The following is a 64,247-nucleotide window of genomic DNA, read 5'->3' as shown; positions in this document are numbered from 1 at the left end:
CTGAGAGGACCTAATGGATAATGGTCCCAAAAGCCTCCAGGGCAGGACCTAGCACTTAAGGGCTTTAAATACCTTGTCTTGTTTTTCTGTTTGTTCCACTATTGTTAACTTGTTATTCTTCCTGTGTCCCTTTAGGCAGAAACTTTCCCTTCTCCCTCCCTCCTCCCATTTCTCTGTCTCTCTCTCTGTATCTTTCTCTGTGTCTCTGTCTCTCTATCTTTTTCAGTGTCTCTGTATCTCTCTGTCTCTCTCTGTGTGTATCTTTCTCTGTGTCTCTGTATCTTTTTCTGTATCTTTGTCTCTCTGTGTATCTTCATCTCAATATTTTTCTCTGTCTCTGTATCTCTTTCTCTGTGTATCTTTTTCTGTGTCTCTGTCTCTGTCTCTGTGTGTGTATCTTTCTCTGTGTCTCTGTCTCTGTGTGTGTATCTTTCTCTGTGTCTCTGTCTCTCTGTATCTTTTTCTGTATCTCTGTTTCTCTCTGTCTCTGTGCTATCTCTCTGTATATCTTTCTCTGTGACTCTGTCTCTCTCTGTGTCTGTCTGTCTGTCTGTCTGTCTCTCTGCTCTTGTTTCCTCTAACCCCCTCCTTCTACCCTTCCCTATGCACTCTGGAGAGAGAAGCTCTAACACTGATTACCATCCTGCTCCTTGTAGAGGGATTTTCATTGTTTTTGAGACGTGGTTTCATGTCGTCCAGGCTGACCCCAAATCACTGGCCTTGAGCTCACGATATTTCTGCCTCCACACCCCAAATATTGACTGCACCCACCGTGGAGGGCTCTTTGACCCATGATTTCTCCCAATTCAAAGGCTTTCTTTAGGGATTGGTATCATTGTACCCATTCACTTGCTTAGGAAGATGACCTCAGAGACTTATGTGGAAGGCTCCAAGGACTAGAGTCAGGCTCTGAGAGTCCTGAGCAATCAGGGCTGCTCCAAGGCTGTCTCTTCAGGCCCTGTGCCTGTGTAGCTGGGGGCTGGGGGCTGAGTAAGGCTGAGGCAGGAGCATGGGCTGCTTCAGATGGTCATGGACACTCACTCTAGGCAGCTAGACCCATCATAAAGGAAGTTAATTATGTGTCCCATCACTAGCAGCGGAAGCCAGAGTGTGTGCTCAGCAGCCAGCATTAAAGAGAAGCCTGCAGGTCACTTTGTGCTTCCTTTGTTTTGAAGCTGTGCTATTATTGTGCATGCATTAATTAAATCTGGGAACTCCAAGGTCATCATAGCCAGCCCTGACAGCTCACTTCCAAGGAGTGTTGGGGTGACACCGACTCTGTCCTTTACAACTGTCTGTCCTGGGATGGGTTGATTTGGTCCAGTCTGAGTTTGTTTTCTTTGTTCAGCCCAGCCATGGTTCTGTGCATGGGATAGATCTTCAACTCTCTCTCTCCCTCCCTCCCTTCCTCCCTCCCTTCTCCTCTCTCTCCCCTCTCCCCCAATGAGGTCTTACTCTGTAGCTCAGGCTGGCTTTGAACTCTTCCTCCTGAAAGCATGTGCTACAGCATCTGACTCCAGATTGTATATTTTTATCCTTCTGATTTTTTTTCCATCTGTGTTAGAGATGAATACCAGGATCTTGTGCATGCTGATAAATAACTTAATCCTCCAGGAAGCTCCCATCCTAATTTTCTTTTGGGAGTGGTAGCCTTGAGAAGTCCTTCCTGGAGATATTCCTTGCCAAGGGATCACTTCCTAAGTTTGAGGATTTAAATTGGATGTGTGGTAGTGCTTGCCTAGTTCTGGCTCAGAGATTGTCTGTGTTTTAAACAGATCGTCGGTGCTAGCACAACCAGACAGGCTGTGAACAGCCCATCTCTCTGCACAGAAAATTACGTGCATGTGAAATCCAGAGACTGGGAGAGCTGCAGGCCGTTGAGATTGCTAAGTACACAATCCGAAAGGGGTACCTTGACACAATGGACACAGTGGTCCCCCCAAATGTTCATACTAATAAGTGACCCAGCCTTTGGAGAGCACGCCCCTTGGTGGTTCCTTTATTATTCTTGGAACTTGGGAGAGAAGTAGGCTGAATCATGAGAAATACCAGATGTAATCCAGGACTGACACCTCCATCAAAATGTTAGTGATGACAGGTGTTGGGGAGGAGAGGGCTTCCCCAGTCTCAGCCCTGGGAAGCTCTGGGAGGCCTTTCATCTCTGGCATACTGTTTGGGTGGAGCTGCTGTCTTGTCTTGGTCATCATGCACATCAGGAACCAACACTCAGAGAGTGAATGAGGAGGTTTAGCTGGGGCAGGGCAGGCACACACAGGTCCTGTATATGAAGCAGTAGTGTGTGTGTATGTATGTGTGTGTATATGTGTGCATATGTGTGCATGTGTGTGTGTATGCGAGTATGTGTGTATGTATATATGTGTGTGTATGTATGTATGTGTATGTATGTATGAGTGTGTGTATGTGCATGTATGTGTATATATGTGTATATATGTATGTATGTGTGTATATGTATGTGTGTATTGTGTGCATGTGTGTATATATATGTGTGTGTGCATGTGTGTATAGATCTGTGTGCACATGTGTATATATGTGTGTGCATGTGTGTATGTGTGTATATGTGTATGTGGGTGTATGTGTGTTTGTATGTGTGTGTATGTGTATGTATATGTATGTGTGTATGTGTGTGTGCACTATTTCTGATAACTTCATTCTGAAACATCTTGAACATCAATGCACCCACCACAGAAATACATTTCTGGCAAGTCCCTGAAGTCAAACACCACTCAGCTCCACCATTACCACCTGAGAGAAATCGCACATAGGACCCCATCCTGTTTCTCTTGTAGCAGGCATTGGCATAAACAAACCTGCCCACAACACCAAGAGGCTGAAGGGAGGATGTCCCTACAGGATCAGCAAGCTCTCAATGTATTGTAGCTGTTGTTCTTTCTCCATTACCCACTGCCCTGGTCATTGCTCAGAGGTCACTCCCGTCCGTCCCCTGTCCCAGCCACCTTCCAGGCCCTGCCAGGGTCCAAGTAACCCACGTGACCTAGAGAACTTGACATTTGGTGTTCTGCCTGGGAAGCTCCTCGGAGGTCCTTTGTCTGGAGCTTCGAAGGTACGGCTTGCAGAGTGAAGATGGTTTGTCCTTTATTGTTGGCTGCAGCTCAACCTGTGGTCCAACTGAAAAGCCAAGGTTCTGAGTCTGAGGAGTAATTTAATATAAACAGCCTAATGTGGCCTCCCTCTGCCTCCACCACTGACCCCTCCACGGAGTGCAGGGTGAACACGCCTTGGTGAAACATGACAGCCGGACACCTCAGACCTTCACCCGAGGGAGAAGCCTGCTGAGACATCAGAGCTACTACAGCATGCTCAACCTTCTCTGAGCCCACTGTGACAAAACGGTCTTTATACCTGGGAGGCAGAGGCATTGAGGGGACATCATGTCCTTCTCTGGCCGTGTCCTTTCTGGCCCAGCCTAGAGTCACCACCACAGGTGGGCAGTTTTGTCTGAATTCTGGCAACGGAGCCGACTAGACCGGGGTCTGGATGTGTCTTCAGCTGCATTTTCTCTACACATTATCTCAGCATCTCTTGCCACCTGTGGCCTCTCGTGGTGTGTGTGTGTTGGGGGGGGGACCTGGGCTCCTATGGACCTAGCTTCAGACAGTGCTGACAGCGTCAGAGGACTCAGCTCTTCCCCACCATCCCCACCGTGTCTGTTGGTGACTTCATTAATAATGTGGTGCCCTGGGACATCGTGGATTGTAGCTTCCAAGTTGGCCATTTGCAAGGCTCTGGGTTCAATCTCCAGTCATGAAAACACAAGGGGCTAAGCAACTGTCCTGGGTGGAATCTTTTCCAAGTCTTCATTTCCATGGAAGGGGGACTGAGACAGGAGGGACTGATTGAAGCGCACCCCTGGTCTGATAATGGAGGGGGCAGGCACCCAGGCTAGAGCAGTGGGTTTTAAAGTATACATAACTCTTGTTGTTTCTTGAGACAGTCTTTCTCTATGTAGACCTGGTTGTCCTGGAACTTGATATGTAGACCGGGCTGGTCTTTGACTCGGAGCTCCTCCCATCTCTGCCTCCTTAATGCTGAAATTAAAATCATGGGCCACTATACCTGGTAGATCAGTGTTTTTTTATATATAACCTCTATAAAGATGCACAAATCAATCAGTCAGTTGTCAATAAGTCAGTCCATCAGTCAATAAGTCAGTCAATCAATAACAGTCAATCAATAAGTCAGTCAATCAATAACAGTCAACCAGTAAGTCAGTCAAGCAGGCAAGCAATCAAAGGGACCTTCATTTTCCTTTGCTCTTGACTGTGAATAGCTCCTTGAGTTCCCGTCTTGAAATGATACACTAAGATCTGATGTTGTCAGACCAGCAGATCATTTTCTCCTCTCACTTGAGATATTTGTCACAGCCACTGAAATGGACCAGGACGCCATCTATTCATCCACGCGTGCCTCCTGTATGCCTCTTCTGAGTGCGGACCGTGGCCGGATTGTACTTCGCACTGGGAATGCAGAGGCAAAAGACACCATTCTAGCTTCCTGGCTCATGTTATACTTTCCCCCAGATTTAAGCTCAAGGAAGCGAATTTCTTTCTTCTGACGAGAACTGAATGCAGGACCTTTGAACATGGGAGGCAAGCACTCTACCACCGAGCTACCCCAGTGTGGGAGTGCTACAATGTTAACAAGATTGAAATCTTGGAGATGGATAACAGCTGTTGTTAGAGTACATTAACATGCTACTGGGGATGGAGAAGCCCCTCTGCAGGTCTGCGGTAGGTGCTTGGGGACTGCAGGTCAGAATCCAGGTGAGTGGGCGTGTCTAGCAGGCCCCAGTGGACCCACAGGTTCTTTGTGTCTTCCTTTACTGAGGCACCGAGAGGTGGATTCCAGGTTGGCCAAGATGAATTTAGCAAAGGAAGACTTTAAGGAAACCGATGCAAATACGTCCAAAGTGCTGTTTAATCTCTGTCTTAGTCAGGGCTTTACTGCTGTGAACAGACACCATGACCAAGGCAACTCTTACAAAGGACAACATTTAATCAGAGCTGGCTTACAGGTTCAGAGGTTCAGTCCAATATCATCAAGGCGGTAGCATGGCAGCATCCAGGCAGACATGGTGCAGGAGGAGCTGAGAGTTCTACAACTTGTTCTGAGGGCAAACAGGAGAAGACTGGCTTCCTGGGAGCTAGAATGAGGGTCTTAAAGCCCATGTCCACAGTGACATATTTACTCCAAAACGGCCACATCCACTCCCACAAGGCCACTGTCACAAGGTCACACCCATCCCCACAAGGCTACACCCATTCCCATAAGGCCACACCCACTCTCACAGGGCCACACCTACTCCAACAGAGCCATACCTCCTAATATTGTCATACCCTGGGCCAAGCATATTTGAAGCACTACAATCTCAATGAGTAAAAGAAATGAAAATAGAACAGAATAAAGTGGAAATTTTAGAACTGGAAAGCAGTTACTGAAATAAAAAGTTAAAGAAATGGACCCAAGCAATAGGTTGCAGATGTCATTAAGAGCCCTTGGGGGTTGGAGAGATGGCTTAGCGGTTCACGGTACTTGCTGCTTTTTCAGAGGACCAGAATTTCATTCCTAGCATCCACAATGAATATCAAACAACCTCCTCAAGCTATAGCTTCAGGGGGTCTGATACACCTTACTGACCTCTTTAGGCACCACATGTGTGGTGTACACGTTTGAACATTCACACACAGACAGACAGACATACTCACAGGGACATACAAACAGACACAGACAGAAACACACACACACACACACACACACACACACACACACACACACACACACACCACACAAGAAAATAAATCTTAAAAATCAAGCCCCAGAAAAATTAGGCTTTTAGTATCAGAGCAAATAGCAATTCGTCCCTAATAGAAAACAGAGGGAACCTGAGTGTGTCTCTTGCAATGTGTCTTTTGCAGGAGTCTCATTTATCTGGCAGATACCCTTGGGGAATTATTTTTTTTTATCTGATTTGTGTCTGGTTTATGTATGTCTGAACATTGCTCTGGCCTAAGTCTGACTTGGTGCCTCCCCTCTCTGGTTTCTGGGAAAACCCTGGCTGGGGGAAACTGTTTATTCCAGTGAAATATGTAAACTAAATGTTCTACCCCAAGAGATTACTACTTCCAGACTTGGGCGGGGAAGAATGGGTGCCACTAGGGCAGTCCCATTCCTGGGTCTTGTCAGGTATGGGGGGGGTATGTCAGGTATGTGTGGGGGTAGTGCAAGAGGTAAGAGGCAATTAACAGTATTCATAAGGGGATGGGGGACGTGTCTTTTTTATGGTCAAATGGGGGAAGTGGAGCCAGTCTTCTAGGTGAAGGATGCTCTAAGATCTCTCCTTCCAGAGGCTTGGGCCACTGATGTGTGGTGCTCTCTTAATGTCCAGACAGCAACCGTTTTCTGTGTTGCTCACATTACTATAGAGTCGGTGAACTCAGAGACCAATCATAGGAGTGTTCTAACCCAAAGAACAGAGAAAAAAAATACAGAAGAGAAAAAAATGACAGCCTCAGGGACCCGGAGAATAGTCAACAACTGAGCATGCTCGTAATCTGTTACCTAGAACGAGAGGAGAGCAGCCGGGATGAGGCAAGAGCAAAGCTATAGAGCCCCTCGGGATCCAGACACAATACAAAGACCCACGGAAATCTGTGATGTCTTTCTTCTGTGTTCCTGGAGTTATTCCACGTCAGCCTGAAGGAGCCGAGACCAGCCTCTCTTCTTTATTTTAAACATTATTTATTTTTTAGTTTATGTATTTGCCTTCATGAAAGTCTGTGTGAGGGTGTCCTTTGGAACTGGTCACAGACAATTGTGAGCTGCCATGTGGTCGCTGGGAATTGAACTCAGGACCTCTGGAAGAGCAGTCAGTGCTCTTAACCTCTGAGCCACCTCTCCAGCCCTCCAGCCCCTCATCTTTAATAAGGCCTTTAAATGAACAAGAAAGGGAAGTTTAGCCTGTGTGATCACAGGGGAGGGACAGAGACACCTGGGATTCTTCAACAAGAGTGGAAGATGAACAAACCATACTGATATTAAATTAAAAACAGTAGAACTGAGGAATTTTAATTTATCAAAATAAGCGGGGGGGGGGGGGGGAGGGAGGGGGAGGGAGAGAGAGAGAGGAAGGGAGGGAGGGAGGGAGAGATAGATAGAGTCTGTGGTACTTTCGAATAGCAAGTGATAGCTTCCCAGAATATAAGGAACGCCCATGATACCATCAGAAAAACTGCCAAAAGGGAGAACAGGCAGGGGAGACACATGTGCAGCCAGAGTTTGAAGGCATATTACACTCTGCCGTGATTCTGAAAATGCAAAGCCAGACCCAAAGCGACTTAGATTCATTATTGTCATGGTTTATTTTGACTGTTGACAACTTGATGGGATTTAGAGTCACTGCAGAAACGAACCTCTGGGCACATCTGTAACAGGGTTTCTAGATTAGCTGAGCTGGGAAAACCTGCCCCAAATAGGGCAGCACCTTTCCATGGGCTGAGGTCTTGGGCTGAATAAAAAGGAGAATTTGAGCTGCTTGGTATTTCTCTCTCTCTGCGACCTAACTGCCGATGGGAGTTGGCATCAGCTCCTGCTTCCTGGCCCGCCATGATGCTCTGGACCGGAACTGTGCGCCAGAACTAGCCTTTGCTTTCTTAAGTCAGGCATATGCCCCAGCAACAAATAACCAATACAATTATAATTCTTTAATTGTGAAAAGTTACATTGGAGAGGATTGTAGTGGTAACTGTCCATCTGCTTTTTCCTTCCCGGCTGGGGCTTTTTCCTTCCCGGCTGGGGCAGCATGGTTGGCGACACTCCATGCCTTAACTAGCTAAATGCCTGAGCCACTTCCAAACCTCTCAGCGGCTAACACAATCTCCCCTCCGATATTCTTGAACTACTACCGTCTAAAATCTATACTTTATCTCTGCTACCCCAGACCTAATTGTGGGAGTGGCCCCCGGGCTACTTTTCCCTGACTGTTACATGGTTGGTTCTGTCTTCCATAGTCTCAAGTTTGTATCCCCTTCCTTCTCCCTGGTGATTCTCCTCCCTGTCCTGCAATTTCCTCTCCGGGAATCCTCAAAGCCCGCCCCTGTTCCCCTCTGCCTAGCCATTGGCTGCTGGATCTTTATTGACCAGTCAAAAAGCCAACTACTTCCAGGGTCCTGCAGCAGACCTGTGAATTCCCATGTAAGCACACATCCACTCTGCAACATTGGCTGTTTTTCATGTTACCTGTGAAAATGTAATTATAGCAAGTTTGGAAAATAATTTCCTATCATTTGTGAAATTGGATTCCCTGCCTATCTTGTAACTCTACCCCGAACTGTATACGTGGGCACTGTCTTATTTTTTTATTATTATTTTTAGGTTTACTTATGTGTATGAGTGTTTCCCTGGCGTGTACATCTGTGTGCCGGCTGTACACACACACAAATGTCAACTGGGTCGTAGGGAGGAAACATTTTCTGCTCCAGCCTTCTTCCCACCTGGGCTCACAGCACCAGCTCCATCCATTCCCTGTCTTTAAAAATTCCAATTGGAACCTTGCAACTGTAACCAAGTGAGGTCACAGAGCAGGCAGGAGGGGGTGTCCTCAGGGATTTGGATTTTGTGAGCGCCTTAGCCTGGAGCTAGGCTGTGGTGCTTGAGAGGTTTGAAGGCATCGGGAGGTCCTTTACCATGGTGAGACTTGCCCATGGCTCATTAGTCACATGGGTTGAGGCTCTTGGACTGGACCAAGTGTTCCAAGGGCCGACAGTCACAAGCTGTCTGCTGTATTCCTCTGATGGGCGCATTCGGCAGGAAGGTGTAGAAGGGACATTTGTGGGAGATGTTATTTTGCAACTTGACCTTGTCAGTTCCCCCATATTCTGCCTGTGAAGTTTGCACTGTGCTGGTGTGAACAGTGCACCACGAATGAAGTTCCTGGTTAGGATGAAGGCATGGGCATTTCCTTAGTCCTGCAGGGTGCAGAGCCAGTGGCTTGGGCTTACATCGTGGTCAGGGCAGCTGGGGGAGACATCTCAGTCTATAAGGCAGATGCTTGCTCCAACAGCGTGAGGACTCAAGCTTGAGCTCTAGAACCCAAGTCAAAATCCAGTGTGTGCTTGTAATCTTAGAGCTGGGGAGGCAGAGACAGGAGGGTCCCCGAGGCTCTCTAGATAGCCAGCCTAGCCTAATTGACAAGACCTAGACTCTAGAGAGACCCTGTCTCATTAAACAAGGTGACACACACACACACACACACGGCTAATGTGGACAGCTGTCCTACGGAACAACATTGAAAACTGACCTTTGGCCTCCACAGACTTACACAGACAGACAGATAACATAACACATACACACACATACACACACACACACACACACACACACACACACACACACACACACATACCTGAAACTCAGTCTGGCTCAGACTGTCACCGTATTCTGCTCTTTTGTGTTCGTATTTGCTTGCAGGTTGTTGGAAAGAGGCCCAGCCTGTCCAAGGAGAGATCACACAGAAAGGTCTAACTCTTGGCCTGCTCCACAGGAGGTGGGGGTGGGGTCCCCGTCGAGATAGTGCTGATGTTTCCATTCATGGGCTGCTTATGTAACACGTGTGGCCAGACACTTTCCAGTACTGTCTTGACTTGTACCCCAGTACTGGTGGTAGCCTTGGACTTGAGACAGAAGCAGGCATTGGACCAACATTATTAAATTCTGATCAATAGTACTCATTAAGTTGTGGCCATTTATGTCTAGTGATTGTTTTGCTTTGGTACAAAAATCAAATGAGCAGAGTCAGTAAGCTTCTGTCCAGAGCTGCATATATCAGGCTCCCTATGCTTGGGCTTTAAAAGTTGTTTTCAGCCAGACATGGCAATTCCTTCTCGTAGTCCCCACACGTATGAAATGGAGGTGTGAGGACCTTGAGCTTGAGGTCAGCCTTGGCTACGTATTTTGACTCTGTATTTAAAAAATGTGTTTGAGGGTTCGTGAGCTGCCTCAGCAGGTAAAGACCCTTACTGCCAAGTCTTTGGTCCCCAGGACTCATGTGGAGTGTCTTCTTAGGGTTTCTATTGCTGTGAAGAGACACCATGACCAAGGCAACTCTTATAAATCACAACATTTCATTGGGATTGGCTTACAGGGTCAGAGGTTCAGTCCATTATTATCATGGCAGGAAGCATGGCAGCATCTAGTCATGGCACTGGAGGAGGGTCTCAAAGTCCACCCTGACAGTGACACACACACTTTCTCCAACAAGGCCACACCCACCCAGCAAGGCCACACCCACTCCAACAAGGCCACACCTACCACAACAGGGCTACGCCCACTCCATAAAGGCCACACCCACTCTAACAAGGCCACACCTACTCTAACAGAGCCACACCTACCCCAACAAGGCTGCACATACTCCAACAAAGCGACACCTCCTAAAAGTGGCTCCCTGGACCAAGCGCATTCAAACCACAACATGGAGTAAGGGAAGAACGACTTCCACAGTTGTCCTGATTGCCACATGCTCACTCACCATGGCATGCTTGTATCTACACATACACAAACACACACACACAATGTAAAGGTTTTAACATTAAAAATCACCACTGGATTTTCCCAAACGATCGCCATATGTGGTAAGTTTCAGTGCTTAATTTCCCCAGAGCTTACTTCTCCCTGTTCTTGAGATGAATCCTGGCTTGCCCAGCCCCTAAAGCTCCTGGACAGATTCCCATCCCAGGACTGTGCACCAGGCTTGGTTTGCTATCTGCAAGTCTGGCTGTGGGACACACTGACTTCTCCCAGTAACAAGGGTGGACAACTGGATGTTTAGAGAAGATTGTCTTGGCTCAGTCACCAGGTGTCTGGCTGGACGTTTGGGTTTTGTTTTATCCTTGCTTCTCCTCTCTCTAATTTCTGGTCCACTCTCCCCATCCCAGTGTGAGGAGATGCAGGCCAGTGTGCAGAAATGTGTGCAGACCCCTAGGCACAGCAAGGAGACCCTGAACAGGCTTAACCGGGCTATACAGCAGCTGAAGATGGAGGTAGGTAGTGCTAAGAGCCAGGGGCGGCATTGAGGCTGGGGGGGGGTGCCATTACCTATGACCCCTTCCTAGATCTCCTCATCCTTTGGAGGAGGTAATGTGTGTGAATGTGTGTGCTTGTTCACAGGGCCGCTGATGACATGTGCAGCTCTCTCTTCCCTTTGCCTGGGCTCTATTTTAAATCGAGAGATAATTAACAAAGAGAATGTATATTAATACATATGTTCTTGCTTTTCCCTTTAAACGTGCTTGTATATTTTTAAATGTATTTATTTATTTTTGCTTTGCCTTAGTATTAATTCTGAACTCACGGCCAGAAATGACAAGATTTACCAAAAGCTCAGTTTTTCGGTTTTCCCTTAAATACATGAAAAACACATCTGTAACTCCAGCACCCAGACCACCTCAGGTTCAAGGGTACCCTGGGCTATAGAGTGAATTTAGGGGGAGTTTGAGTTACAAGTCAGGGTTCTCTAGAGTCACAGAACTTATGGAATGCCTTTCTATATATTAAGGGAATATATTGGAATGACTTGCAGTCTGCAACTGGATTTGTGTTGCTTTAAATAGGTAGCTATGACTATCTTATAAGGGATGGATTATTACAGGACAATTTATCTTATCTAGGTGAGCAGTTTATATCAATATCAATTGGCTCTGAGTTTATTGTGTGGTCATTTTGTAGAGTGAGAATTTACTGATATAAATCTGTTTGATAAATTACAAGCCTCTAGAGTTTTGATTTTTCCTGGCTACTGGAAATTGTGACAATGACCACAGGGGATGCTGGGAATGTGAGCAGAGTCTGCAGCAAGGCCAAAGCCATGCATGGGGCTATCCATGGAGGTGGAAAGATCTCCAGGAACAGAGATGGCGGTAGCATGACATGGTGCCCATTACATTTACTAATTTTTACTATAACCCAACAATGGGCAGCTGTGCAAGGGAAGTCCAAGAATCTAGTAGTTGCTCAGTCCCATGAGGCTGGTTGTTAGAGCTGGTCTTCTGTAGAAGTAGATTCCAATAATGTGCTGGCGAGTAAGTGCAAGCAGGCAGAGAGTGAGTCTTCCCTCTTCCAGTGCCTTTATGTAGGGCTCCAGCAGAAGGTGTGGCCCTGACTAAAGGTCTGTACCACCATGCCTGGATTTAGAACTTGTTTTGTACCAAGTTGACCTTGAATTTAGAGATCTGCCTGCCTCAGTCTCCTGGGATTAAAGGCTTATGCTACCTTGTCTGGGCCTAAGTTTTTCATGGCCGCTATGCCTCAAGACCTGGTTCAAAAAGTATGCGTCATCCCACTTCAAGATCTGGGTCAGAAGCCTGTGCCTTCCAGCCTTAAGATCTTATCACAGATGCACAGATGTGCCCTCCATTTCTGGGTTGTGGTTCATGAAATAACTGTGTGGCTGGGGTTCACCACAACTCAAGGAACTGTGTTAAAGGGTCTCAGGAAGGTTGAGAACCCCTGCTCCAGACATACTCAAAGTGGATACATTTCAGAGCAGGCCTCTACTTCCTCCAGGCCGTGGATCATCTTCACACCCACACTGAATCCAGGCCTTCCAGTAATGGCTGGGTCCTTGAGGCAGGAGGAGTAAGGATGAGGCACTCTCTCTCTCTCTCTCTCTCTCTCTCTCTCTCTCTCTCTCTCTCTCTCACACACACACACACACACACATCTATCATCTATCTATCTATCAATCATCAATCTATCAGTCATCTATCTATCATTTATCAATCTACCTATCATCTATCTATCCATCTATTATCTATTATTTATCAATCTATCATCTATTTATGTATCTATCATCTATCTTTCTATCATCCATCATTCATCTGTCTATTATCTATCCATCTATTATCCATCATTCATCTGTCTATTATCTATCCATCTATTATCTATCTATCCATCTATTATCTATCTATCCATCTATTATCCATCATTCATCTGTCTATTATCTATCTATCTATCTATCCATCTATTATCTATCTATCTATCTATCTATTATCTATCTATCCATCTATTATCCATCATTCATCTGTCTATTATCTATCTATCTATCTATCTATCCATCTATCATCTATCTATCCATCTATCATCTGTCTGTCAGTCTGTCTGCTATTTTTATAGACCTCTGCTCTTTGTTTCATTCCCAGCCTTGTGAGCTACAGAAAACCAAAGACTTGGAGGCCATGCAGGATGTGGCCTCAGGCAGTGCTAAGGGCAAACTGGCCTGGCTGGAGGCTGCCCTGCAGAAGGCCAAGCAGGACATGGCTCGGCAGTTGCGTGAGTATCAGGAGCTCATGATCGTAAAACTGGGCCTGGACTTTGAGATCGCCACCTACCGCAGGCTGCTGGAGGGAGAGGAGCGGAGGTGAGGTATCCTGAGGTGAAGGAATGGGTATCCAGTCTTGACTCTCCTGAAGTCAGTCTTCCCACACCTTTATAGCTCCTTGAACAAAAAGACCCAGGGCTGGGACTGGGCTAAGGCAGTGTCAGATGGCAGGGATATCCATCAAGTCAGAGAGATGGTAAAGCCAGGCCAGGCCCGAGGAGCCTGCAGGCTGGAAGACCGTCTGATCTGGGAGTGTGGGAGTCAGAGGTTTCTGTGTTGGGGAACCTGGTAGGGGGTTGACATAGCTATTGCTTTTTTCCCCTCTCAGGCTTGGTCTGAGGCTTGGTGCAGGGAGCGTGGGTAAGTGATTGAGTAAGATGTGAGATCTTGTCATCCCTCCCTCCCCCCATTCTCCCAGTCCTCAGAGAAGGCAGAAGAGCTTTATCTGTCCCTCTATGCAGATCACAGTTTGGGGGGGGGCATTTCTTCTCAGGGAGTGATTCCCTGTGTGTGTTCTGGGAGAGGACCATGTGTCTACTCCTTTGGGAAAGCCCAACTTCTAGGTGTGGGCTGAGTCAGAATCAGACAGCAGAGCCATCTGTCCATCAAGACAAGGACAGTGGTAGGAGCCAGGCTAGACCTAAGGAGCCTGCATGCTGGAATGCTCTGTCTGATCTGGGAGTGTGGGAGTCAGAGGTTTCTGTATTGGGGAACCTGGTAGGTGGATTCCTTTGGCCACAGGCTTGGTCTGGGACTTGGAGCAGGGAGCACCATTTTGGTGCTGAGGAGGGTCTATCTCTCTTGAAGTCTGTGGGCCTCCCTAGAAGCCTTGGGGGCGGGAAGACTTCTCTGGGTCTTCCTTTTGGTCTCACATCCCTGCAGCTCCCAGCAGTGACGTCAGTGGAGGTCCTGGCCTGACCTCCGCCCTACGGGCATCCGGAGTCGATTCCTGTGGCCTGGACACGAGCGCCCCTGGTGGTGGCTGCGCTCTCTGCAGCTCCGCGGGCTGTGTTGGAGGCTTTCGCTGCCTTGGCTCCCGTGAATGTTGAACCCCTCCCTCCGGAGAAGACTAGAAACTGGCGCTTCTGTCCAAAGACATGACCCTCTTGTCTCAGATTCTCTTGCCCATAGAGCTGGCCCTCTTCTCCCTTCCCTTTTGCACCTCACCTGGAATTACACGGTACTCTGGCGTCATCCTGTAGGCATAGCCTGTGGCTTACCTGAACCTTGCATCCTGCTCCTCTGACAGGCGCTATTCTCATTTTTTTTTTCCAGGCTTGCCCTTTGATTAAACATTCTGTGGTGGCTAAGCAGCCAGCCTGAATGAACTGGACTTCCAGTCCACTCATAGCTCCATCCAGTACCATGAAGGAACATGGTGGTGTGTGGGTGCTAGGTGACTTAGTCTTGGGTGACTTGCTATTGTATGACTCAGATCTTTATGATGGGACAGGTGAAGAGTGGAGAAAGCAAGAGACTGGGTAAATTCTACAGACTGTGTCTGGGTCCAGAGTCAACTACCCTGAAAGGGGAGGGGGCAGGGGACTCCTCCGTTCCTCATCCATTCCTTCCCTCTTTTAGTCCTGGTTTTGAAGTTGAGAATCGAACCCAGTGCCTTGTACATGGGAGGCAAGCTAGACAAACATGCTATGACTGGATTACATCCCAGCCCCCAGCCCCCAGCCCCCCAGCCCCCCGCCCAGACCCATTTTAGAGATAGGGTCTCACTCACAACTCAGACAGGCATGGAACTTCCTAAGTAGCCCAGGACTGAACTCAAAATTCTTCTGCCTCAGCAAGCAAAGTGCTTGCTTGGCTGCAAGCATGCATCAAGACACCAGCTCTACTCCCCAGTGGTGATCTAAGGTTCCATATAGTTCTTAGCCCTGGGGACTTGACAGTGAGAAAGACACTCTGGCCCTGTTCTCTGGGGGCAGGACACAGGCACAGAAATAAGAATAGAGAAGGATGGGAGAGGGGGAGAAAGCCCACCTCCCCTGCCTCAGTACACACTCAGAGCCAGGCCCAGGCTCCTAACTGGGTGGCCCAGGCTGGCATTCTAATTAGGAAAAAGTAGTGGGGTGGGGAAAACATTAAAGCCACAGGAAAGCAACCTCATGTCCATCTCCAGATATGAGGGATAGTTTGGTCTGGGTTTTCACAAGGAGGCCACACTTGAACAAGGGGCAGTTTTCTAAAGGCGCGAGGTAGGGTGACTACAGCAAGGATGGCTTTGTAGAGCAAGGGTCTGCTTGGAGAGTTCACATTCTTTTCCATTGCGAAAAGGATTATGTCATCAGTGTATCTTGGGAACAATAGCTCCTGCTCTCCACATCTCTGGGTGGGGCTCAGGTGCGTCATTAGCCAGAGGCCCGGCATCTCCTTTTAAGGCTCTTAAGTGCCAGAGTGTCAGCTGTTTCCTTGTTCCAGAAACCAAGGAGCAGCTATCCAAAAGGTTCCTTTCTTGGGTAAACAAGACAGTGTCATGGAAAAGGAATGGTTAGGAATGTGGCTTGCTGGTGGTCACATGTCTCATCAGCCTCACTGGGTTATCTCTGGCCTTCACTAACCAAATACTCACTCTTACTGACTCCCCTAACCCAAGGAACCCCGTGAGTGTATCCCTACTGGAGTCTCCAGAGTCCAGCTTTATGTCCCCTGTATTCTGCTGGGGGGAAGTGAATGATTTTCATGACCAGCTTTTCTTGCTCCAGTTTCAGTGTGTCAGGGAGTGGGCTCGGAGGGAAGTGAAAGCAGAAAAATCTCAGGGACAGCAGACAGGACTTCTGCCCAGCATCCTGCATCCTGGCTCACTGGGAGCCTGGCTAATCACATCCCCCCTTTCCAACCCTCAAGCTTCGACTTGCCTGGAGTCTGTGTGAAGATCTCAAGAGCCTGGGGTCAAGTTGGAGTATTTTTTTTCTCGGCTAGAACTATTTGAGTCACCAGGATATCTGTGGTTGAGGACACATTCTCTAAGAGATTCCCAAGCCATGGACCACATTCCAGCATCAGATGGAGGAGGCTCAGTTGGTGATTTTTATGAGGAGTCATTTGTTCTGAGTTGGGGTGACTTCTGAAGGGAGCTGGGCTGTCCCTGGTTCAGTCATTTCTTCTTATTACAGGGGTGAGGCAGGGAAGGAAGACATCAAGGGTCATGGGAAGGGGGAACCTCTTACCCTACAATTTAGCTTATAAGTTTAACTGGCTTACTGAATTTAACACATAATCAGGGACGACAATCTAAAGAGAAAGGAACTCTTCCCGAGAGGCGATCTGAGTGTTAGAACACTGAATGGGTTGTATTTGTTAAGGACCAAGCACGAGACTTTGAGTCTAATTTATGGTCATTTGTCTCCATCGAAACTCGAGCAACATCTCGCAAATGACTTTACAATTTCATTTACATTTTTTAAGATTTACTTTTTTAGTTTCATGTGCATGTGTGGATGTCTGTGTGAATGCTTGCAGTGTGAATGAAGCTCTTCAAGCAGCCAGAAGAGGGCATAGATCCCCTAGAGTGGGAGTCACACATTATTGTGAGCCCCTGACATGGGCGCCGTGACCTGAACTCAGCTTCTGTGGAAGAACAAAAGGTGATCTTAATTGCTGGGCCATCTCATTAGCTCCCTCGAGAGGAAATTCTGCAAGATAAGAGACATATGCTAGCATACGTGTTTCTTTTTCTTGAAATTTAAACCTTACTTATTTTTACACTTTAATTTTTGAGCTTGGGTGGAAATAATATTCTTTGAAGAATGCAAGTTTAAAAACCACAAAATGAACACACACACACACACACACTTTACCACCATCACCCCCAGCTTATTAATTAAACTGTACTCTGGTCATATAGAATTGTCTGGATTTCACCTGAGTGAAGGCCCCTAAGAAGACTCACTGGGAACTCCCACACACATAAAGATGGTTTTCTGTTGGACACACATGCACACACGCACACACACACACACACACACACACACAGATGTGCCAGTTGGTGAGCTGGGCTCACAACTCTGAGCCCTTGGAGGACAGCAACTTTATCATTTACCCATCTTTAGGACCTACCACATAAATAGCTTTGATTGGTCAAGACCTTATGGTGTAAGTTGCTCTACCCAGGAATATTTTGTGCCCTCCCCTTCCCCATTGGTACGTCTCAAACCCATGTGATCCCTTGAAATCATTAAGTATTTATTGTGGCTGGGGATGGAACTGAGGGCCATGTGCATGCAAAGTTGTGGACTCTATTCCAATCTGCATAACCAAACCTCTGGGAGCATTGAATCCCCCTTAAAGAGAGGAGTGGAAAGTCCAAGGCTAGCTGAGTTAGAGCAACAGCATAGAGGGGCATCAGGTGCACACACATGGGGGGGGGTCGGAGCAGCAAAGGAGACTCATCCAGCGGAACCCTTCCAAGAATGCCTTTCAGCAGCACAAGAGTATCTCTACTCCTATTTGACTCCCAGTGTGGTCCTGTGACACCTGCGCAACAGGACACCTAGTATATCAAGCTTGTGTAGAGGAACAGAACCCAGAGTGCACACATTTTACCAAAGGGATTGGCTTACACACACCATGTGGCTGGAAAGCCCAACAATGGTTGGCTGTACCAGAGAGGCTGAGAATAAGATGGCTGCGGCACTGCTCCCCCCCAGGCTTCACATCTAAGCCGTCCCGTTCTGGAACTGAAGTCTCAGAGAACCACTGGTCGATAACACGAGGCTGAAAACACGAGGGATGTCTGCAGCAATGCAAACAACAGACCAGATGCACTCGCTAGCAAGGAACAGAGGCAGACAGCCGGAAGCAGAATTACCTCTCTCTCAGATCCCTTTTATAGCTGGGTCACTGCCAGAAAGCGCTGCCCACTCTGGGGAGGGTCTTCCCCCACAGCTAGTCTTTCCAGGAGACACCCTCATAGACGTGCTCAGAACCAACCATTTCTGATTGAATTATGTCGATGATCTGGATTAACCGTCACTCGTGGTGTCTGCTCACAAATCCCTGAAGCTTGGAGGATGTGGGTGTTGTGTGGCTGGGATGGGAAGGAGGAAAGAGGGTCAGAGCCGGGCAAGATGAAGGAGTGATGGCAGGTAGCCCCGTGGTCCCTCAGGGCCTGGCTTGGCTAGAGACAGCAGCAAGGTTGACCGAGGAGGTGACAGAGAAATGGTTCATCAGGATTGGAGTTCGATAAGAGCTTCTGAAAGAGTCACAGAGAGCTGGGGCTTCAGGACTAGAGTCTGGACATAGGTCCCGATTCTCAGCTTTGCTATGTCCTGCTGCGTGGACCAGCAGAAGAGCCACATGCTCTGGGACCCTCTGGAGCACTGTCTCTGCCTTGACTCTACTTCAGACACAAGTGTTCAGTGTGTGTATGTGTGTTTGTGTGTGTGCTCGCGTGCGCGCGCTTCCATTTCTGCTGCTACTTCTGAGCCTGGTGGAAGTTTAGAGGTGCACTCCGCTATAAGATGTAGGTTCAGGGACAAACCTCGAGGCCATTGGGCGGCTGTTAGGCTCTAGCTCCTCCTTGAAGGGGTTTGGTGGTCCCCAGGGATGCGTGTGGTCCTTTGTTCATGGATATCTGTGTAACAAGAGGCTGCTGGTGGCACCAACTCCTGGAGACATCTCATTTTATATCCTACGAAAGAGCAGTAACTAAGAAATGTGGATAGTGGTCGCTTGTGGCGGGCCCCGAAACTGCTTTCGCCTCTCATGGGACCTGAGTTGGGGGCCCCTGTTGTGAGTCTCCTTGTGCAAACAGGTGCAGAGAAAACAAGCACACATCCCGTGTTTATTCAGTCGGGAAGAGACAGGGCCGACTCCATCACTGTGCTGTGTGCTGTGTCTGATGCAGCAGGGCCCTGGCTGTGGCAGGGCTCCAAACGATGACAGGGTCAAAGGGATCTGAAGTTTTACATCATGTTTGCGCGTTCATGCCTTTAGTCAGTTACTCAGGCATGATAGTCAATTACCAAGTTTCCCCATGACATGGATGATGTTTCCCCAAGCTTCAGGCGCTGGAGGACATGATGCTTATTGTCTGGAGATTATGAAGAGCTCTGGCTGCCTGCTGGATGGCAGTGGCGGCTCAGTGAAGTGAGCAGAAAAGAAAAACACAAGGCCCACGATGCAGCTGCACCCCTCAAATAGGAGACAGACCCCGCCCCAGCCATTGCTCCTCTCTGCCTGCTGTTTTCCTCCATCTTGGGAGATGTACCTTTACGGTAGTGTGGGTAAAACTGAACCCCATGAGGGCTGAGAGTGTGGGCTTCAGAGAGGTCTAAGGCTGATGGGAGCCCGGGGACAAAGCCCATCCTGGAAGCTCCAATCTAGATTCCGAGTGGTGTAGATTTGAACCCTGGCCCCTTACAAAGCTGATAGAGATGCAGACAAGGTTCAGAGTTGACTACATTAATTTATTGGAAACAGATCGAGACAGAGATTAGAGGGAGGGGCGACTGTGACTCTAGTTAGGGGGTCACAGTTAAGGCAGGGTAGGTGGTGGTCTAGCCCGGCCCTCGAGACTCCTCATCTTGCTGCTCCAAAAGGACTTCTAGAAGCCAATATTCCATTCTGAGAGCAAAGGGGTCCTCCAGGGAGACCAGAGGGGCTGAGAGAGGGTCGTTTCAAAGTGGGCAAGTGGCTGAGTCCCTTGTTCTAGGTCCCAATATTGGCCAGCCAGAGATGGTTCAGGGCAAATTGCTATGCTGGGGCCAGGATGTGAACGCGGGTTTTTAACATTTAGGGCCACAGGACACAGCTGAGCCACAGGGCGCACACAGGCCTGTGTTCACTGCCAAGTTCCCACTGCAGGGGGCGCTGCAGGCGCTGCCGGCCACTGGCCTAGACCCTGACACGCACAGGTCCCCACACACGACTCCTCCACGGGAGCTGCTGACACCTGCGGATCCAGAAGAATGAATCAGAGCAGTGGCGGGGGTCGCAGGTCGTGGGGGCGGTAACCGGGAAAGCCTGCTGTTTTCCTAAGGACCCTGTTCCTGACCCCGAATCCCTGGGATTAAGCCAGATCCCTTCCCATGAAGCATCTGGTTTCATCTAGATATAAAGGTCTAGATAGTCTTTTAGTCTGACCCCAAATTCCTCCCGATGCTGGGGCAGCTCCTGCTTTGCATTTATTTCTCATCTAAACCCCTTTCATGCTCTGCCCGCTGCCACAGGCAGTAAATCTGTCCACACCAGATCTATACTTACAGACATTCACAGCTCCTACACCTTCGCACAGTCTGGGGGAAGACAAGAAAGAACATATGAATTCCAACATGGTAGCAAACACCCACCCCCCCCACCCCACACTGCAATGTTGCTCCACAAGTCAGAATTTTCCCTCAACAGTTGGTCAGAACAGGGCTCATTATAAACACAGCCTCAAGGGGACCAATGAAAGCTTCACCCCCAAACTCTGGCTACTGGCCAATCAAGGACAAGAAGGGATTTGATTCCTCTGGGGAGGGACCCACCTCTGCTCCTCGCCCTCCAGCAGGCGCCTGTAGGTGGCGATCTCGATGTCCAGCCCCAGCTTGGAGTTCATCACCTCCTGGTACTCCTTGAGCAGGCAGGCCATGTCCTGCTTGGCCTTCTGCAGGGCAGCCTCCAGCTCAGCCAGCTTGCAGCGGGCGTCAGTGAGGGCGGCCTCTCCCTGCTGCTCAGACTGGGTCACAGCAGCCTCCAGCTTGGTGTTCTGGGGACACAGAAGAGAGCAGGATAGACAAGGGTCTCTGGGTCTCACTGTCCATTATGAGCATAGCATCCAGTCCTTCCCACCAGTCAGGAACTTTCTAGAAGCAGCCCCTTGCCGTGCTCCCATGGGACAAACTGAGTGAGTGTGATCAGAGACCCAACTGTGCAAATAGGTGGAAGACTAAACGGTAAACTCCAAGCAGGACACACGCTGACTGTGTGGCACCGAGTAGGCATCCAGCCTCTCTGGTCTCAGAGCAGCCGAACCTTACATACCTGGCACTTGGCATTCTCAATCTCAGCCGTCAGCCTCTGGATGATTCTGTTCAGCTCGTTGATCTCCTCCCTGGTGCGGCGCAGAGTCTCTCCATGCCTGATCACTGTGGCCTTCATCTCCTCACACTGGGGGTGGGAGAAGCAGAGACGCCCATGAAACCCAGGATGTAACATCCACCCAGTGAGCACACTACCACCAGGAGTGCAAGATACACAGTGGGCAGGCTGGGCTGCCTCCTCAGCCTGGAGCTGTGTGCAATCTTCTTGTGATTCCCGGTGTGCAAGAAGCCTTTTCTGATAGATCCCGGAGTCCTTCCCACTGTCTCATCTCAGGACAGACACCCTGACCTCTCACCTTGGTGCGGTACCAGGACTCAGCCTCTGCACGGCTGCGGCTGGCGATGTCATCATACTGAGCCTTGATCTCAGCCACCACACAGTCCATGTTTAGGTCCCGGCTGTTGTCCATCTTGACGATGACGGAGGTGTCTGAGATGTGGGCGTGGAGGATGCGGGTCTCCTGCAGCAGGAAGGAGACAGCAGTCAAAAGCTTCTTGAAAATTCAGTCCAACCCCACATGCCTGTGCCAACCTGTCAGACCTCCCCTGGCCCACACAGGACTTCACAGTCATGGAAGGACTGTCTAAGGCTGCTTGACGGGCTTCCACCTGGCTGCTGCCCTCACCTCCTCGTACAGTCGCCTCAGGAAGTCGATCTCCTGAGTCAGCGCCTCAGCGTTGGCCTCCAGGTCTGACTTGCGCAGGTAGGCACAGTCCACGTCCTGGGAGAGAGGGAGGTGTGAGCCTGTTCTTATCCATCTCATGCAGGATCTCAGTGGTTGTGTGTGCATACTGTCTCTGCTTCCCTTCCCAGCATGCATTTGGCAGCTCTTTTCTGTGAAGACTCTCATGCTTGAAGACACTCCCTGATTCCCAGCTTGGTCCTAACACTTGTCTCCACGCTTTGATTCTGTACCCTTTCTGCAAGTCTCCCAGATGGGCTCCATTTTTGCTGCAGGAACTTGTCCTGCCGCCATCAGTGATCCCTGGCTGGGTTGCATCGAATAGAGTCCCAACACTGGGGTTTGACTCGCGGATTGGCACGTTGAGTTCACAATCGTTCACAATGAAGCCCAGTGGTTTTCTCACATGCCTGTCATAGAGCCTCAGAAGCGGGATAAGGCAGCTGAGGTCAGCATAGCCACATGCTGCCTCAGGGCCACTAGACATGCCAGACAATTTGCCCCCTGTCACAGGTCTGACATGATATTCATTGGGTTGCTTCTGAGGGAATTCCCCATCCTCCACGGAGAGGTTCACAGGGCATCCTTGAAATTAGCACTATTTCTCTGCAAGCGCAGTGTGCCCCCCTCAGGGGGTCCCTGTTGCTATGCCTTCCATAGCTGCTACTCACCTTCTTCAGAGCCACAAACTCATTCTCAGCTGTGGCTCTCAGAGAAACTTCCTCCTCATACCTGAAGTGAAGAGAGGAGAGGTCAGGCAGAGAGAGATGATCCCTGAATCCCATATTCCATGTCAGAAAGAGCAGGGAGAATCCTTACAGCTGACCTTCCAGCCCCATGAAGGTCTTTCCGGTTGGATCAGAAATTATCTAAGGGTCTCTGTCCATCTGAGTTTAGGGTATAGGGCTCATGGGTAACTTGTGAGCATTCTGCTTGATAATCACCTTAGTGTCTTGTGGGAAGTGGACATCATGTATTCTTGGCCATGCAGACCTAGCTTTCTGTCACTTACCAGATTTATTCCAGCTTCTGAAAGACCTAGAGACACAGGACTGAGCACCTAAGGACTTTCTGGGGATGGGTTTTGGCCCTCCTGATGCCTTGGGCTGTTTCTACTTGGTTGCCATAGTTGATGGGACAAAGGTCAGGTGGAGCAGGTAGAATGCCCTCGAGTGTCTCAACCCAGAAATGAATAGGCGTAGGTGCTAGTTCGTCTCCGGCTGAGCTATACAGGGCTTAACCAAAGACAGGGCCCCTTCATGTGTCTGCCAACCCAGAAATCCTAAAAATGGCAGGCAGGATCTGTCAATGTCTTCCCCTTCGGACCACACACTTTTCTGGAAACAACTTTACTTCCTGTGCCTTGAGCTTCTAGTTAAGCAAAATCCTGAGCCAGCTTCACACCCAGAGCCCTCACCTCTTCTTGTATCCCTCCATGGCCTCCTGAGCGTGGTTGAGCTCGGCAGCCAGCCTCCCACTGTCGGCCTCCACACACTCAGCCTCCCTCCTCAGGGTCTCGATGTAGCCCTCGAACAGAGGTTCCACGTTGCTCTCGCAGCACTTGCGGTTCTGGTAGAATTGCCACTTGGTCTCCAGCAGCTTGTTCTGCTGCTCCAGGAAGCGCACCTGCCATGGGAGAGGAAGAAGGGGTTCAGGGGGCAGGTCTGGGATGATGGTGGAGATGAAACTGAGGGGAGCTGGGAAGGAACCGGGGTCTCCATTCCCTTATCTTAGCCCTGCCTGGCTTTCCCACGTGGAGGGGGCACAAGGGACAGGGTCAGTGCCTACCCTCAGGAATCTGTGTGGACATTTCAGTGTCCTCTGCTGGACTCAGCGCTCTCCTCTGAAGCTAGGAAGGCAGGAGCTCCCACAAGCAGAGCACCCACATTCACATCCCAGAAACTGGCCAGGGAGGTGGGGTCACAGGCCACTTGGAGGCTCTCACTAGGAAGGCCTCTCTGCCCTTCCTCCCATAGTTTGAAGCCTCCCTGTGAGCACAGGGAGCTTCCCTTCTTGAGCTGCTCACAGCTCCATTCTGCAGCCCCTGGGACTCCCTGCAGCCAGTTTGTGCCCAGGACAGCCTGGCCAGTCCCCCTGGCCATAAGCTCTGCTTCTCAGGACTGACAGGGGAGCCCTGTGAATCCTCTCTTGAGACTAGAGGCTCAATATGAGGGAGCTTTCTGCCTCCTGTTCCCCTCAGAGCCCAGCCTTGGCTGTGACATACTGTGCTCCAGGAAGAGGCTGGTCCAGGACACCCACCTTGTCGATGAAGGCTGCGAACCTGCTGTTGAGACACTTGATCTGTTCCTTCTCCTCATGCTTCACACACTGGGCGTTGGGGTCGATCTCCAGGTTGAGGGGTGTGAGCAGGCTCTCATTGACAGAGACTGTGGTGATGCAGGGGGGGCTGGGCCCACAGATGCCTCCAGATCGGTATCCGAAGCTGCGCCCACAGGAGCCGGAGCGGTAGGCCCCGCAGACGCTGTGGCTGCTGAAGCCCCCTGAGAGTCCGCGGTAGCAGGAGATGCCCCTGTAGGGGGCTGCAGAGATGCAGCAGCGGCCGGGCCGGGGCCCACAGGCTGAGGCGCAGCTGAAGGCACGGCCACAGAATCCTGATCCACAGGTCATCGTGCTTCTGGAGATGGGCTGCAGAGTTGTGGAAGGGAGCTCCGGAGTCCTGCTGGAAGCTCCAATGTGCTAGTCCGGTCACTGGGGTCCTATTTATGGCAGGTTCTCAGGGGGGGTTGGCTAAGAAGGTGGTTGAGGCAATTGGACTTTATGGGCTTGGGCGGTTAGCCTTGTCCAAGCCTCTCTAGAATGTGCTTTAATGGCAGAGTGGCCCGCACCCTCCTCTTTGTAAAACATGCCAGCAGGTGCCCGGGGCACTCAGCAGGCTGCATCTTCAAAGTGCCTGAGGTGGGGCATGCGCACTCTGTGGCTTTGGAGAGGGCAGGAAGGACCCATGCATAGAGGAGATGCGGATGGGGTGCCAGTGCAGTTGTGCCTTCAGTGTGTGGGGAGGAGGATACCCCAGCAAGGCTGGGGGATCAACCGCAGCCCTCATAGGCTCTGGTCCAGGACCTTAGCTCTTTTAAAGCAGAGCAGGGTCCTGTCTCTCCCTGCTGTGTCTGCGGAGCATTGATTTTCCCAACATGGCAGCACCACGCATGGCTAAGTATTTGTCTCTTTTGTCCTCTAAACTCTGACTGGAGTTTACAGACTGTGTGGCATGTGATCTTTAGGTACTTCAACACCATACCCCCCAGTGAAACCCGGGGTCTCGAGTAGCCTTTGCCCCAGAGCAACACCGCACCTCCTCCAACACACATTTCTTAAAAATACATGCAGCGCCCTTTTAATATGCCAGGAAACCAGCAGCAAATGCAGAACAGCACTTACAATCCGTCTCATTCTCTATTTCCTCAGATGTCCCAGGATCACATTACAGTAGGTTTTCACGATTTTCCTCGTCCCTCTTGTCCCGATGCCCTCTGTGTGGGACGTCAGAGCTTCAGACTGATTGTTCCCTAGGGGACCTCAAAGGTATGTGCGGTGGCTAAAGTGTCAGTTGGTTGACTCTCTGGCTCCCTGGTTTTTGGTGTAGATGTTTAAGACCTCACTACCTACTTGTGAGCAGTTCCTGTTTATTGTGAGCACAGATGAGGAACAGCCACTGCTTGACAAACTTCTTTCAGCTAGTGTAGGGCTAGAGGCTTGTCTCATTTCCAGTCAACGTTTGGGGCAGAATAATTCACACTATATTTTGGGCACTTCTTCCTGCATCAGATCAGGAGGTGTGACATTCCAGAGTGTGGCTCTGCAGTTAGATTGTTTGAGAACATTTCCCCTTTTCAAGGAGCGAGAATTCTTAGGGAGCATATTCCTTACTTTGACAAGAGTGCTTTCCTTTGCATGGGTTACCTACTGTGTGCTCATTATGGGTTACCTACCTTGTGCTCAGTAAAACAAGCAGGAAACAATCTCCAGTTCATAGCCAGCCATTTGAGGGATATACGACTCCTCTTGTTTTTACAGAGGAAGAAATGGGGGCTTAGAGGGTAGAAAATGCTGGCTGGAGTGAATATCTGTGAACTTAGACAGTGGAAGGAAGGAAGATGGTGGAGTCAGTGACTGGAACAGGTTGTATGGGAGGGGCCAGCGGAGTGTGTGCTCTCAGGGATGTTTGGGGGATGGCATGTAGCTGAGAGGTGCCTTATGGACCTGAGCACTGGTGAGGCCACAGAAGGCACCGGTTTTAGCGACCTGGATCCTCGTTGGTTCATCAATGTGCCCTAGTAGTTCACCAGCCATTTCTACTCCAATATAGCATCCTATGAAAAAACCACTTGGGAGAGCCCAGCAGACAGCTCAGTGACATAGAAGTCCCTGGGGGCCCAGGCAAGCAGAAAGATCTTATGAAGGAGCAAGGGGTGGGCAGAGTGAAAGGATAGGAAGGAGGAAACCTCAGGGTGGAGCTCTGGCATCTGCATTCAGAGACTGACAGGACAGATGTGTGGGGTCACAGGCTGCTCGGTCATCTGGTCAACCAGATGGGTGTGGTGCCTGCTGCCACTTCGTGTTTTCAAAGAGCTGGATTAACCTGTTGGAAGCTCTCTGAAACCATTGAGGGCATTGCCCACAACAGTGTCCCCAGCTACCAATTGGCCAGTTGTCCCTGGAGCACATGCTGAGTCAAGCGGTACCTCACAGATGGCCTTTCCTGCCAGAGGTACTCCCATCAAAACAGCACACATAAGCACGAGCCCACTAATGCCTACCTCTCGCTAAGTAAGCTTCAAGTCCCAAGAATCAATTTAGAACGAGATACAAAGATACTCATGCATGACACCATTTCCTTGGACTTTGAGGGGGGCTTATTAATCACTGCTATGTTTTGAACACTTAGTAGGACATTTAGCCTGTTTATTTCCAGAGAAACACAGAAAACTGAAGTGCAGAGTCAAGAAAGGAGTTAGAGAGAGCAGGGGAAGTGGGCATAAAGGGTCGACTGAACCATGCCGTTCTAACACTGGGCTCTGACAGTGTAGAGTTAATATATTGCAGCTCTGGGAGTTAAAATAATTTTTATTGAGAAATATACCAACAGGTAGGGGAATTTATAGCTGGAATGCTGCAACACTATAGCGTTATAGGAATAAAACACATGAACAGGAGTTCTTAAGAGCTCCCTATGCACTGGCCTGTACTCACTAAGTGGGTATTAGCCAAAAAAGTACAGAATACACAGGGTACAACCCATAGAACTCAAGCTGAAGGGCCCAAGTGAGACGCCTCAATTCCACTTGTGAGGGAGAAGAAAGCAACCACTGGGGGCAGAGGGGGAAAGGTATCTGGATAGGACAGGGTACGGGGAAGAGAAAAGGGGAACACAATCAGGTATTGGGGGAAACAGGAGTGAAGCCCTGAGAGTCAGCAGAAAGAATGGAAACAGGCAACCTTAGAAGGTAGGAGGTGGTGGGAATCCTCTAGAATGTGCTGTAGACCTGGGAGGTGAGAGTCTCTCAGGACTCAAAGAGAGGGGAGAGGGAACTTGTAGAGCCTCCAGTAGAAAGAAAGGGCATCAAGTGGAGGGATGGGGTTGCCATCCCACAGTGAAAAACTCTGACCCAGAACTGTTCCTGTGTGAAAAAACTGCAGGGATAAAATGGAGAAGAGCCTGAGAGGAAGGAGGTCCAGTGACAGGCCCAAATTGGGATCCAGCTCAAGAGGAGGCTCCGAGGCCTGACATATCACTGAGGCTATGGTGTGCTTACAGACAGGGGCCTAGCATGGCTGTCCTCCGAGAGGCCCAACAAGCAGCTGATGAAGTCAGACGCAGATACTTACACCCAACCAATGAACAGAAGCCAGGAACCCCCGTGGTTGAATTAGGGAAAGGCTGGAAAAAGCTGAGGAGGGTGACCCAGAGGAAGACCAGCAGTCTCAGCTAACCTGGGCCCCTGAAATCTCCCAGACACTGAGCCACCAACCAGGCAGCATATACTAGCTGGTCTGAGGCCCCAGACACATAGAGAGCAGAGATTTATATGGTCTGGCCTCAGTGAGAGAGGATGCACCTAGCCCTCAAGAGACTTGAGGCTCCAGGGAGTGGGGAGGCCTGGTTGGGTGGGGGTGGGGTGGGGACATCCTCTTAGAGACGGGGGGGGGGGGGAATAAGAACTGTGGGAGGGTGGACCAGGCTGGGAATAACAACTGGACTGTAAAAAATGATTAACAATAATAAATCAATAAACAAACAAATAAGTAAATAAATAAATAAAAGAGCTCTTGTGCACTATGACTCTTCAGAGATCGCACATTTTTCTGACCTAGGTGACACTTCACTTGGATTTTATAATTATTTATTCCTTGTTTCTTTTTACAGTTTCAGAACCCCTGGTTCTAAAACCAGTGGCAAATTTGTTCACTTTCCAGGTTTTGAATTCTACATCTATGGGCTCACACCATAGGTCTCCTGTCATGCGTGGCTTCCGTTCCGTGATGCTTTCTGGTGTTTTCATTCCGAGTGTGCTCACTGTATTCCATCAGTCACCTCCCTGTGCAGCTAGGCTGATGGTCTCGTCCATGTGTGTGGAAGGGCGGGGCTTGGGGACGTCTTTCCCTATCTTCTGTTGCAGCTGTAGTTGTGTGCAGCTGTTATGGGGTACATCCTGTACTCCCCCAGCTTTACAAACAGTCTCTCCTGATGCCAGCCTCATTTTACATAAGGTGCCATTCCAACAGATCAATAGACATGAGCTGTGTGTGTATGCATGCATGTGTATTCATGTGTGTGTGTGCACATGTATGCTTGCATGTGTGTGTACATGCCTGTGTGTGTGCATGCATGTGTATACATGTGTGTGCATGTGTTTGCATGTGTAAGTGTTCATGCATGTGCATGTGTGTGCATGTGTATACATGCATGTGTGTATGTGTGTGCATGTGTATGTGTGCATGTGTGTATGTATGTGTGTGTGCATGTTTGTGCACATATATGCTTGCATGTGTGTACATGCCTGTGTGTGTGCATGCATGTGTATACATGTGTGTGCATGTGTTTGCATGTTTAAGTGTTCATGCATGTGCATGTGTGTGCATATGTATACATGCATGTGTGTATGTGTGTGCATGTGTGTGTATGCATGCATGTGTGTATGCATGTGTGTGTGCATGTTTGTGTGTGCATGTTTGTGCTCCTGTGTGTGTGCATGTGTGTACATGATTGCATGTGTGTGTCCGCATGTGTGTGCATGTGTATGCATGCATGTGTGTGCATGTATATGTGTGCATGTGTGTGTATACATGTGTGCACGTGGAGGTCAGAGCAAACACCTTGTGGGAATTATTTCTCTCCACCATCTGAATCCTGGGGATTGAACTCAGGTTATCTGCCTTTATGGCCCGCACTCTTACCCTGTGGAAAATCTTGCTGGCCTTTGTATAATTCATTCATTAAAAGTTTTATGTTATGTGTGTGAGTGTTTTACCTGCACATAAGTCTGTGCATCCTGTTCATGTTTGATGCCCATGGATGTCAGAAGAGGGTGTCAGAGTTCTTGGAACGAGAGTTGTGGATGGTTGTGATGCTGAATTGTCTGCAAGAGCAATAAGTTCTTGTTGTGTGAGCGCTTTCACCATTAGCCTTGACCCATGCAATCCTTACAGTCCCTCTGAGGCTAGTGCTCTGAGGCAGGAGACCAGGGAGGGAAGATGACCGCTCAGTGTGAGAGTCAGAGACAGAACCCCAGGGGCTGGTACACGGGATGCTGTTGGAAGGAGTGAGCTTGACTCTGCATTCACATCTGCCCACCATCACCAGCACACTGCAGATGTGTTTGCATGAGGCACCTAACACACATGTTCACTTGCTTTTTCCTCAACACCCTCTTTAAGGTTTTCTTTGCACAGTGCTCTCAGGGTTCTGGTCTGGAGGATAGAGGAGAACTCATCTTTGCTCTTGGTGAGCCTCTAGTTTTAAAAGCAAAGCTGGGCAAACACACAGAGATCACCAACAGAGAGGCACATCCTGAAACAGCACTACATACAAAAATTTTGTTTGTGGGCACATTCCAAAGGCTTGGCACATAGTAGGTGCTTAATAAATGTCTGTTGAATGAATGCAGTGAGTACCAGCTACACACTAAGTACTGAGTAATGGGTCATCAAAGCTTGGTGGCCAGTTGTACAAAGCTTTGTGGTCGGATGGGGTGGGGTCACACGAAGCAGACCAGGAAGTGGTCATCCTAGGGGTGGGGTTGGAAGAGTGATGCTGCTCACTGAGGCCTGAAGGAGTGAAGTAAGAGAAATGTGTCCTTGACTAAAGAGATCCAGCCAGTGGGGTGAGGATGGAGGGCTGCTTCCAGAGCCTTGTCCTCTGTTGCATGACAATCTCTCTCTTCTATCTGTGTCTCTGTGTCTGTCTGTCTGTTTCTGACCATAGGATTTTATGATCCATCTTTCAAGGACCCTTAACCTTCCTGGGCTGCTATCCTTGTTTCTGTCTCCCTACTAAGTCCTCTCTGAGTCACCTCCTGTTTTTGCCTTGTGAAAGCCCATCCTCACCCTTCTCAGGAGCCTCCCTGTTCTTCCTGGAAGGGCAGTGAAGTCAGGCAGTCCCCTGCACCTACTGTGTCTGCAACTCGACCTCTGTATCCTCCGACTTTCCTCACCTCCTTGTCTGTTTCCCTTGACATGGGAGAGCCCCACAGTCCTGAAATTTTTCTTTTATGTAGTCTTCCCTTTCCAAGGCAGCACATATTTGGGGGTTTACCTGACAGGACATATCAATTCCAGAGTCCCCAGATGTCCCATTTGCAAGGTATATCTGATCTTGACTACCTTTCACCTTGGGGATCTGTCTCACTCCCAATATTTTCCCCAGAAGCAGAATGGACTGAAGTGAACTTTGAGTAAAGACTTCAGGAGATGAAAATGGCTTTATCTGCTGTCACCACAAGACCCACTTGTCCACATGGGCTGGAGGAGGAGACACTCTCTAGGCTATATACCTCTTGGGCCCACTGTCTCCACATGCAAGGTGGCAGTTCCAGAAGGGTTTCCTTTGATATAAAGTGCCTTGAAACAAAGAGTTAATGTTCCTTCTGTCAGCAGTATGGCTGTTGGCTCTTCCCCTGGGAGGTTCTTCCTCAATCCCAGCTTCCATCCAGCCGGAGAGCAGGCCTACTCTTGCTTCCTTTGCATTTCTGTTGTGTTAGGACAGATCACCAAGAGCATCCCCCAAGAGTCCCATATATGTCTGGATACCACCCAACTAGGAGGTTTGGGGATTAGAAGAAAAACAAAACAAAAACAAAACAAAAAAGCAACCACACAACAAGACACACAGGCTGGATGTCCTTAAATTTATGACCAAGGACTTCCTTTTTCAAAATACTTTATTTTCATTAAGGAAATGAATTACATCACTTCCCCTTTCTTTCTTCCCTCCAAACCCTCCCATGCACCCCCTTGCTCACTTTCAAATTCATGGCCTCCTTTTCTTTAATCATTGTTACATATACATATGTATATACACACACACATATACATTCTTAAATACATAAATCAGACCTGTTCATATCATAGGATGTTACTTGTGTGTATGTTGTCAGAGCTGACCATTTGACATTGAACCATCTACTGGTGGTTCTTTATCTCACTCTCCGGTTTTCTAAGCTGCCTGTAATTCTTTGTCAAGATTTGAGGCCTTGTGGGATTTCCTCCGTATCCCTTAACATGTCTACATGTCATCTTTCAGCTCATGTTTGGTCATCCGTGTTGGTGAGTCTTTATGTAGCTTCTGACATTTCCAGGAGGCACAGTCTCCCAATAAACCTCCTATCCTTCTGGATTTTTCAGTCCAGTGAATGATGCTTGGATCATCTGAGCTTTTCTTTCTGTTGGGATCACTGACTAGGGATTGGTCAAGATGAAGGTTTGTGAGGACGTCTTTCCTGAGGCAGTTGGACTAGACTGGGGAGGAGATGGACATTAGGCTTTTTCCCAGAGTAAGGCCATGGTCCTTTCTTCTGGGTCAAGTTCATTTGGTAGAACAATAGTGCTCCCAATAGTAATCGAGTACTTTCTAAGGGTCAGCTGCTCTGTTAAGTGTTATCTCTGTGTTATTTTATTACCTTCTACTCTTTCAAGAGATGCCCATTACTGGTCATTAAACATAAGTGGTTTGGGGAGGTGAGTGAGTGCACCCCACCAAAGCTGTCAACACATCTACAGCAGCAACAGCACAACAAACCCACATCTGTTTGTGCCCTTGGAGTGGACTGGGCTCAGGCCCAAGTGCTTAGTGAAGATTAATTCTTTAATCCTCACAACAGCTTTACAAGATGGGTATTATCCTCATCTTACAAGTCATAATAGAGGCTCAGAGACGCTAAGCTGCCTGGAGTTATCCGGTAGCGTGGTGGAGCCTGGATTTAAAACTAGGTACTTTGGAATCCGGATCTGTGTCCTCAACTGGTATAACATGTATTTCTACTTTTCAAAAAACTGCAGCTCCCGAAAGAATAATTGCACTTAATGACAGAATAAACATCATGGCTGACCCAGAGGGTCAGGGCACAGTTGTGACGTAAGCAAAACAACGATGCCTTCTGATCTACTCTGGCTGGCTTGGTTCTAGACTGTTCTGTGACTGAAAATGGCGGTTGTTCTGACTAGAGGGCAACAACATGAACTCTGGGAAAACACTCGCCCAGAGTGGCTGGTGGGACTTGGGGTGCAGCCTAACACACATGCTCTGGAGTTTACAGGTCCAATACACACCCCTTAAGACTTCCAAGTCAGCCAGGGGAGGCAAAGTCTCAGCCAGTTTCCAGCCGAGGGAAGCACCAGCTTCAGGGCCATACAGAGGTAGTCAGGGCGATGCCTCTGGCCCTACCCAGCTCTTGTGAGTTCAAGGCCTATGCTGAATGGGTAACAGTAGCTGCTACAGTTATGTCTTAATGCCTATTAGAGCCACTGGCAAGCTGATGTTACAAAGCAAAAGGGTCACTGGGGAAGGGAAGGGGGTTCATAGTGTGAGAAGAAGGGGTGTTCATCACGTGGGCAGTATCAGGGGCTCGCCTGACAGTTGGGGGCTTCATGTTCTCTTTCTGTCACCCCACTGGATCTTACATACAGAGCCAAATACAGGGTAGATACCAACAGGAAGGTCACCCCATGGATGATATGACAGCCTGAGGCAAAATAAAGACCTTACTTCCTCAACACTGCTGGGATTTCTCGGGGCCAGTGAACCAGAGGACACATAGGCCTTGGAGAAGACAGAAGGAAAATACTCCTTAGATCCTAGACAGCCGAGATGGGGCTAAGGATTATTTGTGTCCATAGGGGTTTGTGTGTGTGTGTGTGTGTGTGTGTGTGTGTGTGTGTGTGTGTGTGTGTGTGTGTGTGAAGGAACACAGAGACATGTAGCTTATGAGTTCCTGAAAATTGTGTGTAGGAAGGGCAGCCTGAAGAGGGAAGGGAAGGGTCAACAGGACTGAGAGATAGAGAAGGTGAATAATTTAGGGGCTATTCGGATATGGACAGAGAAGAACTGCCCAGGTGAGGCACTCACTTAGCACCAGTTCCACACCATTTGCATCCCTTGCATAACGTAGGGTCAGGACCTCGGACAGCAGCGCCGACATTTTCAAGTCCCTGATTGGAGGACAGCTCTGTCCCCTTCATTTTCCTTGCATTGTGAGTCACCTACACTTGTCTTCCATTTTTGTATGTTGGGCACAGAAGCAGGGGATGGAGAAGTGAGCTGGCACTTTGAAGAAAAAAATTGTACAGTTTAGGCTAAAGGACCATAAACACCTGTAACTGGTCAACCAATTTAGCACATTTAGGGAGGAGCCACAGCAGCTAAACAAGCCAAGCTCATAAAGCTACCTAATTGCTTCAGACCACGTGGCCACAGTCAGGGTCCCCACATATATAAAAGGCCAACAAACCTAAAGAGGTAAACACCCGAATCCACGTCCACTGTACCCTCCACTTGGACGTCTCCAGTCTCCCAGTGACCCTACACCCCAGATAACTATGACTTGTGGATCCTACTGTGGTGGCCGCGCCTTCAGCTGCGCCTCAGCCTGTGGGCCCCGGCCCGGCCGCTGCTGCATCTCTGCAGCCCCCTACAGGGGCATCTCCTGCTACCGCGGACTCTCAGGGGGCTTCGGCAGCCACAGTGTCTGCGGGGCCTACCGCTCCGGCTCCTGTGGGCGCAGCTTCGGATACCGATCTGGAGGCATCTGCGGGCCCAGCCCCCCCTGCATCACCACAGTCTCTGTCAATGAGAGCCTGCTCACACCCCTCAACCTGGAGATCGACCCCAATGCCCAGTGTGTGAAGCATGAGGAGAAGGAACAGATCAAGTGTCTCAACAGCAGGTTCGCGGCCTTCATCGACAAGGTGGGTGTCCTGGACCAGCCTCTTCCTGGAGCACAGTATGTCATAACCAAGGCTGGGCTCTGAGGGGAACAGGAGGCAGAAAGCTCCCTCATATTGAGCCTCTAGTCTCAAGAGAGGATTCACAGGGCTCCCCTGTCAGTCCTGAAAAGCAGAGCTTATGGCCAGGGGGACTGGCCAGGCTGTCCTGGGCACAAACTGACTGCAGGGAGTCCCAGGGGCTGCAGAATGGAGCTGTGAGCAGCTCAAGAAGGGAGGCTCCACCTGTGCTCACAGGGAGGCTTCAAACTATGGGAGGAAGGGCAGAGGCCTTCCTAGTGAGAGCCTCCAAGTGGCCTGTGACCCCACCTCCCTGGCCAGTTTCTGGGATGTGAATGTGGGTGCTCTGCTTGTGGGAGCTCCTGCCTTCCTAGCTTCAGAGGAGAGCGCTGAGCCCAGCAGAGGACACTGAAATGTCCACACAGATTCCTGAGGGTAGGCACTGACCCTTGTGCCCCCTCCACGTGGGAAAGCCAGGCAGGGCTAAGATAAGGGAATGGAGACCCCGGTTCCTTCCCAGATCCCCTCAGTTTCATCTCCACCATCATCCCAGACCTGCCCCCTGAACCCCTTCTTCCTCTCCCATGGCAGGTGCGCTTCCTGGAGCAGCAGAACAAGCTGCTGGAGACCAAGTGGCAATTCTACCAGAACCGCAAGTGCTGCGAGAGCAACGTGGAACCTCTGTTCGAGGGCTACATCGAGACCCTGAGGAGGGAGGCTGAGTGTGTGGAGGCCGACAGTGGGAGGCTGGCTGCCGAGCTCAACCACGCTCAGGAGGCCATGGAGGGCTACAAGAAGAGGTGAGAGCGGCCTGATGTGCTGCTGGCACAAGATGTACTCTCTACCAAAGCCCAGTTCATGGAAGTGTAGCCTTACGTCATGGAAGGCTTACGTCACCGTAGGATCTACTGTTTGTGAGAGATCTCCAGATGCCTTTTGGAGGGGACTGGAGAGTGTCTGCATGCACAGTTTCAGCTCTGCCTTTTCTGGGGAGGACAGACAGACCCCTCCACAACCCTTTCTCACTTTGATGCTCTTTACTGTCACCACTGAACAGATTCTGCTCAGGGAAGTAGGAGAGCCATGAGCCATACTGTCTGTTTCTCTGCCTTGGGTACTCAGCCCAGGAATCTTGGGTGTTCAGCAGCTGGGCTGGGACTCACATGCAAAAGGGGCGAGGTTGGAGCTGTCGTATGCACAACCATATGTGTCCACTCCCAGAAGAATTTGGTGTCAAATCCTCATGTTCTCCCTGTGTTGACTTCATAACATCACTTGGAGGTTTGCTTACACTCTTCCCCACAGTCCCATATAGCTGTGATTCCTCCAGAGAGACTTCTCAGGGTCACAAATACTGAGGGCTCTTCTCCTGAGCACCTTGCATGGAGTGTGGGTTTCCACACCTGGCCTCATGTCTCTTCTCTCTGTCCTAGGTACGAGGAGGAAGTTTCTCTGAGAGCCACTGCTGAGAATGAGTTTGTGGTTCTGAAGAAGGTGAGTGTGAGTCAGAGCAACACACACAAGGGACACACTTGTGCTTTAGGAATTTTAATCTTTCCACATCAAAATAGGAAAAGTCTCAGAGAGATGGCCCAGTGAATGTCAGACCCAGGGCTGTGGTGAAGGCAGCAGCCATTTGGAAGGTCGGCATCTGGAGAGTCAGTCATCCCATTCCCAAGGGGCCAGGAAACAGTTTGGAATATCTATTGGCTCCTGCTCTGATGCAGGACCTTGGCTGTATGAGCCTTGATGTGCCTTTCCCTCAATCTGGGGTATATGGTTGGGTTTCCAGGAGCCACCGGGCTTTATGCTGTTCATTGAAAGTGGTGTGGTCTACATGCATTGTACAAGTCTGATCAGAATAATAGGAACCAAGGCCATGTAAGGGTAGAGAAGGCTACTAGGAGTGGCCACTTGGCCTCATGTACTGCTGGTTCAGCTGGAAGTTCTGGGAGCCAAATGGGAAGCTTTTAACAACAGAACAGAACCAAAGAGCAAGTGGGAAGACATCTTGGAGGTTGAGAGGCAGGGTCTACTCTGAGGAACTGTCAAGTGCATGCTGGGAAATGGGAGCAGAGATGACTTGACACAGTGATCTTTCTCCGCTGTGCCTCATGGGATGATAGATGAAGTAAGACAGATTAGAACACAATCAGCTGAGTGAGTAAGGCTCACACCTCCCTCTCTCCCAGGACGTGGACTGTGCCTACCTGCGCAAGTCAGATCTGGAGGCCAACACGGAGGCACTGACCCAGGAGATCGACTTCCTGAGGCGACTGTACGAGGAGGTGAGGGCAGCAGCCAGGTGGAAGCCCGTCAAGCAGCCTTAGACAGTCCTTCCATGACTGTGAAGTCCTGTGTGGACCAGGGGAGGTCTGACAGGTTGGCACAGGCATGTGGGGTTGGACTGAATTTTCAAGAAGCGTTTGACTGCTGTCTCCTTCCTGCTGCAGGAGACCCGCATCCTCCACGCCCACATCTCAGACACCTCCGTCATCGTCAAGATGGACAACAGCCGGGACCTGAACATGGACTGTGTGGTGGCTGAGATCAAGGCTCAGTATGATGACATCGCCAGCCGCAGCCGTGCAGAGGCTGAGTCCTGGTACCGCACCAAGGTGAGAGGTCAGGGTGTCTGTCCTGAGATGAGACAGTGGGAAGGACTCTGGGATCTATCAGAAAAGGCTTCTTGCACACTGGGAATCACAAGAAGATTGCACACAGCTCCAGGCTGAGGAGGCAGCCAACTGTGTGTCTTGCACTCCTGGTGGTAGTGTGCTCACTGGGTGGATGTTACATCCTGGGTCTCATGGGTGTCTCTGCTTCTCCCACCCCCAGTGTGAGGAGATGAAGGCCACAGTGATCAGGCATGGAGAGACTCTGCGCCGCACCAGGGAGGAGATCAACGAGCTGAACAGAATCATCCAGAGGCTGACGGCCGAGATCGAGAATGCCAAGTGCCAGGTATGTAAGGTTCGGCTGCTCTGAGACCAGAGAGGCTGGATGCCTACTCGGTGCCACACAGTCAGCGTGTGTCCTGCTTGGAGTTTTCCATTTAGTCTTCCACCTATTTGCACAGTTGGGTCTCTGATCACACTCACTCAGTTTGTCCCATGGGAGCACGGCAAGGGGCTGCTTCTAGAAAGTTCCTGACTGGTGGGAAGGACGGGATGCTATGCTCATAATGGACAGTGAGACCCAGAGACCCTTGTCTATCGTGCTCTCTTCTGTGTCCCCAGAACACCAAGCTGGAGGCTGCTGTGACCCAGTCTGAGCAGCAGGGAGAGGCTGCCCTCACTGACGCCCGCTGCAAGCTGGCTGAGCTGGAGGCTGCTCTGCAGAAGGCCAAGCAGGACATGGCCTGCCTGCTCAAGGAGTACCAGGAGGTGATGAACTCCAAGCTGGGGCTGGACATCGAGATCGCCACCTACAGGCGCCTGCTGGAGGGCGAGGAGCAGAGGTGAGTCCTGTAGCTTTTTACTTTCCCAACCCTTCTTGGGTCCTCAGCATTGAGTCCCACGTTTTGGGGACCGGCCCACCTTCGCTTCCTCACTTCACCGTCCCGCTCGTGGATAGCAAATCTATGTAAGTCCTTTAATCTCGATCTAACCTTTTACCTACCTCCATTCCACTCGCTCCTGATGGCCTCCCTCTAAGGCTCCCTATAGGGTGATGCTGGGTTTTCCCCTCTCAGAGTCTAGCTAGCTTTCATACCCAGGGTGCAGTTTTCTCTTCTCCTATTTTGTGCCGGGTGATTTCTCAGGATTCCATCTCCTGGTCTAAGATGTCCCTGGACAGCTCCAACTCAACCTTGTAAATTCAGATTTATCTCACAGTAGCATCTCCTGGCAGTGGAGTCCCCCAACCCCTGCTTAGGTGTTACCATGGTAACTAAGGAGTGCAAGGAGTGTCTTCCCATTGCAGTTAGGACTGTAGTAGTGGACAGCAGAGACTCATTCTCTCTTGAACCTTTATTAGTTTTTGCTGTTCAGTGTTGGGTACTGGTGGAGCTCCCCTTGCTATTCATCCTTTCCGTGGTGGAAGGCTCCTCACACCCCAAGGTCTTTTTTTTTTTTTTTTTTTTTTTTTTTTTTATACTTTCTCTCAGTTGTTTGGTTGTGATCTGAGCTTCTTTGTGTGTGTGTGTGTGTGTGTGTGTAGCCAGCTTCCAGGGGGCACACAGATAGAGAATAGTGTGTACTTGGCAGATGGGACACAGACTTGGCATGTGCTCACACTGAGAACTCCGCAGCACAACCAAGTAGTGTGGGAAGCCCTGAGGTACTGGTGAAGATGCCTGAGAATCTGGAAGTTGGAGAGAGAGAAACCTGGACAGATCCTTGAATAGGAACCTCAGCTTCACCACACAGGGGGAGAGATCCAGGGGACCATGGCATCCGTCCTGAGTTTGTCAGCCTCGGTCATTGTGTGTTCTGGCCATTGATGCTTGGTTCCCTTCTGGAAAATAAAGTCAAGTGGAAAAGAAATACAGGTCAGGTAGAATTGGAGTCTTAGTCCTGAACTATCTTTGGCCATTTTCTCTGTGGGTGCCCAAGGAGAGGTCAGCTGTAGGTAGCTTCCAAGCCCGCTCTAAGGGTCTAAGCTCCTATCTCTCCATCTGGAGTCATTTATGAAGACAGGCATTTTCTTCAGACGCAGGGCTCAAGGTTCTTCTTTCCCTTAGGGCAATATTTTCTCAATGACAATTGGATGGGGTTTAGAAAATTATGCCTACTCCCCTCTCCCGAATACACTTACAGCTCAAAACTGACAGGGCAACAGCAGCCAGTGCCTCAGCATGTGTGTGTGTAGGGAGTCTTAGTGCCAGGAGAGCAGTTGGAATATTTTGGGGGGAGTCCTGGAGCCCACTGGGGTGCACAGCTAATAAGCATGGGGTGGTAGAGGGCTAGAGGGCATGCTTTGGCTTCAGAACTTGCATGGTACCCCCAGCTCCGAGTTTCCTAGTTTCTCACAAGTACCCTTTCCCTGGGGCAAGAGCCTAGACCGACCTGTGGTGGCCCCTGTTGAACGCTTTTGCTGGACTAACGTCTCCCTTTCCTCTCCCACAGGTTGTGTGAGGGTGTTGGCTCCGTGAATGTGTGTAAGTAATCCCAGCCTCCCCCTTTCCTGCTGGGGTGGTGCGCGCCTTTGGGGCGGGAACATTTGAGCTTGCTGCAGAGCCTCTTGGTAGTGGTGGTGCCTGACATGGTTTCCCCGGTTCTCCCGGCTTTCAGGCGTGAGCAGCTCCCGAGGTGGCGTCGTCTGTGGCGATCTCTGCGTCTCTGGTACTGCCCCTGCTGTCAACACCAGAGTGTGCAGCGCACCTTGCAGTGGCAATGTGGTGGTGGGCACCCCCAATGCCTGCGCCCCCTGCGCCGGAGCAGGCGCCTGCAGCGGAAGCTGTAAGAAGTGCTAGAAGGCCACAGAGCTGCAAGCCACTGCCACGGGCCACCCTTCCCAAAGGGACAGCAGAGCGGGGCGGTGGCCTCCGCGCCTTCATCTCATTCTGTAGCTTTCCCTAGCAACTTGTTCCCAGAATTCTTGCTTTTCTTTCCCCTCCTGCCTTTTTGCTGGATTCATTGGTCTTAGGCTCTCGGAGGATCCGCTGCCCCAGGATCCTCTTTGTCTGACTTTACCGGGGTCCCTTCGCACGATATTGCCTGGGCAAGGAGACAAGGACCAACATGGTTGTGACTCTTCTGTCACTGTGCAAGAGACTACGTGACCCAGAGTATCTTCTTCCGGGTCTGCCTAGCAGCAGCTCCCCCAGACCAGGGACTCAGCTGCCTGCTCGTTTGCCTTCACCTCACCTTGTGTTCCCAATAAACTAATTGCAGCGAATCAAACCAGCGCCCCAGTCTCTTCAAAAATGCTACTGCTGCCAGGTGCCTCTGCCAGGGTCTCAGGACCCCACCAGCCAGCTGGGCGTTTTCAATCGGCAAAGACACCTCCTACCTGGTCTGGAAAAACCAGGCTTTTGGGACAACAAAGCCAAACTGAAAGCAGAGTCTGGTTCTGTCTCAGTGGGCGGGGCGACTGTCCCTGCTCTGAACATTTTACTTTGTAGCATTCTTGCCTCCTCACTAGATGGAGGGGGTTTCCTCTGTCTCTCATTATGATGAGCAAAGATATCTCTAGACAAGGTGAAATGTCACCCAGGGATTCTCCGACACAGTCATTTTTGCTCCCCTTCTGCGATGGGAATTTCTGGGGTTCAGTGAGGAAGGGACTCAGAGAATGGCAGAGGTGGGGAGGAGAGGGACTGTGGATAGGTCAGGAGACCTGGCTACTGATTCAGAGTGGTGACAGTCACCTGCTGTGTGGGTGAATGCCTGTTGCTTCTCTGCTGGAGAGTGAGGGGGATGAACATTCCTAGGGCAACCCCCAGCTCTCCCAGGAGACGGGAAAGAGGCTCTGTTTCTAGAGGCATTGTTGGAACAGCAGTCTGTCTGGCTATCTCTGGTACCACAGCAGGCAGGTTTCTCTTCCTCACTGGACTTCACATCTTGATCTGTGAAACGAGACGATGGTGCCTACATTGTGGGGAAGGGTGTCAGCGAATGATGGCATGCAGCAAATATCCAAAGGGGGGTGTCATTTTTAAAATTTAAAACAAACATTTTTCCCAGTACTGAGGACCCAACACCCATTGTCTCTGCACATGCTAAACAAATGCTCTCCCGCTGAGTTATGCATCCTACCAGGGAGGCTTCAAGCACAAGTTCCTTACTCCTCCTGTTTCTGTGGCCTTCCAGGGGGACTCTTTCTCTTCGCCTGGCATCTTTTTAGGTACTGTGATGATAGAGAGGTTCTCAGAACCTCCCTTGCCAAGGCTGATCGTGCTGCTGGTTACTATCTGGAGCTGAGGTTGAGATTGTCAGCTGGAGTAGACCAGCCAGGCTCAGATATAATAATCTGAGCAGATTAGTGTGAGTGATTATTAACTGCAGTAGAGGGTAGAAGGCTGGGGGAAGGAGAGGTGGTTAACAAGAGGTAAGACAGTAAACCTCAGGAGCTGTGCTGGTAGGTGAGACTGGGGCTTGCTTGGTGCTGTGGTGAACTTTGACCTTCATTTCACCGGATTGAGGGTGACCTAGGGTATCTGTGAAGCACACCCTGGCTGTGTGTGTAAAGGGGTTTCCAGAGAAAATTAACTAAGGGGGAGATGACCTGCTCTGAACATGGGGTACTGCCACACGATCTAGAGGACTGGGTATGACAGGGGAGAGAAATGGAAGTCAGTCAGTGAGTTCTCTCTGTGGGCCATAGTGAGAAGAATGATTCTGCTCCCCCATACTTCCTCTGGGAGACATGGAAAAACCTGCAACACCGAGCCAAATCAACTCCTCATGAATACAGTTTCACCGAGACATTTGTGTTGGAGCCTAATACTCTGTGTGAGCCCCTAGCTTCCCTTCTCTGTGTGTGAGAGAATGAACAAACACTAGGCGCATCCTCTCTGCTCCCCAGGTACTAATTAATGTTCATCATCTCTCTGTGGTCAGTTCTTCCTCAGATGTCTTCCTGGGGACACTTGGGCTCAACCGGAGGGCTAGCCCCAAAGCCAATACCACAGGTTCTAGATTTTGTTACATCGGTACTCCGTTATGGGGTACCAACGTCTCCACACTTAGCTCTTAGATCATAACCAAACTTCCCAAAGGCAGTTGCCTAAAATACCATTTTCATGGAGCAGTGGGTAACTGTTTTTCTTTATGATACTGGGATGGGCTTCCTGTAAATGGTTAGTCTGAAATGCCTTTCTGAGATGGTTGGTATTTGGTGCTGGCAGCTGATTAAGAGCTCAGCTGGGGTAATGGCTGGGGCCCTCCCTTCACCTTCATGGTTTCCAGTTCTCACAATGGAGGGACCCTCACTGACAAATGGAGTATAGGGACCAGGCCCAAATCAAGAAGTTGGGTCTTGAGCCCATTCTGTGCTCTTAATGGCTATGTTCAGCAAAGGGCAGAATTAGTGGGGGCCATATTTGAAGATGGTTTCCTCAGGAGGGTTAATGGGGAAAGGCAGATAAAATGTTGGACACTGGGTAGCATTAAATGATGACAGGAACTTGATCTTCATTCTTTTTGTTACTGTTTCCATGAAGGCCTTGTGAACATTCCTCCTAGCAGGCATGGAGAAACTCCCCAGAGACTTGTGCCTCTCGTTCTGGAGATTGAAACAATGTTCCTAGAGGAATAGGAATTCCCAGGAATCTCATGCTTGGAGCCAACCCTGGGGAATTCTGACAACTTATCAGACCACCTTGAAGAAGAAACTGTAGCTAAGACAGAAATGGGCAGAACTACACTTAATCAGGGCTGCTTAGTAATGCATGCCTCTTGCTATTTAAATCTCAACCTCATTCCAAAACCCCAAAGATGGGCTTGGGGTAGTCAGTAGACTGGAGGCCACATTGGTAAATCTTCCTTCTCTACCTTTCACTGTTGCCTGTTTTTAACTCGTCTACTGGGGACGAGCGGCCATGCTTGTCAGAGCTTCAGACCTAACGACTCTAACAGTGTGGTGGTCCTGCACCCCTAGTCCTTCAGTTGAGAAGGCACAGTGGGATGGTGGGAAAAGGCCAGGATACTTAAGCTCTTGTCCTGGCTTTGGTAACCAGCATGTGCAGTTGGGGGCTCTCACTTCTGGAGCCCAGGTAGTTAAGGTGAAGTTCTCAACTTTCCTAAATCTGTGACCCTTTAATACAACTTCCTCATGTTGTGGTGACACCCCCCCCCCACCAACCATAAAATCTTTTTTGTTGCTACTTCATAACTGCAATTTTGCTGCTGTTATGAATCGTAATGTAAATATCTCTGCTTTCCAATGGTCTTAGGCAACCCCTGTGAAAGGGTCATTCAACCCTTAAAGAGGGTTGCAACCCACAGGTTGAGAAATGCTGAACTATGTGATTAAGTGTGATGTCTTCATCCCATGGTGAGCTTGGGAGCTCTTCTGGCTGATGCCCAGAGCAGAAGCTAAGGGTTTGGCGCTATCATTGCATGAGCCTTCTCATCTGGGGCGTGTTGGCACAGAAGGTCTGATTGCCAGAGCATCCCCAGTATTACTCAGAGATGCTAGGAAACCTGGCTGCTTGTGAGCCAGCAAGGCAGTGGACAAAGATGACAAGGGTGGGAAAACTCCTGTGGATGAAGAAAGAGGTGGGGGTGGGGTGGGGTGGTGTGGGGGTGGGGTAGAGGCAGGGAACAGAGTGGGAAGCAGAAGAGTTGTTCACTTGAGGCTCCCAGGGAATCCTGAAGATCAGCGCCCCCAGGCTCTCCTTTTCTTCCAGCCCTAAGGCCCAAGGTTCTTTGTAGAGCTCTTTGACTCTTTCCTCCAAACTCAAATGTTCTTCCAAGAAGGAGAAAGGAGGCCCTCAAGGCCCAGAAAGACAATGAAGATCCAGGCTTAGAGGACCCCCCCCCCCAGATTCACAGGCTCTGCCCGGGGAATATGAACATGGAACTAACAAGGAGCCCCAGGATTGGATGTGTGTGTGTGTGTGTGTGTGTGTGTGTGTATGAATGTGTATGTGTGTGAGTGTGTGTATGTGTGTAAGTGTGTGTGTGAGTGTGTATATGAGTGTGTGTGAGTGTGTATGTATGGGTGTCTGTGTGTGTGAGAGTGTGTATGTGTGTGTATGAGTGTATGTATGAGTGTGAATGTGTGTGTATGTGTGTGTGAGTGTGTGTGTGTGTGTGAGTGTGTGTGTGTGTGTGTGTGTGAGTGTGTGTATGTGTGTGTGTGTGTGTGTGTGTATGATTGCCCAGGCAGCCTTTGAGTCACTCACACTCCTGTACACATGGAACTGTACAAGCATGTCTGCTCATCAGGTGGACTTTCTTAGAAACATAACTTTTTGCTGTTGTTGGTGTTTTTTTACCACTGCTATATCTGGGTGAATATTCTGACATTTGTTCAGATTTCTCCATCGTGGGTGGAGCCATCCCTGGCCCAGCCCATTGTGGGTGGAGCCATCCCTGGCCCAGCCCATTGTGGGTGGTGCCATCCCTGGGCTGGTAGACCTGGGTTCTATAAGAAAGCAGGCTGAGCAAGCCAGGGGAAGCAAGCCAGTAAGTGACATCCCTCCATGGCCTCTGCATCAGCTCCTGCCTCCTGACCTGCTTGGGTTCCAGTCCTGACATCATCTGGTGATGAACAGCAATGTGGAAGTGTGAGCTGAATAAACCCTTTGCTCCCCAACTTGCTTCTTGGTCATGATGTTTGTGCAGGAATAGAAACCCTGACTAGGACACTACTTAACTCATTCATGTAGGTTAAAAGCATCATCTCCCGTGAACTTATCAGGGTAGATGTGAACAGATTAAAATTATATCAGAAAACCAGGACTGCAAATTCATCCGACACACCAAGAACCGTGAAGTTTGTTCTGCCCATGAAGACCTGGCCTTGGCTGTCATCTGACTGGATGGCCGGTAGGTGGGACCTACAGAGTGAGGGGGTGGGGCGTTTTTCAAGAGAGTGTGGGTGGGTGGGGAAGAGGCCATGGGCTGAGAGGAAGGGGAGGAACAGGGAGAGCAGCAGTGGCTGATGCTTAGGGGTGGAGGACACTCAAGGCCTGGCTCAGAGCTTTTCTGGGTCTTCTATTCTGGAGCATCCTGGGCCCAGTGAGGTCAATCCAAGAGGAACAGAGTCTATCTTAGTGTGGGGGATGGGTGTGAGGAGACAAGGTGGCAGTGACAATGAGGAATGGGGTCCAAAGCAACACAAAGTAGTTCTGGTGACACTTCTGAGAGCTGCTGCTGTGAAGTGTGTGTGTGTGTGTGTGTGTGTGTGTGTGTGTGTGTGTGTGTGGTGTTAGGGTGCAAGGAGTAAGTATGTGAAAGAAGGAAGCAGGGTGTGAGTGAATAGACAGTCAGACAGAGGAAAACAGATACGTAGGCAGGCAGAAATAGAGAGACAGACAGACAGGAACAGACAGATAGGCAGACAGAGACAGAAAGACAGGCAGGTAGGCAGACAGACAGACAAGCAGATAGACACAGAGACAGACAGACAGATACAGCAGGCAGAGAGGCAGAAAGGTAGGCAGACAGACAGACAGACACACAAAGACAGGTAGGCAGACAGACAGACAGGCATGTTGGCAGGCAGGCAGGCAGACAGACAGACAAATAGATACACACATAGAACTTTGCCTTTCAGCAGAGCCTGTGGCCTCTGGTTTCCTTCAGGACTAGCTGGAGAAAGGAAGCCTATCTGTCTCGCTGTACCAACCACAGGGACTGATTGAGGAGTCTGCTGAGAGTGAACACAGGATGTGTGTTTGGGGGAAACAGGGCTCAGGGGTCGCATCTCTCTTTGATTGGTGGGCAACACCCCCAAAGCCACATGGTCTAGGAGGTGTGATATAGGCAATCTGTGCTTTGAGCTCTGCCTGGTGGGGGTGGGGAGGCAATTCTGTTTGAGAACAGGGCCTGTACATGCCTATCATAAAATAGGCCCCAGTGTCCCAAGTCACCAGGACATATGACCAAGCTAGTGCTCCTCGGTGACGGTATGGGCCCACCACAAGAAAGCACAATGTCTTACACAGCTCTGAGAGTAGGCACAGTTTATTGCACAACGGGGCCTAGAGGCCAGAAGCCCAGAAAGCAGCAGTGGGTATTTCCAGGGCTGCAGCTGAGGCAGGAGGCTAATCTATCGGCAGTAAGCCCCCCCTTGCCAGCAGGTAGCCGGAGGGTCAGCTACTGGGGATGGGGAATGTATTCTCAGAACACAAGGGCAGCAGACCTTGAGACTACTGTGCTCAGCCTTGTAGGCCAGGCCTCTTCATGGCTCCCTCTTGACTTCTAACACCTCCCAGGGTGACAAGGTCCGCTTCCACAGGGAGCACACAGGCCAGTGCTCACTGCCACGTTCCCGCTGCATGGGGCACTGCAGACGCTGCCAGTCACAGGCCGTGAACCAGACACACAGAGGTCACCGCACACAACTCCACCACGGGAGCTGCTGACACCTGTGAGGACAAAGGCAGGGTCAGTCCTGAAGCCTGGCTGGCGGCCATCCCAGCCTGTCACTGACCCTTGGTCCACTTGTGTGCTCAGCCCTCTGAAGAATGCCACGGGAAGCCTCGGCTTTAGTCTGTAAGCTGTAGCTGCGTAGAGGAGCCTCCCCCTGGGAGCCAAGAGGCCTGAGTTACCGATGTACGCGATGTATGCCTGCTCTCTTCCCCTCTGTGGACTCGTCTTCCTCACTTCCACAAGGCAGACATTATATTAAGTGACTCTGAGGTCCCTTGGGGTGATATCATTCCCCTTTCTACTGGAAATATTAGTGATGCTTGCCCACTGTCCTTTTAGCACACCCAGGGAATCTTTGCTGATGCCCCAATATGGTTCCCTTTCAGGGTTCATTGTACTTACAGACATTCACAGATCCCACGCCTTCACACAGCCTGAGGGGGAGAGAAGGGAGAGAAGAGAGAGGGCATCAGAACAGACAAGTTATCAGTTTTCCCTCAGCCACCATCTTCCTGCCCATGTTTATCTTCATGTCACATAGAAAAAGGTGTCTTTGTGGTGGCGGTGGCTGTGATCGACAACACCCTACTGAGCAGACTTCAGACTGGCTTCCGTTCTTTTGTGCCTCCATCCAGCTGACTCTGCAATGGGTAACCTGTACAAGTCCCTGGCAGACTTGGAAGGGCTCAGTCTTGGGAGGGAATGACCCCAACAGGCTGACACTTCTGAGGGTTCATCTGACAGCTGGTGATGTTTTGGGAAGCTGCCAAGGTGGGGTTGAGCAGGAGAAAGTATGTCATGGGAAGTGAGACTTCCTACATTGTACCTAATCTCTGGTTCTTTTTTCTCTGGCATGCTGCCACGCCAGCAGCTACTTAACAGCACTTCCGTGCTGGGGCCTAAATAATCTTGCCTAAGTCTTCTTGCTACAGTGTTCCCAGATGCTCAGAAACTGAGCCAAAGAAAAGCCTTTTCGGCTTGTGTTCTGTCTAGCACTCTGGTCACACTGTGTTCACAGCAATGCAGAACAATGGCTGTATCCTCCAGGGCACAAAGATCAGGGGCAGACATTGTTCAGTGGCTCTAACACAGGCAAGACCTCATGAACTTAAGCAGGGTACCCACTATACAAGAGCCAGGGGAGTTCCGACCCAAAGGTACTACACTACTTCTAATCATTGCAGGGTCTGACTAGGCAGGAGCTCTGGCCCTGTGGCAACAATGGAACACCCAAGGCCAGTTTAAGAGCGCAGGGCTTCAGTCAGAAATGTCTCTAGCTTCTGTTGGCTCTTGGGGCTCAAACTGACATACAAAAGTTAGGAGAAGGCAGACTAAGACAGGTGTTAGAGATAATGGCTTGGGGGAGGGCCTACCTCTGCTCCTCGCCCTCCAGCAGGCGCCTGTAGGTGGCGATCTCGATGTCCAGCCCCAGCTTGGAGTTCATCACCTCCTGGTACTCCTTGAGCAGGCAGGCCATGTCCTGCTTGGCCTTCTGCAGGGCAGCCTCCAGCTCAGCCAGCTTGCAGCGGGCGTCAGTGAGGGCGGCCTCTCCCTGCTGCTCAGACTGGGTCACAGCAGCCTCTAGCTTGGTGTTCTGGGGACACAGAAGAGAGCAGGATGGACAAGGGTCTCTGGGTCTCACTGTCCATTATGAGCATAGCATCCCGTCCTTCCCACCAGTCAGGAACTTTCTAGAAGCAGCCCCTTGCCGTGCTCCCATGGGACAAACTGAGTGAGTGTGATCAGAGACCCAACTGTGCAAATAGGTGGAAGACTAAACGGTAAACTCCAAGCAGGACACACGCTGACTGTATGGCACCGAGTAGGCATCCAGCCTCTCTGGTCTCAGAGCAGCCGAACCTTACATACCTGGCACTTGGCATTCTCAATCTCGGCCGTCAGCCTCTGGATGATTCTGTTCAGCTCGTTGATCTCCTCCCTGGTGCGGCGCAGAGTCTCTCCATGCCTGATCACTGTGGCCTTCATCTCCTCACACTGGGGGTGGGAGAAGCAGAGACGCCCATGAGACCCAGGATGTAACATCCACCCAGTGAGCACACTACCACCAGGAGTGCAAGATACACAGTGGGCAGGCTGGGCTGCCTCCTCAGCCTGGAGCTGTGTGCAATCTTCTTGTGATTCCCGGTGTGCAAGAAGCCTTTTCTGATAGATCCCAGAGTCCTTCCCACTGTCTCATCTCAGGACAGACACCCTGACCTCTCTCACCTTGGTGCGGTACCAGGACTCAGCCTCTGCACGGCTGCGGCTGGCGATGTCATCATACTGAGCCTTGATCTCAGCCACCACACAGTCCATGTTCAGGTCCCGGCTGTTGTCCATCTTGACGATGACAGAGGTGTCTGAGATGTGGGCGTGGAGGATGCGGGTCTCCTGCAGCAGGAAGGAGACAGCAGTCAAAAGCTTCTTGAAAATTCAGTCCAACCCCACATGCCTGTGCCAACCTGTCAGACCTCCCCTGGCCCACACAGGACTTCACAGTCATGGAAGGACTGTCTAAGGCTGCTTGACGGGCTTCCACCTGGCTGCTGCCCTCACCTCCTCGTACAGTCGCCTCAGGAAGTCGATCTCCTGGGTCAGCGCCTCAGCGTTGGCCTCCAGGTCTGACTTGCGCAGGTAGGCACAGTCCACGTCCTGTTGGGGTTTGCAGAGAGCTATGAAGCTAGCTCTCCCTTGGGCTGGAGGCATCTGGGTGCTGAGTGGCAGGCCAGAGGGGACAGGGTGGGGCTGGGCAGGGACTAGCTTCAATCACTCACCTTCTTTAGAGCCACAAACTCATTCTCTGCTGTGGCCCGGAGTGCAACTTCTTCTTCGTACCTGAGGCAGGAGGGAAAGGTTTTATCCAAACACCCATGAAGCCAGCATGAAGCCAGCTCACAGAGCAGCCTGAATCACAGGTCTCCTTAGGGGATCTGAGAGGGGTCATCGTCCAGGCACAGGTCTGTGAGCACACTGGGTTTTTGCAGTAGAGATAGGATAGTGGCATTTGAAAGCTGTGCATTTGTACACACAAATACATATATACACATTTGTGTGCATGTATATGAACATACACCTGTGTGCACACTTGCATGTATGTGAACATACATGTGTGTGCACATGCCCATGTATGTGAAAATACATGTATTAATTAGTGTGTAGGCGAACATGCATTAATGTGTGAACATGCAAGTGTGGGCATGTGCATATATGTGAACATCCATGTGTGAGTACATGTCTAAGGTTCAGGAGATTGAGTAGTTGATTTTTTTCTCATCTTTGGCTCTGAACCCTTGGTGAGCACCTTGTTTATTATCTCTTTTTGGACTGAGCCAAGAGTGCAGCCTGAGGGAAGGCCTGCTCAGGGCAGGGGCGAGGGTAAGTGAGGTTGTAAGAGAGCATGCCACTGAAGAAGGCCAGTTGGTTCCTTTGAGGAACAGAAGCTTTCTGAGGCCTGGTATTCATTCTTCATGCCTGTGTCACATGGAACTGTCTCTATACATGACCATGTCATGCTTGACTACAAGCAGACTCCACCCTAAGGCCAGGGACCACACACACAGCTGGCTTGGTTGGTAGCATCCTGTGTCTACATGTGTGTGGAATGTTGGTGGAGACTAGAGGAGGAAACCCTTCAGACGTCATCCAGGGACTTAAGGGTTGGTTCTAGAGACCATGAAATGTAGATCCTTCCCAAGTGTCTGTTAGGTGAAGAAAGGGAGGGCACCTTGCACAGCTCCAAGGGGGACAATGACAACCCTTCGAAAGACAGGGACGCTGTGTCTGGAGGAAGACAGGAGAGGGCTTCTAGACTGACAAGGCAAGGGTGGGCTTCCTGACTAAGCAGGCAGAGACCCCAACCACAAGCCAGCTCTTCTGTATCCAGGGAGCTCCGATCAAGACCCCCCTGTGCTTCTCACCTCTTCTTGTAGCCCTCCATGGCCTCCTGAGCGTGGTTGAGCTCGGCAGCCAGCCTCCCGCTGTCGGCCTCCACACACTCAGCCTCCCTCCTCAGGGTCTCGATGTAGCCCTCGAACAGAGGTTCCACGTTGCTCTCGCAGCACTTGCGGTTCTGGTAGAATTGCCACTTGGTCTCCAGCAGCTTGTTCTGCTGCTCCAGGAAGCGCACCTGCGGTCCAGAATTAAAGTCAGAGAATGAAGTCTGACAACAGACTCTTGTAGGATGATCGTGTGTGCACATGTGTGCGGGTGTGCCTGTGTGTGTGTGTGTGCCTGTGTGTGTGTGTGTGTGTGTGTGTGTGTGTGTGTGCCTGTGTGTGTGTGTGATGTTCTCCCTTGCTGGCACACTGGGGCTGAAGGCAGGTGGTAACCTTGAACTCCTTCCGGAGAGCTAAGGTCAGTCAATTCACCTGGTGTCACTGAACACACTTAACTCATTCCAGACTCAGCTGCTTCTTCTTAGTCTGTGTCTTTGAATAAAACTCCCAGCCTTCTACAGGGTTGGGCGGCTAAGGCACCGTTTAGAACGGTGCAGAGCACCATTCTACCTCAAGGAGGTAACACAGCAAGGCAGCTGTGAGGGCCAGCCTGCGGATAGACGGGCAAGCCTGTTTAGGAAGGCAGACAGTAAACCCTGGAAAGTGAACGGGTGTGTGCAAATTACTGGATGCCTGTAACAGCATCACAGTTAGAGTAATGAGCACCTGGGACCCACGTGCAGGAATGCCTGTGTCTCTGAGCTCAAGAGTGGGATTGAAGGACCGGGAACATGGCTGACTGTGTTGAGAGACCGTTGATTGTCAGGGGCTATATCTCACCACCATTATTACAGACTATCGGGCCCCAAGCTGCATGTTGATCACATCTCCTCGCCACCAGGTTGATCCACTCCCAGATTCAGATGCCTTTGTGTAATGACCAATATCCTTGGTAAGTTCTTCCTTGTGCTACCTTTAGTGTCTCATGTGTGCCAGCTCTGGACCGCTCTTCCCAGCCCCCCCAGCTGCTCTCTCTTTGGAGCTTGGGCTCAAGACTCAGCTGCATGTGGATACCTGTATTCTGTGAAGATAGCTGCATTCTTGAGTCCATCCTGGTTCTGCATAAGACCCTGAAGCCTCAGGTCATGGCTATAGCCCAGGCCTGAGTGCTCAGCTCCAAATGCAGTAGCTCACACAGAGCATGCTGGCCCCAGTGGCTACATGGAGGTTCTGTGAGATAAGCCTCCAGGCAGACGTCCCAGTTCACCTTGACATGGTTAGAACACCCCACTTTCTACATAAGCTTCTACATGTCTCAAGGACACCCCACTTCCTACATAAGCTTCTACATGGTCTCAAGGACACCCATCTTCTTACATAAGCATCTACATGGTCTCAAGGACACCCCACTTCCTACATAAGCTTCTACATGGTCTCAAGGACACCCATCTTCTTACATAAGCATCTACATGGTCTCAAGGACACCCCACTTCCTACATAAACTTCTACATGGTCTCAAGGACACCCATCTTCTTACATAAGCATCTACATGGTCTCAAGGACACTCCACTTTCTACATAAGCTTCTACATGGTTTCCACTGGAGAGGCTGGGTCTGGGCCCCATAGGTCCTGCTCTGAGTTCTAAGGGTACCTTCAGTTTGTTTACCCACACCAGACTGAAAGGTACTGCTTTCTGATCCTTTCTGTCTGTGTCCCTTTGGCTTTGAGGGTTCTATGAGTATGTCTTTGCTCTGATTTCCCCTTGGCACCCAGCCTTGGCTGTGACATACTGTGCTCCAGGAAGAGGCTGGTCCAGGACACCCACCTTGTCGATGAAGGCCGCGAACCTGCTGTTGAGACACTTGATCTGTTCCTTCTCCTCATGCTTCACACACTGGGCATTGGGGTCGATCTCCAGGTTGAGGGGTGTGAGCAGGCTCTCATTGACAGAGACTGTGGTGATGCAGGGGGGGCTGGGCCCGCAGACGCCTCCAGATCGGTATCCGAAGCTGCGCCCACAGGAGCCGGAGCGGAAGGCCCCACAGACACTGTGGCTGCCGAAGCCCCCTGAGAGTCCGCGGTAGCAGGAGATGCCCCTGTAGGGGGCTGCAGAGATACAACAGCGGCCGGGCCGGGGCCCACAGGCTGAGGCGCAGCTGAAGTTTCCGGGTAGAAAGCCGCAGGTCATGGTGGAGGAGAGGACACGTGCGAAGAGGAGAGAGGTTGACAGTGTTTGGAGCTGAGGCCTTATGTTTCCTGGGTCATTGAAAGCCCTTTTATATGGCAGCGGCTGCTGGCATTTAAAAGGGGCCGAGGAGAGACAATAGCTGTGTTTTATTGGCTTGGCAGCGGCCTCTTAAGCTCCAACTCCTAGTGTGGCTGTGTCAACAATCTTTGGCTACAGGCCTGTTTCATCTTCAAAGCCTTTTACAAGCTTCCACTGGTCTCTGCCCCTCCCTTGGTCTCTGGTGGAGAAGGACAAGGGAATTTCTTGGAGCATGCTCTCTGAACCCTTTTCTGAAAGGGGCCTACCTGGGCTATGATCCTGGACACCTGGCCTGGCTTTGGGCAGAGTAGCTGACCTGCTCCTTTCTGTGAGGGATTATATCCCTAAAACCTTCTCCTTGTCTCTCCCGATCTGAAAGGCCGGCAGATCAGGCCCTGCCTTCATCGCTAAGGTCCACCTCTCCCAGGCCCTTCTTTCACAGAGCCTGCCCAGGATAGAGAGATGCAGTGGTTGGAGGGTAAAGAATCTGAAGTGGAAGCAGGGCTCGGCCTTTGCATTCTGCGTGCGGGGGAAGGCAAGTTGGAACACTCAGCACCATCTCAAGAGCAGCGGTTTTTAACCTTCCTAATGCTGTGACCCTTTAATACAGCTCCTTGTGCTGTGGTGACCCCCCAAAACCATTTCATTGCTGCTTTGTAACTGTAATCTTGCTGTGGTTATAAATTCTAAAGCAAATATCTGATGTGCTGGATCTCTGATGTAAGAGCCTAAAGAGGTTGCAGACCATGGGCTAAAAACTACTGCTCTAGAGGCAGCTTTGCTCTGAGTTTTCCTAGGTCATTGCTGAGAGCATCTGGACCAGGGTTTGAGAACAAGTCTCTCCAGACTGCAGGGGAGGAGGGGAAGGTGGGTTTGAGAAGGACTGGGAGGGGCAGAATTAGAAGAGCCCAGACAGTATAGTCCAGCTCTGGGCCTTCACTGTCCGGGAAATGCCCACTGGGGGGTTGCCTTGGCTGTATCCGCCATGCCGCTCCCCGGGGATTCAGTTTTGGAGGAGGGCGGTGTGGAACGAGCTTGGGGAAACCATGCTTTGACCAGTGGGTGATGGAGAAGCTGCAATTGGGAGGAATCTTCAACAACCAGGCCCTGAAACTGTGGCTCTGACAAGGCACCAGTGGTTAGCTCAGTGACCGACCTGGTGCACCTGCACCCACTGGGAGACAGGCAAAATTGCAGGGGGGTCACAGGGTCCGGAATGGGGGTCTATTCCTTCCCTAGAAGGACTTGCTGGGATAAGACTGGAACTCAGGGGACTGTCCTTAAAGCCACACTTTCTAAATTCAGCCTTATCCTTAAGTTTAGGTCACGTGATAGCTGATCTGGAAAGATTCCCCATCCTGGGTGTCTGAGTTCATAAACCCTCCCAGGCACACGTCTCTGTCTCTGGATGGCCTTTGAGGATGACAGCTTTAATTGAACCATTTCCTGAGTAAGCTTTAGCAGGAGCTAAAAATAGCCCTCTACATATCTCACCAGTACCTCACCTTTTGCCCTCCCCTCTTGGGGTGTATGGGGTGTGGACCAGGAACATCCCACAGAAAGCTTTGGAATGAAAAGGATCAGCTCTGCTGTGGAGACTTGTCAGGAAGCTGGAGCAAGCCTGCTGGGTCTCTTCTGGGTCCCACACTCAGGTTTCCACAGCTTTGGGCCAAGACATGGATGGTGGGATTGGGGCTTCTGGTGTGAGAGACCCACTATGGGGTTGACCTTGAGGCTTGGGGCTGGTGGGGCGTTTTGTAGTTGCTGGAAGGAGGAAGAGGCTGGAATGCTTCTTCATGCCAAGCCTTTACAGATTCACAGCTTCCAGACACCCAAGAGAGACTCAGCTCTTTGTCCCTCCACTCAGCAGGGGAGCCTCGGGAATGACTGCTTCAGTGGTCACATGGGAGCGGGTGCTTGAAGTGCTAAGGGGCGTACGGTGGTGAGTCTGTCCCGAAGCTCTTCCTTGATACCGTGTAACAACACCACTGTTCTCTGCCTAGCTCGTCTGTCTCAGACCTGGGGCTGGAATCCGGTGGGTTCTTTCTCTGAGGGACTCTGTCTAGACATATACACCTCCTCAGCTTCAGGAACTGCTGGAATGACAGCCAGCACACAGTTTACTGTCACAGAAGTAAATGGTCCCAGCCTAAGCCATGGGAAGGGCCACCCCATCCCAACTCGATGCCTACAGAGTGACCATTGCACTTGGTTGCAGGCGGCCAGCAAGGCCATGCAAACGGAAGGTGTCATGGGCCAGTAAGATGCCAGGCACCACACCTTAGGTCAGCAGAAACAGCCATGACTTTATGAGGCAACCATTGCTACCTCAAAAAGCCCAAATTAGAGTTCATGTGTGTGAGTGCCAAAGAACAAAGACACTGGAACCAGGGAGCCCTGAAAATAGACACAGACAGGAAACTAAGGAAGGCTGTAGATCGCTCTCCCTCACCAAGGCTAGCTCTGCCCAGCAAGTTCCAGCTGTGATTGATTCTGGCCTTGACCAAGGCCTTATAAATGTTCTGACTTGGTTCTGTGCGTGTCCTGGGCTGCTGCTGGATGCCTTCGTTGTCCAAAGACTGACCTGTTCCAGCTCCCTGGGCCACCTGCTGTCCCTGTTCAAGGCCTCTTAGTCTTGTCTGTTGTTCTGGGCCAGTGGTTTCCACCTTTCTATCTCCCTGTGTTTTTCTAGTTGTAATCTGCCCAAATGCCTGGTATCTTACTCAGTGTGTCCTGGCTTTGCCATTTCTTATCTTCCTGTCTCAGTATCCGTGAGTCTTTGCTTTCATTTTCTGTCCTCGCTTGACTGAATTTTGAGAAACACACCCATGGCAAACATTATTAGTAAGTAGGTCTCCCTATACGTCCTCCACTTTTCTTGACACAAATTGTTCAGTGTGTACCTGTGAGAGCAGGGCCTTGCCTTGTCCAGGGCCTTCCTGTCTGGTGCCTGTCTGGTTGCAGAAGTGATATTTCTTTCAGGGAAGCTGTTGCTGGAAAGTCAGAGAACCTTGAAGTCAGGAGTTCTGAATTGGACACGGTGTAAAAGATCAGCTAAACTATGTAAGGTTTCCTTCTTCAGCTGTAAAATGGTGTGGTGGCTTCCCGGGCTCTATGATGAACTAGCCAGCCAGTATATGTGAAGTACAGAGATGCTTCCCCTTCCCCCACAGAGGGCTGGTCTAGGCCTTTATGACCCCTTTTCTATCAACCCTGGCCTCTCCAGTTTTGCCTTCTGCCTGTGAATGCACAGTGCAGGAAGGCCAGTGGGCCCCGCCACACATCTGACACCTGCATGTTGCAAAAAAATACTATGCTCTTTGTAGGTCAAAGAGGAATTTCCTGAAAGCCGTTTATCTTCCAGGAGCCAGCTGGTCAGCAGGGTTAGTGTGCAGATACACCCCCAGTTAAATGGTCACTGACAAAGACCTTCAAGGCAAGTGCAGTGCGGTGTGGTATGGTGTGTGGTGCGGTGTGGTGTGGTGTGGTGTGTGGTGTGGTGTGGTATGGTGTGTGGTGTGGTGTGGTGTGTGGTGCGGTGTGGTGTGGTGTGGTGTGTGGTGTGGTGTGGTGTGGTGTGTGGTGTGGTGTGTGGTGCGGTGCGGTGCGGTGTGGTGTGGTGTGGTAGATGCACCTGTGTCAGCGGCTCCGAGGAGGTGCGGCATCCTGAAGCTTGGAAGGATGAAGAAGCTTTTCAAAAATCACAAGAATGCTATATGGGAGTGACTGTGAGGGTGGAGCTCGGGTGACATCACATCAAGAGGATGAACCCGGGTCCATGCAAGGAAGACATGTGCATCTGTCAGCCAATGCTTTTCTTGTTAGTGTGATAATATATCATGGGAAAGGCCAACAGGGAGAGATTTGTTCTGGTTACTGTCCAGAGGACACAGTTCACCATGGGGGAAGGTGTGGTACTGGAGCCACCCATATCCAGGGTAACAGGCCTTGGGGTTCTGCTTGCTCCATCTCAGCAGTCCAGGAAGAACAGAGATCAGGATGAGTTGAAACAGACCAGGTTAAATCCGTAAGTTCCACCCCTAGGGTCCTACACTGGCCAGTTAGATCTCACGCTCACATGGTGTGACCAGGTAGGGACTGAATCTTCTAAATACCAGGCTGTGGGGGGAGGGCATTTCACACCAAACCACAGCAGCCATTTTCAAGGGGATCTATAGTCAAGAAGAGAAATCAGGGCCTAGGGGGATGGCTCAGCGGGTTAAGCGTGTTTGCTAAAAAACATGAGGGCCTGGGTTTGGAATTCCAGCATCTGGATAAAAGGCTAAGCATGGATGTGCCTCCTGTCACCCTGGCATTGGGAGGTGATAGCCACTCCGGGAGCTCACTGGCCAGTCAACCTGGATGGATCAGCAATCTCTACTGCAAGCTCTTCCCATGACGCTATACGCTATACCCCCGTGGTGAGGTCCCCTTAGGGGCCCATTCATACTGTTTGGATTTTCTGTCTCCAAAATAATGAGAACTGGAAACCTTGTTTCCTTGTATTCCTAACTAGCCTCAGACACTTTGTTGTATAACATAGTAACACAATGTGGATCAACACACCCAGCAATCCTCAAGATCTGAGAGTGGCACTTTTACAAGGTCATTCTCAGTAGCATTATTTTTACAGAAGGAAGTTGGAAGTGATCTAGCTACTATGGATTGGCCAGAGATGAGTACGTGGTGATAAATTCACGACATGGCAGACGCTGTGGAAGTAGAAGGTGACCAGAACCTAATGTGACAAAGTTGATGCAAGTGTGAAAGGCAGGGTGCAAGCAGGGGGCCAGGGCAAGAATTGGGGGCCAGGGTGAGAGACAGGGGTCAGGGCAAGAGATGGGGGTTGGGGGAAAAATGGGATCCAGGGTGAGAGATGGGGGCCACAGTAGGAGTTGGACACCATGGCAGGATCTGGAGACCAGGGTGGGATCTGGGGCCAGGGTGGGATCTTGGGCCAGGGTGGGATCTGGAGACCAGGGAGGGATCTGAGGCCAGGGTGGGATCTGGAGACCAGGGTGGGATCTGGGGCCAGGGTGGGATCTGAGGCCAGGGTGGGATTGGGGACCAGATCACTTCCCTGGATGCCATAAACATAGGTACCACCACTACTTACATCACTGCAATGAAGGCTTCCCTACAAGTTGCAGAGGGTTCCTTCGGGGATGAGGAGACAGAGGAAGGAAGATGGAAGGCAACCTAGACACTGGAGGCAGAGAAGGAGCAGAGCAGCCCACTTAGCTTTCTACCATGTCCAAAGAAAACCTGGAAACCGGATGGGGAGAAGCCGAGGAGGCCAGTTATAGAGGCTAGGGCCCATCCCGGCTCTTCCATGGACCCTGTAGAAGCACAGCTTATAAAAGGGTTTGGAGCAGGTAAGACTGTTAGAGGCTGGGGGAGCGAAGCCTGAGCTATTTGAAGTTAAGTGTCTTCAGCATGGTTGGGGACTTCTTGTTGCCCAGGCGTGTTTCCTGGAGGTCAGCACGTGCAGGGATGCCACCGGGGGAGAGAAATGACATAGGAAATTTCTGGGAGACGCCACTTCCCATGTTTCTCAACCTGGGAGGGCTTCTTGTAGGAAAAGGGTTTCCCTGATGTTATCCTCAGGAACTGGCTCAGGGGGTCTGGCTCTAGGTGAGGGAGCCCTCTAGTGGGAACTTTGAGGGAATCCTGTTCTGCCTTTTCAAAGGGTGACTCACAAGGCTGTCCTTGCCCTTCCCTCTCCAAGGATGCACGCATGAGATGAAGGCAGACAAGGAAGGGGTTGCTGTGTGTGTGTGAGTGTGGGTGTAGGTGGGTGTTCTGTTGAGTGAAGGTACTGTGTAGCCAGGGAGCTCCTGGAGGCAGGGAAGGGCTATGGAAATGGCTTTGCCATGTGAAACAATTCTCTTCCGTCCCTGTTGCCCCTCTGTTTCTGTAGGAGCCAGTCTTGGGGTCCGCCTAGAAGCAGGCCTCAGGAAGTGCCCAAAGCTCAGTCTGTTTCCCCTCCACCAGTTGTTCTCCACATCTTTGGGGACACACCTTGGGCTTCTCCCTGTCCCTTAAGGGCCTTCACTCAGTACCCAGCTTGCTTTCCTCCAGCCTTCCCATGACGAGTCTTAAGATCTCAGGCGCACCTGAAACCCCGCTGTTGCTGTTGGGCCAGCCAGTGTTTTCAGAGAGCTGAGGGAGGTGGAGTCAGAGAGCTGAGGGAGGTGGAGTCAGAGAGCTGAGGGAGGTGGAGTCAGTCGTATTTATACTCCTTCTAAACACCATGCGTCCTTTCACGTGTTTGCTATAGCAAAACATCCTTTCACCTGTGTGCTCCAGCAAAAACATCATTTGACATAACTGACTTTCCAAAGAAACCAAAAGGTTCAGGGCCCCAGCAGACAAAGCCCTGGGAGCTATGAGGAGGCAGTGAGGCACACTAGTGTAGCTAGTGTGGGGAGAATGAAGGGATTCAAGTGACACTTCCAGCTAAAATTCTGCCTCTGATTTCCTGAGGGAGGTGGAGTCAGAGAAAAAGGCGGCTGTGAGGGCAACAGTCCCAGTGGCTGCTTCTCAACTTGATGTTGATCCATACTGCTGAGTGCTGGGGAGATCAACTGTCTGTGTCTGCTGTCAGAGATCTCCTGGCCTAGGTGTATGGGGGCAGAGGCCCAGTGCAGAGCTCTTAAAGCAGCTGTGGTATTCTGTGTGTGGTCTTGACTGCAAATCCAGGGTCATATGTAGTACCCACTCCCTCTCCCAGCCTCATCCAATTCCATGGTTAAGATTCTGGCTTACTTGGTAGATGTCCCTGTGTCTTGATAAAGGTTACTCTAGTCTATAAACCTATAGCCTGGCCCATCAGATGCAGGGACTTTTAGGTGCCCCCAAGGTCCCTTTTTCCATTCAGAGGTGGGTGCAGATGACTCCGGACTAGCTGACTGGAAGACTAGCTGACTGGAAGATGGCTCAGAGAGACAGCTCAGCCAGCTCCAGGTTGAGCTGGAGCCAGGTCTCCTCTCAGGACCTCACACAGGGCAGGTCCTTTGGCTCCAGGTGTATCCCCTCTTGGATGCTGTGTAGACTCAGCACAGAGTATCCTGAGCTACAAAGTAGACCATGTGCTGAGATTCTGCTGGCCTTGTCCCACTTGTGACCGGAGCCAGTTACAAGGGACCTTCTGTAGGGAGCTAAGATGCAATGCTGAGTTTGTTATCCCCCCATCTGGCTTGTGTTCCCATTGGAGCTGGCTCTCTCAGAGGCAGAATGTCTGTCTTATTAAACTTCCTTGATCCTCTTCCTCTTGGGGCACCTGAAAGTTTGGCACATTGTGGGCCCAGCCTGTTGAGTCATTCAATACAGCAAGGGCTTCCTGAGGTCATGGGCTACACTAATAGCCAAGGAAGAAGATGCTAGAGAGACATACTTCAAGAACAACCAACATTGTAATGGTCACACTCCAGGGCTGGGTGTGAAACACAGTGGTCATAGGGAAAGATTCCAAGAGATCTCCCTTATATGCTTGCTGTGAATGGTGCCTGTGTAGAGCCATAGGGGAACATAGGAAATTTTAGTTTCAGGAATATTGCGGCCAAGCCTGGGCATGCATGTGTGGGCTAATAACCCCCGATGGAGGGAAACTTGGTAGAGTCTTGGCCTGAGAGGTGGAAATGTCAGGGTTGAGTGCACTACCAAGTCTCCCTGCTTTCCTTAGAAGAGGTGAGTTTCAGCTCCACCCACCTGCTTCAGGCTGCCTAGGGGCATTTTCACACTTGTAAATGTCACAAGCAACTTTCTCCTGTCCTTTAGGTGGTTGGGAGGTCCCTCCACAGCCTGATAAAAGGCAAGAACAAGATCAGGTCTCAGTTTCTAGATCTCCTGCCCTCTAGTCCTTTGTCCCCAGGATGTCACACATAACAGAGACAAGGCAGTCCATACCATCAGGAACTTCTGCTCCTGCTCTGTTTTGGTGTACAAAATGGGAGCCCACAGCAGAGGCAGTGCAGGTTTTCTGTTTTATCTTTAATCTCCTTTTACAGCCCAGTCATTACCTCCCTCCTGTTCTGCCTGCCTCAGTTTCTCATTTCATTCCTCTGCTTTCCATCTCCAAAAGGATGGCCCTCACACCCTGAGCCCAACAAACAGCTGCCTGTAACAGACCACATATACTTACACCCAACTTACAACCAATGGACTGAAGTCTGGGACTCCTGTGGTTGAATTTGGGAAAGGCTGGAAGAAGTTGAAGAGGGAGACTCTTGGGATTCTGTAAACTCCACCCCTCAGTTATCTTGCACCAGCCAGGTATGCTCCTCCCCAGTTACCTGACACTATAAAAGGGGCTGCTTACCCCTCCCCTCTCTCTTGTGTCCCTGCCCTATGCTCTCCTGCTCTTTCTCTCCTCCCCTTTCCCCTCTTCTCCCCACCCCCCCCATGCTCATGGCTGGCCTCTGATTCTCTACTCCTCTCTCTCTGCCTCTACCACCCTCCTAACTACCCCTATGACTGAATAAACTCTATTCTGTACTGTACCATCTTGTGGCTGGTCCTTCAAGGGGAAAGGATTCTCGACATGGGTCCCTCCAAGGCATCTCCCTTGCCTCACCGAAATTCCACAGAGCATATCTCCCCTACTCTTCATTTTTTCCTAACATTGGTGCTGAAACCTGGGACATCATCTTTTCTTTTTGATATACACAACATTGGTGCCCCATGTGAGATTAGATTCCCTCATGACCCCACAGGAAGACCAGTCTTCTTAACAAACCTGGACTCCCCACCCCCACCCCAAGGTCTCTCAGACACCAGTATGGCAGTATGCACAAGCTGGTACAAGTCTCCCAACCCACGGCACATATACAGTGCAGGGTTTTTGTTATTATTGTTGTTTGTTTGTTTTTACTTTTTGTTTTTATCACCACTGGGAAAACTTCTGGGGGCCCAGGCTGCGGGCACTGTTGTGTTTTATAAAAAAAAAAAAAAAGAAACCAAAAATATGTTTGATGGCGGTACGGGGGAAAGGGGTGTCTCTGTGGGCCCATGCTGAGGCATCCCTTCCCTCTGAGGTACCAGCCACACACAAGTATAGTATAGAATAGAGTTTATTTAGGGCATGGGGAGGGGAGTTGAGAGGGTAGTAGAGACAGAGAAAGGCAGAGAGAGAGAGAGAGAGAGAGAGAGAGAGAGAGAGAGAGAGAGAGAGAGAGAGAGGAAGGGAGGCAGGGAGGGAGGGAAGAGAGAAGAGAAGAGAAGTAGAGGCAGGCCATGAACACATGGAGAGATGGGGAGAGAAAGGGGGAGAGAAGGGACAAAGGGGGAAGAGGGGAAGAGAGCAAGAGAGTGAGGAGGGAGCAAACAGCCCCTTAGTGAGTCTGGAATAGCTGGCTGTTGCCAGGGAGCTGTGGGGTAGAGCCTAGAAGAAATGCTAACAGGCGCTGAAGAGGCTTCAGCAGCAGGAGTCAGTGTCCCCAGGATCACAGGAAGTTACAGGTGGCTTCTACACAGTAGGAAAAGCTTTGGTTATCAAGTAGGAGCATCTGTGGGCTCAGCCTCCCCCCCCCCCCGACCCCCGCATCAATGAGAGCTCACATCCCTCAACCTAGAGATCGACCCCAGTGCTTAATGTGTGAAGCGTGAGGAGAAGGAACAGATCAAGTGTCTCAATAGCAGGTTCGAAGCCTTCATGGACAAGGTGGGTGTCCTGGAGCACTCTGCTCACTCAGGGTGGGTTGCAGTTTAAGAACAGGCAAGAGACTGCTCTCAGCCTGGAACCCAGTAGGTGGTTATGGTTTCAGGTGTCTCGCTACCAACCACCCTGTAGCTTGCAGACCATAGCTGAACCCATCTTGGCTTTTAAGTGTTGCCATGGGACTCAAGTGTAACAACAGATGTGACGCTACCACACAGCACAGGAGGGCTTTTTGCTGCTTCTTAACCACCCAGTGAATTCCTATGTGTCTGTGACCCCAACTTCTAGATCCCAGATACTACACATGGGAGGGATAATGGTTGCACCGTTGTCACAGAGAATACGTTGTCACCCTGGCATGTAGCACGAAGACAGGACCAAGGGGGATGGAGACTCCTTCCCTCCTACCCAGCCCTGGAATGATCTCCAGGTTGAGGGGCATGCACAGGCACTAATAGATGTGGGAGGGGGGGTTGGGTTCCCAAAAGCTCCCAAAAGCTCTTGGTAATCAAAGCATCCTAAGAGAGTCAGTGAATCTTCAAGAATTCTGTCCAAGGCATTCTCTGCCCCTACACTTTCTCAGGACTTGAGGGACAGAGATCCTTGGAATCCTTTTCTTGTCTACAGGCTTAATTCTTTCTTTTTCTCTCCCTCCCTCTATTTCTTCCTTCCTCTCTTCCTTCTTCCTTCTCTCCCTCCCTCTTACCTTCCCTCTCTTCCTCCCTCTTTCTCTCCTTCCCTCATTCCCTCCCTCTTCTCTCCCTCCCTCCATCTCCTCCCCTTCCTTCCTTCCTTCCTTCTTTCAGACAGGTCTTTGGTGTGTACCCTAGGCTGGCTTGGAGCCCAGGCTGGCCTCTCAAGTACTAGGATTACAGGCAAGCACCGTCACACCTGGCTGTCCCTCTATCATGGGCGTGGCCACGGAGCTCTGCAGGTATCCACTGCCTGGAGTAGGAACCAGAGGGAAGGAAGTGGAGTCCAGTCCACAGTTTGTGTGGTATCTGTGTGCCCTGGTGGGAGGCCTCACTTGCTTAGAGGTTGCATCTTTTTCTAATTGGCTTCTAGGGATATAGACCCAAAGAGCCCACAGTTTCTGGGTATCACCCATGGGTGCTGCTGCCCTTGGCATTGAGAAGTTTCAGTTCTGGGGAGAGGCTCCTCCTAGGCTGGCTGGCAGTCACTTATGCCCTTCTAATGCCCTTCCTTAGAAGAACAGAACAAGCATCAGAAGAAGCACACAGCACCAGATGGGCACCAAGGCTGAAGGGTAGGTAGGGGCAAATGCCAGCAGTGCTAGTGGGCAGGAAAGGCCCTGGGGTGGCATCTTGAATCCCTGAAGCATCAGAGGAATACGGCTTACATATTAATCACTCTACAATGACTGTCAAGCTCTACAGCGCTCTCTCTCTCTCTCTCTCTCTCTCTCTCTCTCTCTCTCTCTGTGTGTGTGTGTGTGTGTGTGTGTGCATGCTGCACTGCTGACATCATAAACCCTCAGGAGATTTGACATCAACTTTGTTCTGGTTATTCTAACCTCCACTCTCCTGGGATCAGACCATTTTTATCACCTCAAGAGATACAACATGGGTTTTTCCTTCCTCTGGAGTAGAGCGATCACTCACACACCTTTCAGTAGGCAGGTATCCAGGTTTAGCGCCCAGCTGGCCATAAGAGCGCTGTTAATGCTAGAGCCGAGAGTTACTCTGTAATGGAGAAGCCAAGAGAACCACACCCTGGAGGCTGAGCTCTCCTGTGTCAGCTGGGTCTGTGCTGGTCTGGGATGGAGGAATCATCACAGCATTTGCCTGTTTGCCTGC

The 64,247-nt window shown here is 50.4% G+C and overlaps 4 protein-coding genes across 4 annotated transcripts; 2 read left to right on the top strand and 2 right to left on the bottom strand.

The window, feature by feature from the left end:
• Nucleotides 1–8,984: 8,984 nt before the first annotated feature.
• On the top strand, nt 8,985–14,457 carry LOC308438161 (keratin, type II microfibrillar, component 5-like; the record flags this gene model as incomplete). The annotated part of the gene is made up of 5 exons (XM_080939456.1): nt 8,985–9,098; nt 10,968–11,072; nt 13,230–13,447; nt 13,737–13,768; nt 14,291–14,457. The coding sequence occupies 5 exons, from the start codon at nt 8,985–8,987 to the stop codon at nt 14,455–14,457; spliced, it is 636 nt and encodes a 211-aa protein (XP_080795582.1).
• A 5,688-nt stretch (nt 14,458–20,145) lies between these two features.
• On the bottom strand, nt 20,146–24,755 carry LOC308438257 (keratin, type II cuticular Hb1; the record flags this gene model as incomplete). The annotated part of the gene is made up of 9 exons (XM_080939600.1): nt 20,146–20,312; nt 20,624–20,655; nt 20,890–21,110; nt 21,386–21,511; nt 21,741–21,905; nt 22,071–22,166; nt 22,799–22,859; nt 23,545–23,753; nt 24,387–24,755. The coding sequence occupies 9 exons, from the start codon at nt 24,753–24,755 to the stop codon at nt 20,146–20,148; spliced, it is 1,446 nt and encodes a 481-aa protein (XP_080795726.1).
• Nucleotides 24,756–34,178: 9,423 nt separating this feature from the next.
• LOC308438255 (keratin, type II cuticular Hb6) lies at nt 34,179–39,999 on the top strand (the record flags this gene model as incomplete). The annotated part of the gene is made up of 9 exons (XM_080939598.1): nt 34,179–34,547; nt 35,175–35,383; nt 36,017–36,077; nt 36,776–36,871; nt 37,037–37,201; nt 37,422–37,547; nt 37,823–38,043; nt 39,653–39,684; nt 39,818–39,999. The coding sequence occupies 9 exons, from the start codon at nt 34,179–34,181 to the stop codon at nt 39,997–39,999; spliced, it is 1,461 nt and encodes a 486-aa protein (XP_080795724.1).
• Nucleotides 40,000–46,399: 6,400 nt separating this feature from the next.
• LOC308438256 (keratin, type II cuticular Hb1-like) lies at nt 46,400–52,694 on the bottom strand (the record flags this gene model as incomplete). Its single annotated transcript, XM_080939599.1, has 9 exons — nt 46,400–46,566; nt 46,973–47,004; nt 47,944–48,164; nt 48,440–48,565; nt 48,797–48,961; nt 49,127–49,222; nt 49,345–49,405; nt 50,488–50,696; nt 52,332–52,694. 9 exons carry the CDS (start codon nt 52,692–52,694, stop codon nt 46,400–46,402), a joined length of 1,440 nt encoding a protein of 479 aa, XP_080795725.1.
• Nucleotides 52,695–64,247: the final 11,553 nt, after the last annotated feature.

The sequence above is a fragment of the Micromys minutus genome, assembly GCF_963924665.1.
Source record: "Micromys minutus genome assembly, chromosome: 27".
Lineage (NCBI taxonomy): Eukaryota > Metazoa > Chordata > Mammalia > Rodentia > Muridae > Micromys > Micromys minutus.
This window is presented reverse-complemented; position numbering and strand designations above follow the sequence as displayed.